The sequence below is a fragment of the Molossus molossus genome, unplaced genomic scaffold (genome assembly GCF_014108415.1).
Source record: "Molossus molossus isolate mMolMol1 unplaced genomic scaffold, mMolMol1.p scaffold_m16_p_4, whole genome shotgun sequence".
NCBI lineage: Eukaryota > Metazoa > Chordata > Mammalia > Chiroptera > Molossidae > Molossus > Molossus molossus.
The window spans coordinates 74,817,327-74,889,415 of NW_023425377.1; the positions used below are offsets into that span (position 1 = coordinate 74,817,327).

The following is a 72,089-nucleotide window of genomic DNA, read 5'->3' on the forward strand; positions in this document are numbered from 1 at the left end:
AAGGGCACGTACTTCGGTTGCAGTTTGTCCCTGGCCCTGGTTGGTCATGCGGGTGGCAGCCACTCGATGTGTCCCTTCACGTCGATGTTTCTCTCTCTCTCTCTTCTTTCCCCTCTCTCCCTCCCACTCTATCTGTACAAAAAATGGAAAAATATCCTCTGGTGAGGATAAAAAAAAAAAAAAAGAAAAGAGACAAGGGTAGCTCCTGCTACTAATCAAGTTAGGAAGTTGTAGCTGGTGAAGTAAATTGGGAAGAAGCGGTGGGGAGACTGGTAGGGAGACATAATAGTTTGTAAGATTGCAGAGAAAAAATAAACCTGTCATCATTCATGGATGGCATGACCATATGTAAACATTCAAGATAATCTACAGATAAACTATTTGACAAGAGGTCTGCAGCTTGCTGGATACAAAATATATATTCTGATAGCTCAAAATAAAACAAGCCTCACGGAGGGGGGCAGTTGGCAGTATGTAGAAATAACAGGACCTAGGACCCAACAACTTCGCTTCTAAAAACCCTCTTTAGTCTAGAAATACGAAGAAACATGCACAAGCCCATCCGGTTGGGAGCAACTTAGTCTTCCCATCAATGAGGGACTAGGGTGCATCCACATAACAGAGAACTCTAATCCAGAAAAAAAAAGGGGGGGGGGGGCGGGAAGACTTCCTTGAACTGAAGTATTTCAAAATGTGTCGTTAATGGAGGAAATGAGGCACTTTCTTGTGGAATGATAAAGTCTGGTTTGGGGAGGGCTTTTCAAGAATGAAGTACAGGGAACGGAAGGCCAGCCGACGCGCCCTTCACGTCTTTCCACCCGCCTCTGGCCAGACCCACGCCCCAGCCGCCGCAGTCCCGCGGGCGCGGTGGAGGGGTCGGCTCCGGGGGAACGGAGGCCCTGGGCAGTTGGGCAGGGAGCAGCGGGCCACGGCGGGGGAACCAAGCCCTGGACCCCTCCCTACTCCCGCAGGGCCCGGCCCTCCCTGACCCAACGGACTGCACCTGGGCTTCAGCCCGGGATCCGACGGAACATTTCACAAAAGCCCGCGGAGGTGCGGCGGCAGCGCCGGGACCACGCCGTCCGGACCGCAGTTCCGCGTCTGCTCCCTGGATGTGAGGGGCGCGTCCGAGCGGGGAGGCGGAGCCCGGCGGCCTCTCCTCCCAGTTGTGGCGAAGTGCAATAAACCTTTTTATTCATTTTAGGGTTGAAATAGAGATGTAACAATGGCTACCTCAAAGGGTTACAGTGAAGATGAAGTGAGTCGATCCATGGAAAGCTTTTCGGGCATTTCAGGGCGCTTAGTAAGTGTACAATGACCATGAGCTCTCTCTGTCCCTTCTGTGTCGTGACTTAGAACGTTTCCATTGACATTTACTGATAAAATCATATGTCTTATTAGTGATCTTATTTAACAAACGGGAAGCGAGTCTTAAGGAAGGCTAAGGGAAGTGCACGGGGCACATAGCTCCAAAGCAACAGCAGCCGGACCCACACTGGGCTAGTCTGAGCCCTTAACGCCTAGGCTTTATGTGGGCAGAGAGTCCAGAGGTTTTGCCTCTCTGAACCATATGGGGACCCTGGAATCTTCTATAACTGTCTAGACTATTGTAGAGACTAATAATAAAGAAGAAAACATGGAATTAGTCTGTTATATTATTACTTTGTAACAAATCACCCCAGACAGTGATATATAATAGTGGTTCTCAGAATGCGGTTGCCAGACAGACTGCCCAGGGTCCCGAGACACTTTTTCCGGGAGTCTGTGAGGTCAAAACTATTTTTATGCTAGTTCTAAGCTATTTACCTTTTCACCATGTTGATATTTATACTAACAATACAAAAGCAGTGGTGGGTAAAAGTGCTGGTGCCTCAGCAGAAATCAAGGCATGGCAGCAAGTTGCACAAATAGCCACATTATTCTCCACTGCCACACAGTCCCTATAAAAAAACACCACTTTTTCTTAAAAATGTCCTTGAGGGAGAAGAAAAATTTGAAAAACTTATATCTGTGACAATGGTCATGGCAGCTTCTCAACAATTTACAAAGTTTTCTGACATATACAATCAATAGCTATATTAGTGAATGTTATTTGCTTGATGAGGCATAATAAAAGCCAACATTTGAAAAATATGCATAATGCAGTGAACTCTTTTCCATATGAACATATAATGGTACAAAATTGTGCATGGGTAAAATATCCATTCAAAGTGCAAAACAGAGTTCACTGACAGAATTTCATATTCCAATGTGCAACTAACCATTAAGCAACTATTAGTTGAGTTTTGGTGAAGTGTCAAAGAACATCCAAATTTATCAGAAAATACTCCTCCCTCTTCCAACTATGTATTTCACCAAAGCCAAATTTTCTATATATACTTCAACCAAAATAACTGATGGCAAAAAAACCGAATGCCAAAGTGGGTATGAGAATCCAGCTGTCATCTATTAATACATTAAAGAGATTTACAAAATATCTTCATAAAAATGCCTCTCATCTGGAAAAAAAACAACAACAACAAACCATCAATGGCAAAGCTGTTGAGGCACCCCATGGGTAGTCCCTTTAGAAATGATGACAAAATGCAGCTTAGAGACTTCAAAAAGGCACTGAACAGAATATATTAGTCAAATCACTAAGAGCAAAATATTTACTGGTTGTTGATTGAACGGAGTCAATCATTTAATATTGGATATTGGGTATGGGGGCCATAGTGTATTATACTAATCTATAATGAGGTGCCCTTTATTTTTTCAAGGTTTAAGAAGAGGCAAAATTAGGCTGTCAAAGGAGAAGCAGTGGGGAATAATCACCCCTTTATTAATTAGGTTTTATATTATAAGTTTTAACCCTTGAGGAATATTTTAGATTACACTGGGCCATTTTAACCATTTTTAAACTAAGTGTTCTATGGGGTCACATTTTATCAAGCTAATAGTAAGTGCTAAAGACTTAATTTTATTATTCATTATGTCCAGTATGGGATATTTTAGGGCAATGGGTACTATGACTATGGGAAATTTACGTAAGGTGCTAAAGAAAAAAAATTAAATGATATATGTTAAAGATGTTAAGACAGACTTTATTCAGGACCATTGAGATAGGATGCAATGGGATTTTAGTGTCAGAGATTAGTCTCAACTCCAAATACAGCATGGGCAAACAGGAAGTTATAACCAATGAGCAGGGTGGGGGTTAGTGGATGGACAATTACTACTTAGAGGAAGCATCAGGGGTAAGGGGGATTCTTACTAAACTGACCTAACAGAATTGTTGCTGAAGACAGATCAGGATGATTAGAAATCATCTGAAGAATGGTAAAGAATGGGAGACTAGATTAGATATAAAGATTGATCAGATATGGACGATGTAAACTATTATTGACTTGACTTTGTAGGGTTCTTGCTTACACTGGATTTTATAAAAAAGCACACAGATGGGACCTAGGAGAGGTTCAGGAGACTGACCAAAGTTTGGTCAAGAAGATACTTTTTGTCACTTCTGACATTTTTTTGTTATCATTATGGAAGTTATTTTTCATAAATGTTTCATATTACTAGATGAATTGTATTTAAATTTTTGTCCTAATGTCTAATATGTTAAATAATCATAGATATAACACAGATAAAACATTTTGGGTGCTCAATTTTAAAGAGTGTAAAGGTCAAAAAGTTTGAGAACTACCACCATTTTGTTATCTTCACAGATCAGTTCAGGAATTTGGACAGGATACAGTGGAAATCAATAGCTTGTCTCTGCTCTACAATGACCAGGGCCTCCAGTGGTAAGACTTGCACAGTAGAAGCTGACTCCATAGGTAGGGGGCTAGAATCATCTGGAGTATCATTCACTTATGATACTGGTACCTTCCTTGAAAAGACTAGAAGATTGAGCAGCTGGTGACTGTTGACAGATGCATCTCCATGTAGACATTCATGTTATAGCAGTTACTGGCTTCCAAGGGGGAAGCATACTAAAGGGAGTATCCTAAGTGAGAGCATGCCAAGATAACCAGGGGGCAACTACATGGCCTAGCTTAGGAAATCACAGGGTATGGCCTAGCTTAGGAAACCACAGGGCATCACTATGATATATTCCTTTAGAAGAAACAGTGAAAAGTTTGCACAGCTTCAAGGGGAGGGAACAACATTAAATAATTTTTGGGCCATGTTTTAAAACCATCACAGTATGTTCTTTGGCCACACATTATTTACATACCTCCCACATATACAGTCCCTCTCCTAAAACCAGGCCAGAATCTCATGCCTGTAATATCAGACTCAGCTTCTTGTTCAGGATCTTGACATCTAAATATAACCTAATCTGGAAAAGACACCCTAGATTTGTTTTTTTTTTTTTTTTGAGTATGTTACTCTTGATTTGAAGATTTGTGAATTAAAGAGACATGTTATCTACTTCCCAAATACCTAAAATATAATTGTGAGACAAGGATAATCAGAATAGACATTTGTATTAAAAAAGCAGTGTGGTGGGAGGAACTGGAGGTCCACAGCAGCCAATGATCCATAGCAATTCTGAAATTCAGGCAGGAACATCTTGTCTGTTCCTTGCTTAAGGAGCAGAAATGCTCCACAGGAATGATTCCCTGTGGAGTGCTAGGACCTCAATCATACTTACTTTCCCTTAGAAGATATTTCACTTGCTCACTCCAACTTGGGGGTTCAAAGGTTTCTATTCACTTATTTAAACACTTTTTACTTTTTTTTTTTTATCCTTACCTGAGGACTTTTTTGCATTTATCTTCAGATAGAGTGGGAGGGTGAGAGGGAGGGAGAGAGAGAGAGAAACATCAATGTGAGAGAGACACATTGAGTGGTTGCCACCCACAGGACCCCAACTGGGGCCAGGGACAAACTGCAACTGAGGTACATGCCCTTAATGGGAACTGAACCGGGGACTCTCCAGTCCGCGGGCCGATGCTCTGACCACTGAGCCAAACCGGCCAGAGCTTTAAAGACTTTTTTAAAAGAGTTACTTTAGGTTGAAGGTAAAACTGAGTGGAAGGTAGAGATTTCACATATCCCCCTGCACCCACACAAGCAGAACTTCTCCCACTATCAATGTCTCTCACAAGAGTGGTATATATGCTAAAACTGACTCATCATAACCACTCTGAGTCCATGATTTACATTAGGGATTATCCTTGGTGTTGCACATTCTGTGATTCAGGCAAACATATGATTTGAATCACCATTATAGTATCTTACAGTATATTTTCATTGCCCTAAAAATCCTCTGTGCTCCTCCTACTGATCCTTCCCCACCCCTGCCCCAACCCCTGGTAACCACTTATTTCCATAGTTTTACCTTTTATAGAATGCCAGATAGTTGGAATCATATAGTATGTAAACTGTCCAGATTGGCTTTTTTCACTTAGTAATATGCATTTAAGGTTCCTCATGTCTTTTCATGGCTTGATAGCTCACTCTTTTTAATTGCTGGATAATATTCCATTGTCTGGATGTACCCGTTTACTAATCCATTAACTACTATATCTTTCTGTTTGTTTGCTTTTCATATTTATTTTTAAAAAATCCAGAATGGATAAAAAATAACAATCAAAGATACAACTGCCAGACAAAGGCCAGAAAGTAGCTAGAAAAGTATGCCTTGGGGAAATCAGGAAGACGTATTACTGTTTTAAAAGCTGCAACTAACATAAATAGCTTGCTCAATTTTCCATTGATCTTGCTTCTCCTGCTCTACCTCTAGATGTGACACAGATGGCTTGCCTTGCAAGGTCTCAGTTGAAGGATCTCATGTATACACAGGTTAGTACAGTAGTACCCAGCTAACAAGAAGTATCTCATTCCCAAATGGTCTCATTCAGATCTGTGACTAACCATCTTCATTGCTGTGTGTGAATGGTTTCACCCTTTGATAACATGGCTACTTAAGCACAAAACATGTTAAGTCTTCATAATGATCCATAAATCATCTCCTCCCCACCTCAATCTTTTTTATGTGCAGTTGAAAAATGATAGGCTAAAGGACAAAACATTGTAAACTTTGTACTGTTGGAATTATCATTAATTACATGGTTATTAGATAATAGTCACTAAATTTATATAGTTAGGAAATTATATATAGAACACTGCAAAAAACACAGTAAAAGACTGAAATTTGCCTGTCACTGCTCAGAAAGTTCCTTCACTCCCAAGCCTCATAGTATGTTGTCCTTTTGGCGTCTCAAAGGATAAGAGATCTTTCTTTCTTATAGCTACATAGTACTCCATTGTGTATATGTACCACAGCTTTTTTATCCATTTGTCTACTGATGAACATTTGGGCTGTTTCCAGATCTTAGCTATTGTAAATAGTGCTGCTACAAACATGGGGGTACATATATTCTTTCTGATTGGTGTTTCAGGCTTCTTGGGGTATATTCTTAGAAGTGGGATCACTGGGTCAAATGGAAGTTCAATTTTTAATTTTTTGAGGTAACACCATATTGTTTTCCATAGTGGCTGCACCAGTCTACATTCCCACCAGCAGTGTACTAAAGTCCCCTTTTCTCCACACCCTCGCCAACACTTGTTGTTTGATGATTTGTTGATGGTGTGAGGTGATACCTCATTGTTGTTTTAATTTGCATCTCTGATGATTAGTGATGTTGAACATTTCTTAATACTTCTCTCAGCTATTTGTATGTCTTGTTTGGAGAGGTGTCTATTTAGTTCCTCTGCCCATTTTTTAATTGGGTTCTTTGTCTTCCTTTTGTTGAGCTGTATGAGCACTCTATATATTGGAAATTAACCCTTATCTGATGTATTATTGGCAATTATGCTCTCCCATAGAGTGGGTTGCCTTTCCACTTTGAAGGTTGTTTCTTTTGCTGTGCAGATGCTTTTGAGTTTGATGTAGTCCCATGTGTTCATTTTCTCCTTTGTTTCTGTTGCCTTAGGTAATGTATCAGAGAAAAATCTGTTGCATGTGATGTCTGAAATTTTGTTGCCTATATTTTCTTCTAGAATTTTTATGGATTGATGAGTCACATTTAAGTCTTTTATCCATTTTAAGTTTATTCTTTTGTATGGTGTAAGTTGATAGTCTAGTTTCATTTTTATTGCATGTAGCTGTCCAATTTCCCAACACTATTTATTTATTTATTTATTTTATTTTATTTATTTTTTTATCCTCACCTGAGGACATTTTACTTTTGTTTTTTTGTTTATATAGAGGGGGAGGGAGAGAGAGGAGGAGACAGAAAGAGAGGAGGAGACAGAAAGAGAAACATCGACATGAAAGGGACACATTGAGTAGTTGTCAACCATACGACCCAACCAGGGCCAGGGACAAACTGCAACGGAGGTATGTGCCATTAGTGGGAACTGAACCCGGGTCTCTTCAGACCGCAGACCAATGCTCTAACTGCTGAACCAAACCGGCCAGGACCCAACACCATTTATTAAAGAGGCTGTTTTTACTCCATTGTATGCTCTTGTCACCTTTGTCAAATATTAATTGAGCATATTGCCTTGGGTCCATTTCTGGGTTCTCTGTTCTGTTCCACTGGTCTATCTGCCTGTTCTTGTGCCAGTACCAGGCTCTTTTGATTACAGTGGTTTTGTAGTATAACCTGAAATTTGGTAATGTGATCCCTCCTACTTTGTTCTTCTTTTTCAAGATTGCTGTGGCAACTCAGGGTGTTTTTTGGTTCCATATGAATTTTTGAAGTATTTGTTCTATTCTGTGAAGTATGTCATTGGTATTTTGATGGGGATTGCATTGAATCTATAGATAGCTTTGGGTAGTATGGGCATTTTAATGATGTTAATTCTTCCAATCCATGAACAAGGTATGTGCTTCCACTTTTTTATATCTTCCTCTATTTCTTTTTTCAATGACCTGTAATTTTTTGTGAATAGGCCTTTATTTCTTTGGTTAACTTTATACCTAGGTATTTTAATTTTTTTTCTGCAATGATAAATGGGATTGTTTTTTTTTAGTTTCTTTCTCTGTGAGTTCATCATTGGTGTATAAGAATGCCGTCGATTTCTTGACGTTAATTTTGTATCCTGCTACTTTGTCAAATTCATTTATTAAGTCTAGTAGATTTTTGATGGAGTCTTTAGGGTTTTCTATGTATAATATCATGTGATCTGCAAATAATGGCAGTTTCACTTCCTCCTTTTCAATTTGGATCCCTGTTATTTTTTCTTCCTGTCTGATTGCTGTGGCTAAGACTTCCAGTACAATGTTAAATAAGAGTGTCGAAAGTGGACATCCCTGTCTTGTTCCTGTTCTTAAGGGAAATGTTTTTAGTTTCTACCCATTGCGTACGATGTTGGCTGTAGGTCTTTCATATATGGCCTTTATTATGTTGAGATATGATCTCTCTATTCCTACACTGAGCGTTTTTATCAGAAATGGATGCTGTATTTTGTTGAATGCTTTTTCAGCACTTATTGCTATGATCATGTAGTTTTTATTTTTCATTTTGTTTATGTGGTATATCACATTTATTGATTTGCTAATATTGTACCAGCCTTGCATCCCTGGGACGAATCCCACTTGGTCATGGTGAATAATTTTTTTGATGTATTGCTGGATCCGACTTGCTAGTATTTTGTTCAGGATTTTGGCATCTATGTTCATCAGGGATATTGGCCTGTACTTTTCTTTTTTTGTAGTGTCTTTTTTTTTTGGTTTTGGAATTAGAATTATGCTGACCTCATAAAACGAGTTTGGAAGTCTTCCTTCTTCTTGAATTTTTTGAAATAGTTTGAGGAGAATGGGTGTTAGTTCTTTGTTGAATGCTGGGTAAAACTCCCCGTGAAGCCGTCTGGGCCTGGGCATTTGCTGGAAAAGTCTTGATTACCTCTTCAATTTCCTTAGTTGTTATTGGTCTGTTCAAGTTTTCTATCTCCTCCCATTCCAGTTTTGGGAGATTGTGTGTCTCTAGAAATTTGTCCATTTCACTTAGAGTGTCGAATTTGTTGCCATATAATTGTTCATAGTAGCTGTTAACGATCTTTTGTATTTCTGTGGCGTCAGTTGCTACTTCTCCTCTTTCATTTTTGATTTTATGCATTTGGGTTCTCTCTCTTTGTTTCTTGGTGAGTCAGCTAATGGTCCATCAATCTTGTTTATCTTTTTGAAAAACCATTTCTGTTTTATTGATCCTTTGAATTGTTTTTTTGCTCTCTATGTCATTTATTTCTGCTCTACTCTTCACTATTTCCTTCCTTCTACTTGCTCTGGGGTTTTCTTTTTATTTGCTTCTAATTCTTTAAGTTGTGAGGTTAGACAGTCAATTAGACATTTTTCTTTTTTTCTTGAGGTAGGCCTGTAGTGCTATGAACTTTCCTCTCAGAACTGCTTTCGCTGCATCCCATAGATTTTGTGTTGTTGTGTGTTCATTTTCATTGATTTCCAGGAAGTTTTTGATTTCTTCCTTGATCTCCTCGGTGACCCATTCATTGTTTAATAACATGCTATTTAGCTTCCATGTGTTCACACGTCTTTGCATGTTTTTGTTGCAATTCATTTCTAGTTTCATGCCATTGTGATCTGAGAAGATGCTGGATATGATTTCAATCTTCTTGAACTTGTAGAGATTTACTTTGTGTCATGTGATCTATCTTTGAGAATGTCCCATGTGCACTTGAGAAGAATGTTAATTCTGTAATTTTGGGGTGTAATTCTCTGTAGATATCTATGAAATCTATTTGGTCTAGTGCTTCATTTAGAGTCTCTCTTTCCTTGCTAATTTTTTGTCTAGAGGATCTATTCATTGGTGTCAACGGGGTGTTGAAGTCCTCTGCTATGCTTGTATTGCTGTCGATTTCTCCTTTGAAGTCCTCCAAAAGATTTGAAATATATTTTGGTGCTCCTATATTGGGTGTATATATGTTTATCAAGGTTATATCTTCCTGTTGGATAGATCCTTTCAATATTATGTAGTGGCCTTCTTTGTCTCTAGTTATGGTCTTCATGTTGAAATCTATTTGATCAGATATGAGTATTGCCACTCCAGCTTGTTTTTTTTGCTTTCCCTTTCCTTGGAAAATTTTATTCCATCCCTTCACTTTCAACCTATGTGAGTCTTTTGCTGTGAGGCGGGTCTCTTCTAAACAACATATAGATGAGTCATGCTTTCTTATCCAATCAGCTACTCTGTGTCTTTTTATAGGAGCCTTCAGTCCATTTACATTTAAGGTGATTATTCATATGTACATATTTATCGCCATTTTTGTTTAGTTTGGTCATATTTTCCTTCCTATTTATTCTAGTAATTACAGCAGTCCTTTTAACATTACTTGCAGTGCTGGTTTGGTGCTAATGTATGCCCTTAGTCTTTTTTGTCTGGGAAGCTCTTTATTTGATCTTCTATTTCGAATGACAGCCTTTCTGGGTAGAGTAGTCTTGGATTCAGATCCTTGTTTTTCATGACCTTGATTACTTCTTGCCATTCCCTTCTGGCTGTAGTGTTTCTTGTGAGAAGTCAGCTGAGAGCCTTATGGGGTTCCCTTTGTAGGTAACCTGTTGCTTATCTCTTGCTGCTTTTAGGATTCTCTCTTTGTCTTTAATTTTTGGCATTTTAATTACTATGTGTCTTGGTGTGGGCCTGTTTGTGTTCCTCCTACTTGGGGCTCTCTGTGCTTCTTGAACTTGAATGCCTTCTCCCTTCACCAAATCACCAAATTTCTGTCACTATTCTTTGAATATATTCTCTAACCCTTGCTCATTTTCTTCTTCTTTGGGGACTCCTGTGATGTGAATATTATGTTTCCAGTTGTCCCACAGTTCTCTTAAGCTGTCTTCCTGGTTTTTAATCATTTTTTCCTTTTGGTTTTCTGATTGGTGGATTTTTTCTACCCTGTCTTCTAATTCACTAATCCGGTCCTCAGCTTCTTCTACTCTGTTCTTTAGACCTTCCAATGTGTTCTTTATTTCTGATATGTCACTCTTGATCTCTTCTTGATGGTTTTTAATTTGCAATTGGTTTATTTTCAGCATCTCTATGTCCTTATTCATGCTGTTGAGCTTTCTCAAGATCATGGCTGTGAATTCTCGCTCTGTTAACTTGCTTAACTGCTCCACATTGATATCATCTTCGGTGGAGGTCTCTTGTTTTTTCATTTGGCTTTTGTTTCTGTGTTTCACCATTTTGGCTATCACAGTGGGCTTTGGAGCCTGCCAAGTTTTCCCTGTGGGTATTGGTGTTCTGCTGTTTGTGGCTCCCTCTCCTGGGTTTAGATGAGCGTGTGAGGACACATGTTAAACACTACTGTCAAGTCTTACTTTTTTGGTTAGAGTTGCTAGCCCAGGAATGGTACTGTTATCCTCTAGCTTTTTGCCTGGAGGCTAGCTGTCCAGGTTACTTCAAAAGTTTTGGGTTGTTAGTTGATTGGAAAACTCCCTCAGGTGCTCAGCATAAGGGGATTTCCCCAGGGTGGAGCAGATGCTGGTTGTTAGTGAGCCTCAATGTGCATTTCAATGGCCCACAGGGTGGGGTTGGATCTCTGAAGGAGGGGCTGCTGCCTCTCCCCAGAGCCCTGGGAAGGAGCAATATGGCCACAGTCCTGCGTGGCTGCAACTCAGCAAAAGCTCTGAGCACCCTCCAAATCCCCAGTGTCCCCACACAGTTCCAGTCCAGTCTGCCCTCCCTCTACTGGAGCCCCTGGTGAGTGGCTGTGGCTGGGTTAGCCTCTGTCCCAGCTCTGCACTCTGGAGCCGCTTTGGACTTTAACCTGAGGGCGCTTCTCACAGCTAAGGCCGCTGCTCTCAGCTAAGGCTGCTGCTGACCGTGGGCTCCCAGCCCCCTTCTCGCACTTTAGCAATCCTACCAGGATCGAGTTAGTGCCCCTGGTTATATGGTCCTTGCAAGCTGCTTTTTTGTTGCTTTTTCCTGTCAATTTGTTTGTGTTTTAGTTGTAATTCCAGTTTGGTCCTGGGAAACGGTCTGCGTCGCTTCCATTCACTGCACCGCCATTTTGGAATTCCCAATTTTACAGATTGTGAAGCTAAAATCCAGAGAGGTGCAGTTCTTTGCCAACAGCGATAAAACTCATCAAATGATTAAGCAGAACCTCTCCCACAAAACTACACATATGTACCCATCTACTTAAGCACCCTTTTCTGGACAGCCCAGAGGCAAGACTGCTTAGACACTGATCACAAGACAGATTATTCATGGGCTAGAGTAGGATCTCTAAAAGGAGTAGCAACAAGGACTTATCACAAGGGGAAAGATCAGTGGCTGGCATCCTGTGAGTCTGATAGAAAAATCTGCCTGAATACTTCTTGTCTAAGACAGTGAATTTCCATCTTAATTACTCTTGATTAACAGTAATGGAAAGCCTTGCCTCATACCTTCAATCGTTAAGCAAAAGGCATTACTCATTTGTCATCAAGCATCATTCATTAGCCATCTCCCTGCAGAAGATGAAAATGTGAAAGCCATTAGTAACTCTATAGTACACCATTGTGAATATAAATAAAAATTGCCATTTACAGAGTACCCAATGTGTGCCAGAGACAGTGGTAGCTCATGCTTACTACCACAGAATAGTTGCGGCAATCTTGTTCAGACAGGAGTAGTAATTGGCTCAAGATGACCAACTAGGAAGTGGTGAGCTATGGTTTGAGCGCATATTACTTTGTCATAAAAACCTGAGGCTCTGGACAATGTTGTATAATTTTGAATTCTGGGGGCTGGAGCATGAGTGGCTAAAGTGAGTCATGCAGGTGCCGCATGCCCACATTACTGACCCCCAGTAAAAACCTGGATACCAAAGGTCAGGTGCTACAGACCAGATGTTAAATGTTTATGTCCTGACCACTACCACCCCCAATTCATATATTGAAACTTAATCCCTTGTGTGATAATATCTGGAGTTGGGGCCTTTGAAGTCACAATTAGTGGGACTAGTGCCTTTATAAGAGTTCCCAGAGAACTCCCTGGCCCCTTCTGCCATGTGAGGACACAACGAGAAGAAATCCATTTATTACCTAGAAAGTGGGTCCTCACCAGACACCAAATTTGCTGATGCCTTGATCGTGGTTTTCCCAGCTTCCAGAACTCTGAGAAATATGTTGTTTATAAACCACCCAATCTACCACATTTTTGTTACATCAGGTGTGAGATTCTTTGGTTGGCAACATTTTACAAGTGATGTTACACATTGTTAGCAGGAGAATTAAGCAATGCCCATGTGGGTGCACTGGGAGAGAACACCTGGTGTCTTTTTCCTTTGCTGATTCTAATCTGTATCCTTTTGTAATCAACCATGACTCAGGGTTTCACAGCATAAGTTCTATGAGTCCTGGTGAATTGCTTAGCATGAGGGTGGTCTTGAGGACCCCGACACAAATGATTTATTAAAGTCAGACATCTCTGAGCTCCTCTAGCCAGCAAAGCCAGTAGGCCCGGTTGCCTTCTTTCAAGACCGTACATCAGCTATGCCTTCAATCATTATGCAAATAATTATGAAGGGACTTATCTTTCCTACATAATACACTAGACACTGAGGAGTACTGAATTATAGAGAAAATGCCCCATATCTTAGGTATCTCACATTTCAGAGGGCTAAGAAAATTATAAACACATAAATTTGTGTTGTATTAATTTGTGGTAAGTGCTACGGAAAAAAGTATATCAATGTTTAAGGAAGATTATTATCCTCCACCTCCCCTAACACACACACACACACACACACACACACCCACCCACCCAAACATTTTTCTTTCTTTTTTCTTTTTTTAATTAATTAATTTTTGTTACAGATGTTTCTCCTTTCCCCCCCACTGATTCCCCCCTTCCCCTCCCTCCCTGCCCTTTCCCCAGTTTGTTGTCCATGTCCCTGTTCATGCATACATGCATATAAGTTCTGTGGTTTATCTCTCCCCCACCATCCCCCTCTTTAGGGGATTGTCAGTCTGTACCCTACTTCTGCATCTCTGGGACTACCCCATTCCTCAGACTGTTATGTTCATTATATTCCACAAATAAGTGAGATCATATGAAACTTGTCTTTCTCTGTTTGGCTTGTTTCACTTAGGATGATACTTTCAAGTTCCCTCCATGTAGTCTCAAAGGATAAGAGATCTTTCTTTATTACAGCTGCGTAGTACTCCATTGTGTATATGTACCACTGCTTTTTTATCCATTCATCTACTGATGGACACTTGGGCTGTTTCCAGATCTTAGCGATTGTAAATAGTGCTGCTACAAACATGGGGGTACATATATTCTTTCTGATTGGTGTTTTAAGCTTCTTAGGGTATATTCCTAGAAGTGGGATCACTGGGTCAAATGGAAGTTCAATTTTTAATTTTTTGAGGTAACACCATATTGTTTTCCACAGTGGCTCCACCAGTCTGCATTCCCACCAGCAGTGCACTAGAGTCCCCTTTTCTGCACACCCTCGCCAACACTTGTTGTTTGATGATTTGTTGATGGCGGCCATTCTGACAGGTGTGAGGTGATACCTCATTGTTTTTTTTTATCCTCACCCGAGGACATTCTTTCCATTTTTTGTTCAGGTAGAGTTGGGGGGAGAGAGAGGAACAGAGAGAGAGAGAGAGAAACATCGATGTGAAAGGGACACATCGAGTGGCTGCCACCCGCACAACCGACCAGGGCCAGGGACAAACTGCAACTGAGGCACATGCCCTCAGCGGGAACCGAACCCGGGTCTCTCTGTACCGCAGGCCGACGCTCTAACCGCTGAGCCAAACCGGCCAGGGCCTCATTGTTGTTTTAATTTGCATCTCTCTGATGATTAGTGATGATGAGCATTTCTTCATATGATTCTTAGCCATTTGTATGTCCTGTTTGGAGAGGTGTCTACAGTGATACCTCGGTTCTCGAACGCCTTGACTTTCGACCAAATCGGTATTCGACCAGGAGATTCGAGAAACTTTTGTCTCGGAATCCGAACAAATATTTGGAACTCGAACTTCCGAGATGAGCCAAGTTGAGCCGAATGGCGTTCATTCGGCCCAGCGCGCCTTGCTTGCGTCATCAGTGTGAGTGCAGAGAGAGAGTCACGCTTTGTGGAGAGAGTCACGCTTTACACTGAATTTAACCCTTAGACATACTGTACACTTTTATTTCTTGTTGAGACTTATGTTTTTCTACATATTATATACAAATTAGGCCAGTAAATAGGCATTTTCTGGGGCTTGGAACGAATTAATCCAGTTTCCATTATTTCCTATTGGGTTTCATTGCTTCGGTTCTCGAACAATTTGGTTCTCGACCGTCCTCCTGGAACGAATTATGTTCGAGAACTGAGGTATCACTGTATTTAGTTCCTCTGCCCATTTTTTAATTGGATTCTTTGTTTTCCTTTTGTGGAGTTGTATGAGCACTCTATATGTATTGGAAATTAACCCCTTATCTGATATATCATTGGCAATTATGCTCTCCCATACAGTGGGTAGCCTTTCCGTTTTGATGATTGTATCTTTCTCTGTGCAGAAGCTTTTGAGTTTGATGTAGTCCCATGTGTTCATTTTCTCCTTTGTTTCTATTGCCTTAGGTGATGTGTCAGTAAAAATTCTGCTGCGTATGATGTCTGACATTTTGTTGCCCACAGTCTCTTCTAGGATTTTTATGGATTCATGGGTTACATTTAAGTCTTTTATCCATTTTGAGTTTATTCTCGTGTAGGGTGTAAGTTGATGGTCTAGTTTCATTTTTCTGCATGTAGCTGTCTAATTTTCCCAAATGAACTTTTGAAGTAATTCCAAACATTTTTCTTTACAAACTCAGGACTAGGAAAGATAAAGACATAATATGAAAACAACCATTTCAGAAGACTCTTGAAAAAGCTAACACCTGGCTTGTCTAAAAAGTGATATTCAAATTTTGATCCAAAGCATTAGAATAATTCCACAGCTCACAAAATAAACTCAGAATATTTTTTAAATGCTGGTCTACAGGGTTTAGAAACATTTAAGTAAGAGATGTGACCCTCTCCCCTTAGCCCTACTAGAGGACATAAAATGTATGGAGTGGGTGGAGTGCTAAATAAGACCAAAATTTATCTGTTTTATTATTTTTCTAAATAACTCATCTCTTAGTATTATTCATCATGTCTGCTTTTTATGCTTTTATTTTTATTAAATTTTGCCTGTATTTTTATTCCTTCTTTATGCTTTATGTTCATTTTGTGGATCATGTTCAAACATTTGGAAATTATAGCTGAGCTTATTTTTAAAAACATCTTATTGAATTATACATGAAAATAAGTGCAGAATTACCATTGTTTAGGGCATATATTGAATATCTACACTCCTGAGGTAGACATTATGCCTCATCTAAATCATTACTCCTCTGTCCTCTCTAAATGAAAGTACCACTCTGCCTTCTAACACTAAAATTTTGTCTGTTTTGGACTTCATATAAATAAAATCATATGGTATGCAATAGTTCTGTGTCTAGCATCTTTCACTCAACATTCTAGGCCTGTCTGTGTACTTCCTCATAAAATCCACTTTAAGAAAGAACCCTGCTAAGTCAGTACATTATTATTATTTTGTTAATCCTCACCCGAGGATATTTTTCCATTGATTTTTTAGAGAGTGGAAAAGGGGGCTGGGGAGTAGTTGAGGGGTGGTAGAGAGAGAAACATCTATCCATTGCTTCCTGCACATGCCCCAACTGGGGCTGGGGACTGAATCTGGAACCCAGGTACTGTAACCCAGGTATGTGCCCTTGACCAGGAATTAAACCTGAGACCCTTTGCTGCATGGGCTGCTGCTCTAACCACTGAGTCACCAGCCATGAGAGCCCCCCACCTGTGTCAGTTTAATTAGAACCCTCAATATATGATTACCCTTGATAGCTAATCAGATTTCTCATCTTCCACTAACTCACAGGTGATGGCTGATCACCATGGCCTATCTTCAGTAAGAATCTTGTTAGGTCAGTTTAGCCAGAATTCCCCTTACCCCTGATGTTTCCTCTGAGTAGTAATTGTCCATCCATTCACCCCCACCCTGCTCCTTGGCTATAACTTCCCACCTGCCCATGCTGTATTTGGAGTTGAACCCAATCTCTCTCCCACACTGCAAAATCCCATTGTATTGGTCCCTATACCTATCTTGATAGTCCTGAATAAAGTCTGCATTACCAGCTTTAACAAGTATCATTGAATATTTTTTTTTCTTTAGTACCTTGCTTAAATTCCCCATATTAGACACAGATAGTCTAACATAATGAATAAATTAAAATGAAGTCTTTAGCATTTATTAAATGGCTTGATAAAATGTGACTCAGACCCTTACCCTCATCCCCCAGTTTAAAATGGTTTATATGGCCCAATGTAATCTAAAACAGTCTTCACAGGTTAAAACTTATTATATAAAACCTAATTAATAAAGGGGTGATTATTCCCCACTGCTTCTTCTTTGACAGCCCAATTTTGCTGCTTCTTTTTTTTAAACCTCACCCAAGGACATTTTTGCACTTATCCTCAGATAGAGCTGGAGGGGGAGAGGGAGGATGAGAGAGAGAAACATCAACATGAGATAGACACATCAACTGGCCACCACCCACACAGCTCCAATTGGAGCCAGCGATAAACTGCAACCGAGGTACGTGCCCTTAGCGGGAACCGAACCTAGGAGTCTCGGGTCTGTGGGCCAACGTTCTAACCACTGAGCCAAACCAGCCAGGGCTTTGCTTCTTCTTAAACCTGGAAAAAATAAAAGGTGCCTCATGGTGGGTTTATATAACCTTAATAATACTGTGGTGTTCCATAAACTATGGCCCCCATACCCAATATCCAATATTATTAAAATGACTGACTCCAGTAAATATTTTGCTCTTATAGATTTATTTGATCAACATTTTGTTCAGTGCCTATTTCAATAGCCTCTAAGCTGCAATTTGCCTTCTCCTCTGAAGAGACACCTTTTCCTGGCTACCCATGGGGTACCTGAGCAGCTTTGCCATCATACAGTCTTTGCAGACAAGATCTTAACTGCATCCATCTTTCTTTAGGAGAAAAGGTATGACATTCCACTGATGATATCCTCTTCCATGGAGAGTCACCTGACACACTTATTAAGGACACTTAAGTTCAGAATCTTTTAGTCCTGTTTGGGTTCTGGTGTCAACATATGCCTCATTTATTTATTTTCAAATTAAAAATAGGCACTCCTGTTACTGCCTTCAAAGTCTTCTTCACTATAAAGGCTTTGTCTACCTTTTCTTATGTCTTCTGGAATCTATGGACCACTTATGATGGCCATTAGTTGCTCAAGGGCTTCTGATGCAAGAAACTTCCCCCCTTGGCCTCATGCTATACATCATAAAACAGTAACTGCTGTCTGTATACTGGGCTGTCCTAGCAATAGAGTTTCCCACAGACCCTGAGCCTGTGATCCTCCATATACAATTGCCCATTATACTTTGGATCAAGGAAGCACCCCACAAACTAAGACGAGATAGAACCAAACCTGGGCCCTTTGTTATATCTCACCTATGTGAGGGGTAGTCTTGCCTGTCCTTCATCTCTTGCCAGAGGCCATGACACTGGAGGATGTTACCGCTACTCCATACCTTTGACTACCTAGGAAGCCCCTCTGGATTAACTAAGTGAACAGCAATGAGAATTTATGAATTATAAGAATGGCACTGTTAACCATCATGTGATGGAACCTGATGGAATGTTACTGCTTTCTATCCCTTAGCCATGATGTAAATAAAGGATGAGACCAAGAAACAATGCATTTGGACATACTTCAGGAAGTCATCTTTGCACTGGATTCCCTGGCTAAAAAATGGTCTCATCTTTACATTTATTTTAAACTATTGGGCTATTACCTAAAAACTATCTCCTTTGGAGTACGGAACTCTGGCAATCTGTCTCACATAGAGCCAAAATAAACATCAAAGTCACATGTCTCTGCATATAGCTAAGACCACAGTACAAGGCCTTGCCAGGATACTCCTTATTCCCTTTGAAGTTACAGGCATAACTGGTAACCAAAACACACATTTCACTGGAATACACAATGCTGGGCTCTTGCAAAAGGCATTTGACAGAACCTTCATGTCCTCCGATAGGTCCCAGATAACTGGTTTAACTGGGATACATCATGATCTGAACAACTCCTTTTCTGACTCTAGTTCAACAAGTAAACCCCTAAACATCTCTATTTTGCCCCAGGCCTTAACCTATCTTTATATGTTTTTGATCTTGCCCCCATTCCATAAGGGCAGGAGGTCCAACTGAGGGGCATACTCTTCTGAAACCTATTAACCTTAGATTGCTCCAAAGACCAGGCAGCTATTCACCTGATATAGGATTCATTTGAACCTAACCTTCCATAAAAACACCAAAAACCCTGTCAAGTGCAGCTGCAAATGTGAACTTATTATTATTAGTGTGGGTGCTTTTACTGAATTACAAATGTGAACTTATTATTATTGGTGTGGGTGCTTTTACTGAATTACAGTCTGGAGACCCAAACTCTTCAAAGAAGCCACTGTTTCAAACAAACATGGTAAATGCTGAGTGGGTACCACTTGAAAAAAATACTCCAGTCTCACACCTCTGCAACCTCACTGTGCCTCAGGAGCTCACTGCTGGAGATGACATCACCCCAGCACAAGATCTCAGTCAGTGATGACTTCACCCTGACACTAAAATCTTCTCCAGTAACCCCATGGACTGCTTCTGCTAAGGACCAACTTGAACATAGGTAATTTTTCACTTTTCCTTCTTTGATAGTAGGGATTCTACTATGATTCTGAGTTCCCTGTTTGCTTGATCCAGGTATATTCCTTTCTTCCTGCTAAAACATACACCCCTACACATTCATGCCTACAGGGAAATCTAGTAGAGGTAACTAGTGTTTGTATCATTCCAAAAACTAATAAATTGTATAATTCCAGCTATATGACAGTCTGGAAAAAGCAGAATTATGGACAGTAAAAAGATCAGTGATTGCCAGGGGTTAAGGGGGTGAATAGGAATAGCACAGAAGAATTTTAGGGCAGTGAAAATATTCTGTATGACATGATGGATACACATCATTATATATTTGTCCAAACCCACAAAATGTACAACACAAGAGTGAACCATAATGTGATCTGTGGATTTTAGTTTATTTTTACCTGTTTTTATTGATTTCAGAGAGAGGAAGGGGGAGAGAGAAATATCAATGGGCTGCCTCTTGCATGCCCCCTATTGGGGATTAGGCCCACAACCTAGGCATGTGCCCTGACTGGGAATCAAACCATGAGACGGTGCTCAACTGTGCCAAACCAGCCGGGCTGTGATCTGTGAATTTTAGATAATGATGATCTGTCGATGTTAGTTCATTAATTGTAACCAATGCCTCACTGTGGCGGGGATGTTAATAATGGGGAGCCAGGGAGTGGAGGGCAGGGAAAGCAGTGATCACATTGGAACTCAGTACCTTTCCCTCAGTTTTGCTCTAAAACCATAAAGTTTTAGTTTAAAAAAAAGTAGAGATTATTGCTTTCCCCAGAGGCATCTGCCTCAAATCAGTTACCCACCCAGCCCTTTGGGGAGAGAACCACCTTTTATTGCTGGTTTCTCCTACTAACCTCCTCCAACCTTTCACTAAGACTTTCTGCCTTTCAACCACAACCGCTCCGTCCCCTTGGTTACACACACCACTAATCTTTACTTACCTAACTTACAACTGCCAAAAGTGCTACATTGATCTGAGCAAACTCTAGCACACTTTATAACGCTAAGATATTGTTAGGGAGTGCAAAAAATTCCTGATTTATTTTCTTGGCTAATGCCAAATAAATAAACTTAATTATGGGTCGGCTAACAAGAACTATGTGTACTTTTACTTGTTTTCTTCCTTTCTACTATCATAGTAAATGTTTTCTATGTTGGTCAGGGCAACTTATGCCCTGCCCTTGAAAAGTCTCCACTATTACCACTCCCAAATTTCCTTACTATGCTGTCAAAACATCAAAGCAATGATTCCTGTATATTATGATGTTCTGACATCTGGTAAAAACCCTTTCTGGCTGAGGATAGACTGTCTGGGTTAGCCAATTCTTAGAGACAGCAAAAGGATTCACTCAGAAACATAACTTGGATATGTAAACTAACCAATCCAGAGCTCTACCATCTCTGTCTGACCCATGTACCCTAGGAGGCAATATTCCTCTGCCATAATCATCTTAGGGCCAGGCAGCAGGCAACCAGAGACCACTCCTATGGCTCAAAGCCTGCCCAAATTATTCAAACCAGCTAATCCTGGTTGTTCCCTCTGTTCTGCCTTTCCTTTCCTGGGGAAATTTCTATAAAGGAGGCAGTGGTCAAAACCATCCTCTTGCTTCTGCCCCTTCTGCCTCCTGACTACACTGCTGTTTTTCCATAAGATCCTCTCTGGCATGCCTTGCCTCCTGTCTCCAGGACCTGTTCAGTGTAACAAACTTTGTTTCTTTCCTGAATCTCTCCTCTGCCCCCTCTTATGGCAACACTGGAGTGACTATCTAGGAATACATAACAGAATTACTATTGATTTCTTATTTATTTTTATAATTTTACTTCTTTTTATTGATTTGAGAGAGAGAGAGAGAGAGAGAGAGAGAGAGAAAACATCGATTTGTTGTTCCACTTATTTAGGAAGTCATTGGTTGATTCTTTTATGTGCCCCAACTGGGGATCAAACCTGCAACCTTAGCATTTTGGGATAATGCTCTAACCAACTGAGCTACCTGCCCAGGGCTACTATTGCTTTCTTATTCACTGAGAAACTGTTCCATAAAATCAGAGATGGGAAATTCACTGTTTGAAATTCTATCAGTAAGATAGAAAATTCCAATTTTGCCTGGAGGATCTATATAATTTTTTAAAATGTTTTTTTTTTAAATTGATTTTTAGAGAGAGGGGAAGGGAGAGGGAGAGAGAGAGACAGAAAGACTGATGAGAGAGAAACATCAACATTGAGCCTGCAACCCAGGCATGTGCCCTGACTGGGAATTGAACAGATGACCTCTTGGTGCATGGGTCGACACTCAACCACTGAGCCACACGGGCCAGGCTATATCATTATTTTTTTTTTATTTTATTTTTTTATCCTCACCCGAGGACATTTTTCCATTTTTTGTTCAGGTAGAGTGGGAGGGAGAGAGAGGAAGAGCAAGAGAGAGAAACATCGACGTGAAGGGACACATCGAGTGGCTGCCACCCGCACGACCAACCAGGGCCGGGGACAAACTGCAACCGAGGTACATGCCCCTAGCGGGAACCGAACCCGGGTCTCCCAGGACCGCAGGCCGACGCTCTAACCACTGAGCCAAACCGACCAGGGCTATATCATTATTTTTTATATTTGACACCAAGAACGAGTCTTGACTTACAACCCAGGTACTGAGCTTCAAATATAAGATTATCAAAATACTGCTTCACTTAAATTGCACCTAAATGCCACCCTTCCTCAAGAACCTGTTAAGTATCCATTTTGCTTTGTTTGGTTAAGACACCCAAGGTTCTTCTCCCTCATCAGAATTAGTCAAAAAATCTGATTTTGTTAGACTACAGGTTTGTCCCTAGTGTTGTTAGAATGTTTGGCTAGGATAACTGGAAGAAACACAAATTCTCTCCATAGGATTGGTTGATTAAACTATCATACATGCACTAACGAAGAACTCTATAGCCAAAAAAAAAAAAAAAAAAAAAAAGAAAGGATAGGGAAGATCCCTATGAAGTAATATAGATTGATTTCCAGTATATGGTATTAAGTGGGAAAAAGGTATATTCAAATGAAGATAACATGAAAAAAATATATGTAGTGTTTATTTCTGAGCAGCTCTGAAAGGTTAAATCAGAAACTAATAAAATGGAAATGGTTAGCTTCTGGTGGTAATGTGAGACTTCTGAATATACTTTTATATAATTTTGCCTTTGAATCATGAAAATTTTATAAATGTAAAAAGGTAGCAAATCTTGAAATATAAACAGACATCAAATTGATAGCATTACCATGCAGAGAAAAGACTTAGAATTCACACAAATACTTAAGCACAGTACTCTGAACTTTATATCCTTAGTATAAACCTACAAGACAAAAATAAATACAAAGGAAGTCAATATTTTACTAAGCAAATCTACAGTTGGTAGTAATATTGGTATAATTTTTAAAACTATTCACTGATACAACACCTAAGGCAAGAGAAATAAAGGAAAAAAATGAACACATGGGACTACATCAAACCAAAATCTTCTGCACAGCAAAAGACCATCAAAATGAAAAGGGAACACACTATATGGGAGACCATAATTGCCAATGATATATCAGATAAGGGGTTAATTTATAAAATATACAGAGTACTCATACAATTCAACAAAAGGAAGACAAAGAGCCCAATTTAAAACTGGGCAGAGGACCTAAATAGACACCTCTCCAAACAGGACAAACAAATGGACAAGAGACATATGAAGAAATGCTCACTATCACTAATCATCAGAGAGATGCTAGTTAAAACAATGATTAGGTATCACCTCACACCTGTCAGGATGGCTGCCATCAACAGATCATCAACCAACAAATATTGGTGAGGGTGTGAAGAAAAGGGGACTACCGGTGGGAATACAGACTGGTGCAGCCACTGTGTAAAACAGTATGGTGTTTCCTCAAAAAATTAAAAATTGAACTGCTATTTGACCCAGTGATCCCACTTCTAGGAATATACCCTAAGAAGCCTGAAACACCAATCAGAAAGAATATATGTATCCCTATGTTCATAGCAGCACTATTTACAATCACTAAGATCTGGCAACAGCCAAAGTGTCCATCAATAGATGAGTGAATAAAATGCTGTGGTACATATACATGATGGAATACTATGCAGCTTTAAGAAAGATCTCTTATCCTTGAGACAACATGGAGGGACCTTACGAATATTATGCTAAGTGAAATAAGCCAACCAGAGAAAGACAAATGCCACATGATCTCACTTATTTGTGGAATATAATGAACAAGATGGGCTGATGAACAAAATAGACCCAGAGACATAGAAAGGAGTATGGTTCAGACTGACAAACTTCAGAGTAGGGGGGTGGGGGGATGGATGAGATGAACCAAAGAACTTATATGCATGTATGCATAACCAATGGACATAGACAACAATGCTAGGGGTGTGTGTGTGTGGGGGGGGATGGGATGAAGAGGAGGGAGTCTGGGGGGAAAAAAGAGAAACAGCTATAACAAAAATAAATTAATAAAAATTGGAGGAAAAAAAAAGGGCAAAGGACTTGAATAGATGCTTCTCCAAAGAGGACATACAAATGACCAATAAACACAGAAAGATGCTCAACGTCACTAATCATAAGAGAAGTGCTAATTAAAATCACAATGAGATATGTCACACCTGTCAAAGTTGTTATTAACAACAAATCATCACACAAGTGTTGATGACAATGTGGAGAAAAGGGAGCCCTCATGCACCATTGGTAGGAATGCAAATTGGTGCAGTCACTGTGGAAAGCAGTATGGAGTTACCTCAAAAGAATTAAAAATGGAACTGCCTTATGACCCAGCAATTCTACTTCTGGAAATTTATTTGAAGAAACCCAAAATGCTAATTTTTTTTTTTTTAAATTCAGATAGAGCAGGAGGGAGGGACGGAGGGAGAGAGAGAGAGAGAGAGAGAAACATCGACATGAAAGGGACACATCGAGTGGCTGCCACCCGCACAACCCAACCAGGGCTGGGGACAAACTGCAACCGAAGTACATGCCCTCAGCAGGAACCGAACACCTAGGTCTCTCCGGACCGCAGGCCGATGCTCCAACTGCTGAGCCAAACTGGCCAGGGCAACGCTAATTTGATATAATATATGTACCCCTATGTTCATTAACCAAGATTTGAAAGCAGCCCAAGTGTCCATCAGTAGATGAGTGGATAAAAGAGCTGTGGTACATTTACACAGTGGAATACTACTCAGCCATACCAAAGGAAATCTTACCTTTTGTGACAGCATGGATGAACCTGGAGGGCATTATGCTAAGTGAAATAAGCCAGTTAGAGAAAGACAAGTACCATATGCTTTCATTCATAGGTGAAATCTAATCAACAAAATAGAAACAGACCCATAGACAGAGAGCAGTCTACAAACAGGTGTTTGTAGGGAGTGTAAGGGAGCTAGGTGGTATGGGGGTGGAGGAATTGAGAAAAAAAGGAAAAAAAGTGAGAAAGAACTCATGGATACAGACAACAGTGTGGTGATTGCTGGGGTAGAGGAGGTATTTGGGAGGTGGAGAAGGGTATGGAGGAATAAATGTTGATGGAAGGAAACTTCACTTGGAGTAGTGAACATATAATACAGTGTATAGATGATGTATTGTAAAATTGTACACCTGAAACCTGTATAATTTTGTTAACCAGTGTCACCACAATAAATTCAATTAAAAAAACAAAAAATAAACAAACAGTAATTAAAAAAAGAACAACAAACTACTGTATACATACTGTGGGATAAAACAACAGAACAATGTTATTAAGAACCAAGGTTTTTATTGTACAGGAAAAGAGATACAAGTATAACAGAAAGTTTTTAAAAAAAGCATATAATATTAAATTTGTACTGGAAATACGAGTATAAGCTTATAAGAAAATATATATTTTAGAAGCCACTGAAAGGCCTAGATATAATTAATTATACCCTAGGAGCACTGAGCCCATGTATCACACAAACCTTGGTGTCTAAAATAAGATTTGCCCTTGCCAGTTTGGCTCAGCAGTTAAAGCATTGGCCAGGGGACCAAAGAGTCTCGGGTTTGATTCCAGTCAAGGGCATATATATACCTCGGTTGCGGTTTGATCCCCTGGTTGGGGTGGTGCGGGAGGCAACTAATTGATGTCTCTCTCTCACATCGAGTTTGTCCTTCCTTTGTCCTTCCCTCCCACTCTTTCTGAAGATAAATGGAAAAACATATCCTTGGGTGAGGATTAAAAATAAATAAATAAATAATAAAAAAAATAAATAAAAGAAAAAAAGCTTTCTGGAGAAATCATTGATTCCAGATTTGTAACAAGAAAACACAAAGTGAACAGGGGTTTATTTTACACCCAAAGACTAATAGGATTGAGTCAAAGGGATATAGAAACCAAATTAAAAGGACTTTCCCTGGCCAAATTTGGGACAATTTGAGCATCAAAATGAATGACAGCAATTGACTATAATATAGTTAATGAAAGAAATGTCCAAGGATATGCTGTGATACTATGAAAAGAAAAAAAGTATAGAAGGGAGGGGAGTGAGGAAGGAAAGCTCCTACAAAGGAAGGAAGACTGCCAGCTAAAGAATGGAGGAGGAATGACAGAATCTGAAAAAAACTTTCATATCCCCCAATATAAAAACAGGTTAGGGTGCCCTGGCCAGTTTGGCTCAGCGGTTAGAGCGTCGGCCTGCGGTCCGGAGAGACCCGGGTTCGGTTCCCGCTTAGGGCACGTACCTCGGTTAGAGTTTGTCCCCGGCCCTGGTTGGTCGTGCGGGTGGCAGCCACTCAATGTGTCCCTTTCACATCGATGTTTCTCTCTCTCTCTCCCTCCCACTCTATCTGTACAAAAAATGGAAAAATATCCTCGGGTGAGGATAAAAAAAAACCACAAAAAACAGGTTAGGGCAAAAATCAACAAGTGATGCTAAACCACTGGGTGCAAGGATTTGGGGAACAAAGTGTCACACATAGATTACCATAAAGAAAAATATAGCCTAGCATCACTAATAAACAGCAGGACAACTTGCATTTAAGTGCCTCCTGATGAGATACAATATGAAGTACACATCACCTAGGAAATTTTCAAGTCTTTAAACCTGTGCAGTATATTTTGTTAGACATTGGCTGGCTAATGAAACCAAGGAACTGAATTCTTAATTTTATTCACTTTTAATTAAGCTTAGAAATAAAATTGGTTCAGTCACTAAAAATCTTTTTAGTATGTTTGGAGCAATCTGAATTTGTAAATCTACTTTTTTTACAGGACATTTTATAAAATCTAAATACAGATCAAGAATTTCCAATGACAATTGAGCATCCACATTGAGATGTGCTGTAAATGCATCGCTCCAAAAAAATTACGATACCTAGGAATAAACTTAACCAAAGAAGTAAAGGACCTATTTGCAGAAAACTACAGGTCATTGAAAAAAGAAATAGAGGAAGATATAAAAAAGTGGAAGAACATACCCTGTTCATGGATTGGAAGAATTAACATAATTAAAATGTCCATACTACCCAAAGCAATCTATAGATTCAATGCAATCCCCATCAAAATACCAACGACATATTTCATAGAACTAGAACAAATACTTCAAAAGTTCATATGGAACCAAAAAAGACCCCGAATAGCCACAGCAATCTTGAAAAAGAAGAACAAAGTTGGAGGGATCACATTACCAGATATCAGGTTATACTACAAAGCGACTGTAACCAAAACAGCCTGGTACTGGCACAAGAACAGGCATATAGACCAGTGGAACAGAACTGAAAACCCAGAAATGGACCCAAGGCAATACGCTCAATTAATATTTGACAAAGGTGGCAAGAGCATTCAGTGGAGTAAAGACAGCCTCTTTAATAAATGGTGTTGGGAAAATTGGACAGCTACATGCAAAAAAATGAAACTCGACCATCAACTTACACCATACACAAAAATAAACTCAAAATGGATAAAAGACTTAAATGTGACCCGTGAATCCATAAAAATTCTAGAAGAAAATGTAGGCAACAAAATTTCGGACATCATACGGAGCAGAATTTTCACTGATACATCACCTAAGGCAACAGAAATAAAGGAGAAAATGAACACATGGGACTACATCAAACTAAAAAGCTTCTGCACAGCAAAAGAAACGATCATCAAAATGGAAAGGCAACCCACTGTATGGGAGAACATCATTGCCAATGATGTATCAGATAAGGGGTTAATTTCCAATATATACAGAGAGCTCACACAACTCCACAAAAGGAAGACAAAGAACCCAATTAAAAAATGGGCAGAGGAGCTGAATAGACACCTCTCCAAACAGGACATACAAATGGCCAAGAGACATATGAAGAAATGCTCAACATCACTAATCATCCGAGAGATGCAAATTAAAACAACAATGAGGTATCACCTCACACCTGTCAGAATGGCCGCCATCAACAAATCATCAAACAACAAGTGTTGGCGAGGGTGTGGAGAAAAGGGAACTCTAATACACTGCTGGTGGGAATGCAGACTGGTGCAGCCGCTATGGAAAACAATATGGTGCTACCTCAAAAAATTAAAAATTGAACTTCCATTTGACCCAGTGATCCCACTGCTGGGAATATACCCTAAGAAGCCTGAAACACCAATCAGGAAGAATATATGTACCCCCATGTTCATAGCAGTACTATTTACAATAGCTAAGATCTGGAAACAGCCCAAGTGTCCACCAGTAGACGAATGGATCAAAAAGCTGTGGTACATATACACAATGGAGTACTATGCAGCGGTAAGAAAGAAAGATCTCTTATCCTTTGAGACGACATGGAGGGACCTGGAAAGTATTATCCTAAGTGAAAGAAGCCAAGCAGAAAAAGACAAATACCACATGATCTCACTTATATACGGAATATAATGAACATAACAGTCTGAGGAATACAGTAGACCCAGACACATGGAAGTAGGGCACAGACTGACATCCCTCAGAAAAGGGGATGGGGGGTGGGGGCGTGGGAAGAGATAAACCACAGAACTTATATGCATGTATGCATGACCAATGGACATAGACAACTAAGCCGGGGACAGGGTGGAGGGGGTGGGGTGGGGGGTGCCAATGGGGTAAAAAGGTAAAATATCTGTAACAAAAAAATAAATAAAAATTCATTAAAAAAAAAAAAAAAAAAAAAAAAAGAGATGTGCTGTAAATGTGAAATACACACCAGATTCCAATGAGTTAGTAGAATAAAATATAAAAGTTCTATTAATAATTTTATATTGACTACATTAGTTATTAATTTAATGATTTTCTACTGATAACTGGGTATGCTGGGTTAAATAAATTATTTTAATTTTTTTTTTTTTATCCTCACCCAAGGGCATTTTTCCATTTTTTGTACAGATAGAGTGGGAGGGAGAGAGAGGAAGGGAGAGAGAGAGAGAAACATCGACGTGAAGGGACACATCGAGTGGCTGCCACCTGCACGACCAACCAGGGCCGGGGACAAACTGCAACCGAAGTATGTGCCCTTAGCGGGAACTGAACCCGGGTCTCTCCAGACCGCAGGCCGACGCTCTAACCGCTGAGCCAAACCGGCCAGGGCTAAATAAATTATTTTAAAGAGTCACATATATTTTTGACTTTTTCTAATTTGGCTGGTAAAATTATTTAAATCCCTTTCATTGTATTTGTACTAGAGAATACTGCTCTAGATCCAACTTGCATGTACAAGAACTCCAAGAAGCAGACAAGTTAATTAAACAAAACCATGGGACATACACTCCCTAATGATATCTTGGGGTTGTAAAATGTGCTAGAAATATGCTCAGATCAAGGTGGTAATTTTGGCAGTTGTAAGTTAGGTAAGTAAAGATTGGGGGTATTGTGTGTAACCAAGGGGAAGGAGTGGTTGTGGCTGAAAGGCAGGAAGTCTTGGTGAAAGGTTGGAGGGGCTTAGTAGGAGAAAGCAGCAAGCAAAGGTGGTCTCTCCCCAAAGGGCTGGGTGGGTAACTGATCTGAGGCAGATGCCTTCTGGGGAAAGCATCTCCACTTTTTTTCTTCTTCTTCTTCTTTAAAACTAAAACTTTATAGTTGTAGAGCAAAATTTGTAAAATTTAAATAATTTCTTTTTCAATTAGAGTTGACATACAATATTATACTAGTTTCAGTAATTAGACATTATATAACTTACTAAGTGATCATCCTGATAAATCTAGTACCCATCTGACACCATATATAGTTCTTAGAATATTATTGACTATATTGCCTGTACTGTAATTTACATCCCCATGACTATTCTGTAACAACAAATTTGTACTTCTTAATCCCTTCACCTTTTTCACTAATCCCCCCAACTTCCTTTCCATCTGACAACCATCAAAATATTCTCTGTACCTATGAGTCTGTTTCTGTTCCACTTTGTTTATTTTTTAGATTCTTTTGTTGAAAGATATGTACTTACTGCCATTTTATTGTTCATATTTCTCCTCCTCCCCCTTCTCCTCCTTTTCTCCCTCTTTCTTTTTCTTCTAGAAGATGCTTTAACATTTCATGTAATACAGGTTTGGTGGTGATGAACTCCTTTAGATTTTTCTTTCCTGGGAAACACTTTATCTGTCCTTCCATTGTAAATGATAGCTTTGCTGGGTAGAAGAATCTTGGTAGGTCCTTGCTTTTCATCATTTTGAATATTTTTTTCCACTCCCTTCTGGCCTGCAAAGTTTCTGTTTAGAAATCAACTGACAGTCTTATGGGAGTTCCCTTGTAGGTAAATAACTACTTTTCTCTTGCTGCTTTTAAGATTCTCTCTTTGTCTTTAAACTTTGGCATTTTAATTTCGTGTCTTGGTGTGGCCCTCTTTGGGTTCATCTTGTTGAGACTCTCTGTGCTTCCTGGATTTGTATGTCTATTTCCTTCAGCAGGTTAGGGAACATTTTGTCATTATGTTTTCAAATAGGGTTTCAATTTTTTGCTCTCTCTCTTCTCTTTATGACACTCCCATGATGTGAATATTGGTATGCTTGACGTTGTGCCAGAGGCTCCTCACATTATTTTCAGTTTTTGGATTGTTTTTTTTTTTGTTGTTGCTGTTCTGATTTTTTTTTTTTTTTTTGCTTCCGTATATTCCAAATCACTAATTTGATTTTTGGTTTCATCTACTCTACTGTTGATTCCTTGTAAATTATTCCTCATTTCAGTTAGTATATCATTCATTTCTGATTGGTTCTTTCTTATGGTTTCCATGTCATTTTTATGCTGTTAAATTTCTCTCTAGGTTCAATTACTCTTCCCCTAAGTTCATGGAGCATCCTTATAAGCAATGTTTTGAACTCTGCATCTAGTAGAATGTTTGTGTCTGTTTTGTCTGTTCTTTTACTGGGAATATCTTTCTTTCTTTCTCTCTTTCTTTCTTTCTTTCTTTCTTTCTTTCTTTCTTTCTTTCTTTCTTTCTTTCTTTCTCCTCACCCAAGGACATTTTTCCATATTTTGTTCAGATAGAGTGGGAGAGAGAGAGGGGGAGAGAGAGGGAGGGAGGGAGAGGGAGAGGGAGAGGGAGAGGGGAGAGAGAGAGAGAGAGAGAGAGAGAGAGAGAGAGAGAAAGAGAGAAACATAGATGTGAGAGGGACAGATCAAGTGGTTGCCACCTGCACAACCCAACCAGGGCTGAGGACAAACTGCAACTGAGGTATGTGCCCTTAGCAGGAACCAAACTCGGCGCTCTCTGGACTGCAGGCTGATGCTCTAACTGCTGAGCCAAACAGGCCAGGGCTGGAATATGTTTCTTTATCTCCTCATTTTGGCAGCCTCCCTGTGTTTATTTCTATGTATTAGGTGGAGCTACTATGTCTCCTGGGCTTGGTAGGGTGACCTAATATAGTGGTGTCCTATAGGATCCAGTGGCTCAGCCTCCCTGATAACCCAAGCTAGGCACTCCAGTTGCATACTCCCCACCCTGTGTGGGATGTGTACACACTCCTGTTGTAGTTGAGCCTTGATTGCTGTTGGCAATGGGAGGGATTTACCCCCAGGCTTATCTGTTGCAAGAACTGGCTGAGATCACTGACCACTGTGGAGGATCAGCTGTGCAGAGGCCTGCCCCAAAAAGCAGGCCTTACTTCAGTAGGGCTCTGGTGCCAGCTGAGTCTGCCCACTGAGTATGTCACTGTGGGGGTGGTTGAGTGGTGTTTTGACATAGCCTGAAGCTGTCTGCTGGGTGTGCTGGCTCTGAGGCCCCCTAGGAGGTGCAGGCCTAAGTCAAGCTGCCGCCTGTGTTCTGTCCAGGGCCACACGGCTTGAGCTACAAAGTGATCTGCAGCTGGCTACAACTTATACTGGGCTTGGGGGTCCCAGGAGAGTCTGAGCTGTGAACCATGGCTGGCTGCTGCTAGTGCTGGGCTGGGGTCCTCTTACTAAGAGGTATAGGGCATGTTGAGGCCACATGCTGCTTATTCAAGAGATTTTAGGAAAATATGAAGCATGAGCCAAGACAGGGCATTTGTATGGAAAAGCCACTGCAAACAGCTTGGGTGGGCCCACAAGTTGGGTGGGGCATGGCCTCAGGTGATCATCAGCATGGAGCAAACAGTGATAGCCAGGTTGTTGGTGACTCAGATATGGCCTCTGCTTGCCATCTGCCATTCTGGTAGAAAGCTGCCTGTCCTCCCCCACCCCCCCACCCCAGTTCTCACTCTGATGCCAGACACTTCAGCTCCTGTCCATATGTCCCTGGTGCCTTTTGAGCTGCTATCCCAGGGCTAGAGCTCAGAAACAATGAGTCAGAGTAAGTCCATGTGCAGGTCCTTTAAGAGGAACTGCCTGGGACTCCAGAAGCCCTCTGTCATACTAAGCCTCAATTCCTGCTGGTTTTTACAGCCAGTAATTATGGGGACTTCTCTTTCGAGATTTGGAACCCTGGCCTTAGGGGCCTGGTGTAGAGCTAGGACCCTCTTGCTCCTCAGGGGGAACTTCCACAGCTGAGATGTCCCTCCTGATTTTTATCTGCCACACTTGGGTGTGGGACCAGTCTGTTCCATGCATCTCTGCCCCTCTTACCAGTGTCAGTGTGGCTTCTCCTTTAAATCTGCAGTGTAGGACTTCTATTCAGCTAGATTTCAGGTGGTGCTGAATGATGGTTGTTGTGTAGTTTAGTTGTAATTTTGATGTGGTTGTGGGAGGATGCAAGTACCGCATTTACCTACCTGTCACCGTGACCGGAAGTCAGAAACCATTTAAAAAAAGTATAGACTCAGTGGGCTAAATAAAATTACTGATTTTATACAGATATTTTATCACAAAGTAAGTTAAAGGAGCAAAGTAAGGTTATCAATTCAAAAGATGCATAAACAGTTGATAACATTAATAAAAAACTGATAAGATGTTTTCATAAACCAGATTTAAAATGGGCTTCATTAATTTAATAAAGGCCACAACCTACAGCAAATGGCTTGATTAATCATTACTGACCAAACAAGCATGCTTTACTGTTTTCTGACTTTATTACATAGTTTGAGAGGCAATGAACAAACAAGAAAAAAAGTTAATATTAGAACAAGAAAAAAATATGTACAGAACATTTTATTTATATTTTAAATCCAAAATAATGAATGGACAACTATTAGAGGTCAGCAAGGTTTCCAGGTAAATGAACCTACATAAATAACTATCAATAGCTTTCCACTGCATGAGCAGTTGTCAATAAAGCAATGAAAGGGAGCCCTAAAAGCCCTAATGAACGGACTGAGTGAATGGAAGGGAGATCTCATGAATTGGTACAGGCTGGAATTTTATGTCCTGTTCTCCACTCTGGAGAGCCTGGATAGGAAGCCCTAACCCCAACCGGGCCTTTAGCCGCAGTCTACCTCAGTCCCGCCCCTCGATCTGGCCCGACCTTAAGCCCCGCCTTTTGATTTTTCAACTAGTCTCACCCCACAGGACTACTCAACCAAACCTCTTCCCACTGACCTGGTGCCGGCTCGTCCAACATCAGCCTGCGCGGATCCTGCCCCAGACCCAACCACGTCTCTACCGGGAGGAAACCAGCAGTTCTCCACGGTAGGTTAGAAGCAGTCACCACCCGCTCGCCCACCCCGCCCCGCCCCCACCTCTCCCTGTCCCTCCGCATCTCGGATCCCCATTTCCCAGCTGCTGAGACCCCGCCTCTTTTGCTGGGCGGGGCACAAAAAACAGAAGCAAAGTGTGCTTTTGCGCGTGCGCAAGCCAGGGCCTGGTCTCCCCGCACGTTCACTAGCGTCTGAGGTCAATTTTCACCTGAGTGCTCAGCCGGCTGGGCTTCGGTCGGGCCTGCCCTCGGTCCTGGTGCGTCCGAGGCGGAGAGCTCGGCCTGGGGAGGCCAGTGATCAACGGGTGGCCGCCGTGGGGACCCCGCGCCCTGGGCCTCCCATCGCCGCGGCGTTTCCTCAGAGCCCCGCTGCGCTCCGCTCGTGCCTGTGGCTCGTCCCAGACCCACTGAATCGGGAACTCTGGGCTGGGTCCAGAAGTCGGAGGGAGAGCAAAGTAGAGTTGGAAAATCACTCTTACATTTAATTCGCCTCCAAAAGCGTCCTTTGTTCTCTTTCCATAAAGGAAAAGCATCCCTGCCATTCGGGTAACGGGGACGAGAGCCTCATCTCGTCGTCTCTACGCTGATCTGTGGATTTCGGCGTGTTTGGTGAGCACTTTTGCCTCAACTACGTCCCCACCTCTTCCCTCCTGGTGCAAGAGATACTATTTAACCTTAATTTTACCCTGCCCGTGGGCATCCGTTTGCTACATTATATTCAGTATATGTACTGCAGAAGCGAGCGCAGCTACATTGTATTCAGGTGCAGGAAAGTGAACTGATTATTAAATATCTTTTTAACCCTCCTCGCCGAATGCCGATTTACATTTTAATCATTTGTCTGTAGACTTTTTTTTTTTTTTTAATTTCACACATAAAGTATGATCACCTGCCAGTTTCACTTTTTCCCCACCTTGTATTTCTTTTTATTTTAGTGCCCTTGGCAGGACCTCGTAGAATAGCATAGAATTTGTATCCTTGCGTTGTTTCTGATCCCAGAAGGAATTGTTCTACCATTAAATAGGATGTTTACTGTAGGTGTTTGTAGATTTTTTTTCTAGTAAAACGTATTAACACCTCTTCTAGTTGTGGTGGGTTAAATTGTTATCACCAATAAACATTAATATAGATCATTCACTAGTTGTATCTAGTGATATAAACTGTGTATGACCTTTTTCTGCTAATGTGATGAATTATATTAATCGATGATTCCATTTTCTTTTTAAAAATTTTTTTCTTTTGATGATTCCATTTTCAATCACATTTTATTCTTAGGATGAAATGAACTTGGTTTGCGATTTATATCTTTATTATTCATTTCTCGACTGTACTAATATTTGCATTAATGTGTATGAGATTTTTTTTTTCTTTTAATGTGTATGAGTTGTACTTTTCTGGTCTTTGAAATACTCAGGACAACAGCTTTTCTGCCCCTACAATAGAATTTTATTTTAGGTGAGCATGCTAGTAAAACAATTTACAACTCCTGTTTCCTTTTGTGGGTATGTTTTAAATTGCTGATTTTTTTCTTTAATGACTAGATATAATCAAGTGCTGTGTTTATTTTAGATCATTGCTGGAAAGTTGTACTTCTCTCTCTCTCTCTTGAAATTCATTCATTTTCTCTACATTTTCATATCTATTTCCTTAATTTATTTCTTATAGTTTCCCCTGTAACATCTGTAATTACGACTCATTCATAACTTCTTCTTCTGTGCTCTGTTGTTTTTAAAGAAAACTGCTACAGGTTGATTGACTTCATTAGTTTTCCAAGGACACATTGCTAGCTTTTCTGATTCTGTTCAGTAGCTTTTTTTTTTTTTTTTTTTTTTTTTTTAAAGTATCATTAATTGTGCCTTGTTTTCACTTTTCTTTCTAACCCTTTATGCTGTTTCTTTTCCCAACCTTTCAAGTCAGTGGTTACCCCATTGGTATTTATTTTTCCTTTGGGAATTGATATTTATAGATTTTACACACACATACCACCACCACCAGCAGCAGCAGCAGCAGCTATGGATTTCCAGTGTTATGTGAAACAGCTATTTTCATTTTCTGCTTCTGTACTGCCACATGAGTAGTCCTGACTCACAGAAGATAAATATGTGTGCATCTCCTTATTCCTGTAATGTGCTGCATTTCAATATAGTATATACCACCGCCTAGTATTTTGTTAATTTACTGTCCTCCCTAAACAAAATTATGAAGTCCATGTGCTTCAGTGTTTTTCTGTTTTGTTCAGTGCTATATCTCCTGTGACTGCATGTAGTAGGATCAGGGGAAATATTATGTAAATAAATATGAAATGAAGGAGCATGAGGTAGGGGCCTTAAGGGAAGGATCCTTGCTCAAGACATAGGTCTTAGTCAAGAGAAGGAGCTCAAAGATAAAACATTTGAGTAGACTACTTCATTCGTCTTCTCTGCATAGTGTGTCCAACAGAATTCTAGGCCAGACCCTGGTAATGTTTGGGAATAAGGGCCTCACTAACAAATAAGTTGTACAGTACATGTTCAGAAATATATTTACTGGTCATTTAGACTTTGAAGATAAGTAGACCTACATACACACCGTGACAGCTTTCTAATTGGGTAACATTGAGTGCATGGTTAATTGACTCTTTCTAAGATTCCTCAGCTATGAATTAGTTGTAATATCTGATTTGCAGGATTTCTGTGAAAAATAATTTCTTTGCAAAGGTGTGGGCATCTCATTGCAGTCATTGTCACATCATGGCTGTTCAAATGGAACATGTTATTACTATAGTAAAGATTATCACAGTTTTTATTGGCTTTAAAATACATGACCTGCTGCAGTGGAAGAAACAGTTGTGTTTTCATTATTTGAAATTAGTGCAACAGCACTGTAGTTATTACTATCAGAGATGACACACATTGATAACTTAAGTATTCTTTTTCTGCTGCTTCTGTACAGGCAAAATTTAGCATGAGGATCACAGAGTGGTAGTCTTTTCTGCTTCCTGTGTGTGGAATTTATTCAGTTGATACTCTTTCTCAAAAACCAGGTTTCAGGGATCCTGCAGCCCATGGGGAAAGGGTCCAGTAATCAGGGGCTGAGCAGTAATGCCTGTTAGTTTGCCAACGGGTGCAGAAGTAAGGAATATTGGGAATGGAACCCCCAGAAATCTGGTATAAAAGCCAGTACTTAGATTTGAGACAGAGTGTATATTCTTAGTATATTCTTAAGGGTGAAGGTATTGCCTGATACTTTTAATGCATTTCATTATCACGAGTGAATTGACAGCTAAGCTTTTAGACTTCAGTTAACTTACTTGCAAAGTGGGACTCCTAACCTTTAAAAAAAAATGATCAACAAGAACCAGAGCATAGCTTTCTAGCTCTGGATGAGGTAAGATTGCTCCACTTTTTTTTATATGATCAGTGTGTGCTTGGGTGTCTTGGGCTTATGCATGTGCAGGTAGTGTGTGTTTGGAGGGGAGTGGTCACTCTAATGGTGCAGCATCCAGGTTTATGAGTGTGCAAATTGTGGGAGACCTAGATGATCATATCTCTTTCTCCTGCCTCAGCTGTAACTTCTCAGTTCTCTGCCTTTCTTCATGAAGGGAACATGGATGAAGAAAGAAGAGCTGCTGAATTACATAAAAGCATGACACAGGTAGGTAAGAGCTAATAATTCTCCAGAAGAACATTCCTATTTCACCAGTTCATTGATCTAATTGTTTGCATCAGGGATCAGCAACCTGTTACTGTGTTGGGCCATATAGTAAGTGTGTTAGGCTTTGAAGGCCAGAGTTTCTTTTAGAACCCAGCTCTGTCATTGCAGTGTGATAGCAGCCATAGATATTATATAAACATGTTTTATTGTGTTCCAGTAAAACTTTACTTACACAAACAGGTGGTAGGCTGGATTTAGCCTGGGCCTAGAGTATAAGAATATATGGCTAGCTGAGGGCCTGGGTTGAAAAGCAGTGCTTTTGCAGGCTTCTGGGCCTCGTGGGTTTATGAAAAGAGGAAAAGCTCCCTTTTTGTCAGTGAGTTTTTACTCATTAAAACCTCATCCAGATTTGACCCAGTGTTTCATGTTGTGCTGGTTTCTATAGTGGGAGAAAGGGAAGTAGGTGAAATTGTTTCTCACTTACCATTCTTTATTGGTTCTGTGACTTTAAGCAAAACAATGGATAATGAAACCAGTTTCACCAAAGACTAATTGATATAAACAAGGGTTAAAGTCTCACAGCATCTCATGAATATTATAACAAAATGAAGTCATTCAGGGACCTGCTGTATTTCATTTTTAGAGCATTTCTCCCATTTTTGCTATATGTTCTACACTGTTCTGGATCATTATAAGACTGGAATTGTTTACCACTAAACCATAGAGAGATAACTTGAATGTTTTAGAAGTGTCATTCAGTCTGGTAGACAGGATTTGATCAGTCAGGAAGAATCTGTGGGGAGAAAGATGAAGATATCTGATGGCTGAGTCCAAGGGTGGATGTTAGGAGACCATAAAATCTTTAGAACTTCCTATGACTGGATTGTCAGTTCCCTCGTATTGTCAGCACCGTCCATCCTCCTGAACACATTTGGGGGGTTGTGCCTTTCTGAACAGAATATGTGGGGTGTTTCAGGACTCAGTGGTCTTTGAGGATGTTGCTGTGGACTTTAGCCAGGAAGAGTGGGCTTTGCTGGATCTGGCTCAGAGGAGCCTCTACAGAGAGGTGATGCTGGAGAACTTCCAGAACCTGGCCTCACTAGGTAAGAATGGCAGCATTCCTTTATTTTGTTGTTTAGAAAAAAAATCTGATGAATCAACCTTATTCCTTATTCTGGTATTTGGGCTGAGGAATTGGAATACATTGGTAAATAAGACAGACATGGTCACTGACCCCAAGGAACATATAGTCTGGCGACTTCACCATGAAAATAAACATTTATGTGTTGGACTGACTTTTTATTGTGGTTGAAAGCCTCAAGGCTTATTAAGTGTTGAAAGTGTGGGCATAGACTTCAGGGGTCTCTTAGGGACACAGGGATATTTATAATTTGGGACCTTTTGAGAATTTTACTGACATTAATGCCCTTTACAAAAGACTACCAAGAACACACTTAAAGTTAAACAAATTGGGTTTATTACTAAATGCAGCGAGGGAGAACACATGACACGAGGAGCTGTGGGGTGTCACAGTACGAAGGTGTTAGGAAGTACATATTACAGGATTTGAACTTTGGTTGAGTGATTTGGGGATGGGTCTATGGAAGCAGGCTGTATTAGTTTCCTACGCCTTTCATAACAAAAATACTACAAATTGGGTGACTAAGATTTATTCTTTCACATTTCTAGAGCTGGAAGTCCAAAATCAAGGTGTCAGCTGGGCCATGCTCTTTCTGAAGGCCCTATGGAAAAAATTCTGCCTGTCTTCCTGGCTTCTGGTGGTGGCCAGCAATCTGCAGTATTAACTTGTGGATGCATTGCTCTAATCTCTGCCACCATCCTCACACAGACTACTCTCTGTCTCTAAGTCTCTCCCTCTCAATAAGGATGCTAGTCATTGGATTTAGGGCCCACTCTAATCCAGTATAACTTTAGTTTAACTTGATCACATCTGAAATGACCTTATTTCCAAATAAGGCAATATTTTGAGGTTCTATGTGGACATGAATAAAAAACAAACCACATTTATTTACTTTTAGAGCACTTTTAGGTTCACAACAAAATTGAACAGAAGGTACGGAGATTTCTCATATACCTCTTTACCCCTAACCATGCACAGCCTTACCTGCTTTCAACATCCCCCACCAGAGTGGTACATTTCTTACAACTGATAAACCTACATTGACACATCATCACCACCTGGAGTCCATACTTTACATGAAACTTCACTCTTGGTGTTGTACCTTTTGTGGTTTGGACAAATATATAATGATATACCCACTGTTATAATATCATACAGAGTAGTTTCACTGTCCTAAAAAACCCTCTTTGCCCTGCTGATTCATTCCTCCTTCCCTTCTAACCTCTGGCAACTATTGCTGTTTTTACTGTGTCCATAGTTTCCTTCCTTCCTTCCTTCCTTCCTTCCTTCCTTCCTTCCTTCCTTCCTTCCTTCCTTCCTCCCTCTCTCCCTCCCTCCCTCCCTCCATTCATTCATTCCTCACCCAAGGATATGTTTTTACTTATTTTAGAGAGATGGGAAGGGAAAGATAGATAGATAGAGAGATAGAGAGATGAGAGATGAAAGAAACGTATGGGTTGCCCACCATATGTGCTCCCACCAGGATTGAACCCACATCCTGGTATGTGACCTGACCGGAATCCAACCAACAACCTTTTGGTGCCTGGGATGATGCTGCAACCAGCTGAGCCATTTGGGCCAGGGCCATAATTTTCTCTTTCCAAGAATGTCATGTAGTTGGAATTAGCATGCATTTAAAGTTCTTTATTGCCTTTTCATGGCCTGATGCCCCGCCCCCCCCCCCTTTTTTTAGCACTGAATATAATATTTCATTGTGTGGATGTACCACAATCTATTTGTCCATTCACCTACAGAAGGACATCTTGACTGCTTCCAAGTTTTACCAGTTATAAATAAAGTTGCTGTAAATGTGTGTGCAAGTTTTATGTGGGCATGTTTTCAACTTATTTGGGTCCATTCCAAAGAGCATGATTATCTGATCATATGGGAATGGTATGTTTAGTTTTATAAAAAAACTCCAGCCTGTCTTCCAAGGTGGCTGTAGCATATTGCATTCCCACCAGCAGTGAATGAGAATTCCTGTTGCTTCATGTCCTCACCAGCATTTGGTGTTGTCAGTGTTACAGATTTTGGCCATTCTAATACGTGTGTAATAGTATCTTATTTTAATTTGCATTTTTCTGATGACATGATGGGAAACATCTCTTCATATGCTTATTTGTCATCCATTTGTATATCTTTTTTGTTAACATGTTTGTTAAGGTCTTTGGCCCCTTATTTAATTGGGTTTTTTATTTTGAGTTTTAAGACTTCTTTGTGTATTTTGGATAACAATTCTTTATCAGATATGTCTTTTACAAATATTTTCTCCCAGTCTGTGAATTGTCTTTTCATTCTCTTGACAGTGTCTTTTGCAGTGCGAAATTTTTAATTTTAATGAAGTCCAGCTTATCAGTTCTTCCTTTTGTAGATCATGCCTTTGGTGTTGTATCTAGGAAATCATTGCCAAACCCTAGGTCATCTAGATTTTTCTCCTATTATTTTAAAAGAGTTTTATAGTTTTGTACTTTAAATTTAGGTCTGTAATCAATTTTTGTGAAGAGTGTAAGATCTGTGTCTAGGTTCATTTTTTTGGAATGTCAATTTCTAGTTTCAGTCTTTGTTAAAAAGATGATTTTTTTCTCCCCTGTATTGCCTTTGCTCCTTTTTCAGAGATCAGTTGACTATTTATATGAGTCTATTTCTGGACTCTGTTCTATTTCATAGATCTATTTGGACATGGATTTTTGAGGGACACTGTTCAACCCAGTTGGATTGAAACCAGTTGGGTAGATAGGATGCTAACAGAAAGTGGAGGAAATTCTGTTATTGGGTGTTTGTTGGGTGGCACAGTGAACCCCCCCCCCCTTTTTTGCCTGTCCTTAGACTAAATTTTGAAGTGGCTTTGTTTCATTTTACCATGGTCTCAGAGTTACCTTGTTTAAGATTGGTTTTCTGTGAGGTTATTTATGTTCAGCAGGAGAATAAAATGTCCTGGCTGTAGGTATCAGACCAACTTCAAATAATATTGGAGATCAGATATGAATGTCAGATCAGTTTGGAACATCAGAGGCTCTGTTACAACTCCTCCCCACCTTGAAAAATTTTTTTGATGCACATTTTGTTACAATTAAGTTCACACTTGCTCCATCTTTCTAGTATCAGAGGACTAAGGTTTTGGCCTTGTCTCATGGAAATGTTTACAGTTCCTCATTGTTTTCCTTCATGTGGTATGCCTTTCTACATTAACAGGGTATCCACTACATTCACCTTGTCCCATCTTCCAGTGGAAACAAGAGGAAGATCTGGAGATAACAAAGAGAGGGCCTATCCAGGGGGAGCACCAGGAAGGCAAGAATTCTTGGGAGAAATTATCTTGGTTGGGGGATATTACATTTGGAAAAAAACCAAAAACAAACAAACAAAAAACCAGAATGAAACTTTTGTCTCAGAGGCAGATTTTCCACAGATACCATTGATTACTCTTTTGACTTTTTATTAGTCCTCTCACACTTTCCTTGTTTTGGGGAAAGACTTTCCATGTTTCCTCTTTGTAAGTAAGTGTTTGGTCATGTACATTTTATCCAGTTCTTTTCTGTGTTCTCCTAATAATATCCTATTCATGTTACCATCAGTCTCAATCTTCATGGAATTATTTCTTAATCAGTTGCTTACCATTTTGACCCTTGTGCTTATTACCAAAGTCTTGAAATAGCTGCATTGCCCAAAGACCTTTGCTCATAGGTACCTTTACTTTTGTTTCAGGTTTTGAGACTCAACTTAAAAGTAATGAATCAGTCACTTTGCAAAATATTTATGGTGAAAAAATATCCAATGAACAGAAGATAGTAAGATACAAAAGGAATGATTCTTGGTCATCCATTTTATACAAAAACTGGAAATACCATTGTGATAAGAATAAGAACCATGAGAGACATTTGAGGTGAGTGCCATTCATATTAAAAAAAAGCACTGCTTTAGAAGAGAATCTTAAAATGCCATGAAATTTAAAAAACACACATATAAAACTTGGCAAAAAATGGCGATTTCATAAAGAATTTTCACAAGATATTTTCCCCCCACAAATGAGATTGAAATCTTCAATGTTTGACATCTGTAAAAAATTATGAGACAAATCCCATTAGTCAAAATCTCAGTGATAAATATTGGCTATTGCAGAGCCCTGTGTGAGAACTTTTAGCTTATAACCTGACAGAGCAAAAAACAAACAAACAAACAAAAAAACCGTAGTGACTGAAAATGATAAAAGTGTATTTATTACTAATACTGTGCTTTTTATTTTTGAAAGAAGTCATGTGTTGGAGAACATCTATGAATTTAATGAAGAAAACCAATGTGGACAAACCTTCAGCCAAATTTCAAATCTTAATATACTCAAGAGAACCACTGAAGTAAAATCTCATGAATGCCATGAATGTAAAAAGGTCTTCATGGATCATTCATCCCTTAAGAATCACATCAGTGCTCACACTGGAAGCAAACCCTATCAATGTAAGGAATGCGGGAAAGCTTTCCATTTTCTTGCTTGTTTCAAGAAGCACATGAAAACTCCCACGGAAGAGAAACCCTATGAATGTAAGGAATGTACCAAAGCCTTCAGATGTTCTTCATTCTTTAGGGCACATATGAAGATTCACACTGGAAAGACAAACTATGAATGTAAGGAATGTGGGAAAACCTTTAGCTGTTCTTCCTCCCTCACGGAACACAGAAGAATTCATAGTGGAGATAAGCCTTATGAATGTAAGGAATGTGGGAAGGCCTTTAGTTGCTCCTCCTCACTCTCCAAACACAAGAGGATTCACAGTGGAGATAAGCCATATGAATGTAAAGAATGTGGGAAGGCTTTTAGTTCTTCCTCTCACCTCATCATACATATAAGAATTCATACTGGAGAGAAGCCTTACGAATGTAAAGAGTGTGGAAAGGCCTTCAGTGAGTCCTCAAAACTCACTGTACATGTCAGAACACATACAGGAGAGAAACCCTACAAATGTAAGGAATGTGGGAAGGCCTACAATTGTCCCTCCTCCTTAAGTATCCATATGAGAAAACACACTGGAGAGAAACCCTATGAATGTCTGGAGTGTGGAAAAGCCTTCTATCTTCTTACTTCCCTTAATACGCACGTGAAAAATCAGAGTAGAGAGAAACCCTATGAATGTAAGGAATGTGGAAAAGCCTTTAGCTGCCCCTCGTCTTTTAGAGCACATGTGAGAGATCACACTGGAAAGACACAATATGAATGTAAGGAATGCGGGAAGGTCTTTAGTCGCTCCTCATCCCTCACTGAACACCTGAGAACTCACAGTGGAGAGAAGCCTTACGAATGTAAGGAATGTGGGAAAACCTTCATTAGTTCCTCCCACCTTACAGTACATGTAAGAACTCACACTGGAGAGAAACCTTATGAATGTAAGAAATGTGGAAAGGCCTTTATTTATCCTTCAGCTCTTAGGATCCACATGAGAACACACACTGGGGAGAAACCCTATGAATGTAAGGAGTGTGGGAAAGCCTTTCGTCATTCTTCATACCTAACTGTACATGCCAGAATGCACACCGGCGAGAAACCGTTTGAGTGTCTGGAATGTGGGAAAGCCTTCAGTTGTCCTTCCTCCTTTCGAAGACATGTGAGAAGCCACACTGGAGAGAAACCATATGAATGTAAGGAATGTGGGAAAGCCTTTGTTTGTCCTGCCTACTTTAGAAGACATGTGAAAACTCACACTAAAGAAAACATATAAATGTAAGCCATATGGGAATGTCTGCAAGGCTTTTCAAACCTCAGGCAACATGTGAGGTCTCACACTGGGGAGACATCCCATGACTGTAATAAAGTAGGAAATTGTTGCTCATCTTTCTGAAAACTTGAGAACTCACAATTGAGAGAACCCCTTTGTATGTAAACTATGTGGTAATGCCTTCATGAATATCACACAAGTCAAAATTCATAAGAAATACGTGTATTAGGAAATTCATAAGAGAAGCAAAGATCAGTACCTCACCCTTAAAGCTGAATGTTGGCTCACTGACTTCTGGTTTTTATTTTCTTAATTTTTAAACGTATTTATTGATTTTAGACAGAGAGAGAGAGAGAGAGGAAGGGAGAGAGAAACATTGACTTGAGAGAGAGAGGGAGAGAGAAAGAAAAAGAGGGAAACATCAATTTGTTGTTCCACTTATTTATGCATCTATAGGTTGATTCTTGTATGTACCCTGATGGGGAATTGAACCTACAATCTTGGCATATCAGGATGATGCTTTAACCAACTGAGCTAACTGGCCAGGGCTCTGGTTTTTATTTTCTGATATGAATATTTAGGGACATAAATTTCCCTCTAATACCTTTTAGTTCTAATATGTTTTATTCTGAGGTGCTTTTTATTTTGGTTCAGATGTAAATGTTATTTTCATTACTATTAAAAAAATACATTCTTATTGATTTTTTTAGAGAGCGAGGGAGAGATAGAAACATTGATGTGAGAGAAACATCAATTGGCTACCTCTTGCATGTCCCCTACTGGGAATTGAGCTTGCAACCCAGGCATGTGTCCTGATGAGGAATCAAACTGGGACCTCTCAGTCCATGGGATGATGCTCAATCCACTGAGCCACAGCAACCGGGCTACAATACTAAGTCTTAAGTGTATTTTTTCACATGCAGGCAGGAGTGGTCCTTTTTAAAAATTAGTTTCTGATTAACTCATTGCTCTCTGTGCAGTGATTATGATATGGATTATTGCATTTATAATTTCTTTTATAATTGGTAATTTTATTTTGATCTAGTATGGCAGATACTGGAAATTGCCTACTCAACATTTTTTCCCCTTTTTTTGCTAAGAGAAACTATAGTTTTTTGAAGTTATCAGTTTTTACTATTCAAAGCTTTTCCTGTCTAACAAGTAATTTCAGCAGAAGTTACTAAGTGCAAAGGTCTTGAGAGAAGTGTATTATCTGATATGTTGTTTTTATATTTTGTTCTTTGTCCTTGCTCATGGCTGGAAATTGGAACCAATGTTTTCAGAATAAAAAGAGACCTTGTGACAAGAAAGCTAGGAGTAAAGTTGGTGGGGCTGGTTCCTGTGTGTTAATTTGGGCATGGCTGGGAATCCACTTCCCAGAATCACTTCCTTATGCAGTTCCAGGTTAGAATTGTCAAAAATAAAGAGTTTGTATGAGAATTGGAAGGCAGAGAATAGAATCCCTTATTTTTAGTTTAGTGGGGCCTGAGACAAGGAGACAGATGCACAGGTGTCTGGTAGGCTCTAGATTCTAGCTCATTTCCCCGATTGACCCTGCCAATCAACACAGATGCAAACAGAACATTAAGGGCTTGAGTTACCTTAGAAGCAGAAGTTCCATTCACATCTCTATAAGTTTTTCCATCATGCCATACATAGCCTCTTAGATTTTTTGACAAGTTTTAGCATTGTCATTTTGCTGATATTATAGTCCTTCTGGCATATCAACTGGTTATATAGTGAAGAAAATTAGGTATAGTTGAGGTAAGCATCAGATAGGGTGGCATTCCATTTTAGAGGCAGAAGATTTATATTTGACACCTTCAAACAGGGAAGTTTTTTTTTAAATCCTCCCCTGAAGATATTTTTTCTCTGGTTTTCAGATAGAGTGGGAGGGAGGGAGAAAGAGAGGAAGAGAGGAAGAGAGAAACATCAATGTGAGAGAGACACACTGATTGGTTGCTTTCTGCATGACACCATCCAGGGCTGGGTATCAAACTACAACTGAGGTATGTGCCCTTGACCAGAATCCAACCTGCGGCTCTTTGGTCCACAGGCTGTCACTCTAACTGCTGAGCCAAACTGCTCTAACTGCTGTTTGGCTAGGGCCAAACAGGGAAGATTAAAATTTTTGTTTTCTTTCTTTTTTAGAGAGAGAAGGGAGAGGGAGAGAGAAAGATAGAAACATTGATGAGAGACAACATTGATTGGCTACCTCCTGCATGCCCTCCAATGGGGATCAGGCCCACAACCTGGGCATGTGCCCTGACTGAGAATTGAACAAGTAACCTCTTGGTGCATGGGTTTACACTCAACCACTGAGCCCCACAGGCTGGGCCAAACAGGAAAGATTTTTAACATGTTTTTTATCTGAGAAGATGAAAGTTATTTGGTTTGTGCTTTAGGTACATTTAGCCACAAATTTTCTTTCCATTTTTCTGTTATCTCTAAAACTACAATCCTGTGCTGCATATGACATTTCAGTCAACATCATATGGCATATGTGATAGTGGTCCCATAAGATTATAATGGAGCTGAAAATTTCTAATTGCCTGTATATTCTATGGTGCTGGCACAATGGCACAATTGCCCAATGATGCATTTCTCAGAGTGTATCCTAGTCAAGTGGTGTAGCACTGTGTACCGATTCCACTTTCCCTTAATCACTTTTTATTGTTTTATTAAGGCATACATACACTAATGTGCATGAAGTGTGCTAATTTTAAGTGTGCAGCTTGATGAAATTTCACATAATGTTTATATCCTGATAAACAGAACATTTCCAACTCTCCGAAAATTCTTTCACCTGCCTTGTCAATAATTGCTCCACAGAGGCAACCACAGTTTTTGTTTTTTTAACTCATCTTTATTGTTGAATGAATTACAGATGTCCCCCCCTTTTTCCCCATTGACCCCCTCCTCCCCAGTTCCCCTCCCTCCTGCCTGCCCCACACTATTGTTGGTGTCTGTTGGTTATACATATATGCATAGAAGTTCTTTGGTTTATCTCATCCCGCCCTCCCTTCCCCCTTCCCTTTGAGGTTCATCAGTCTAACAACCAATTTGTACTTAATTCCTTCATCTTTTTCACCCATCACCCCAACCCCTGCCCATCTGGCAAGCAACAAAAAGTTCTCTGTATCTAGAAGTCTGTTTATGTTCTGCTTGCTCATTTTGTTTGTAGATTCAATTATTTACAGATATGTATTAATTGCCATTTTATTGTTCATATTTTTGTTCTCCTTCAAAAAGACCCTTCAACATTTCATATAATACTGGTTTAGTGGTGATGAAGTCCTTTAGCTTTTTCTTGTCTGGGAAACTCTTTATATGGCCATCGATTCTAAATGATAGCTTTGCAGCATAGGGTAATCTTGGTTGTAGGTCCTTGCTTTTCATCACCTTGGATATTTCTTGCCACTCCTTTCTGGCCTGCAAAGTTTCTCTTGAGAGATCAGCTGACAGTCTTATGGGAGCTCCTTTGTAGGTAAGGAACTGCTTTTCTCTTGCTGCTTTTAAGATTCTCTCTTTGTATTTAACCTTTTGCATTTTGATGATGATGTGTCTTGGTGTGGCCCTCTTTGGGACTCTCTGTGCTTTCTGGACTTGTATGTCTATTTCCTTCACCAAGTTAGGGAAATTTTCTGTCATTATTGTTTCAAATAGGTTTTCAATGTCGTTATTTTTTATTTCAGTTAATGCATCCTTTGTTTCTGACTGGTCCTTTTTTATGTTATTGGTGTTTTCACTAAATTCCTTGGAGATCTCACTAAATTTCTTGAATGTCTCACCAAGTTCCTTGAGCAACTTTATAACATGTGTTTTGAACTCTGCATCTGATTGATTGCTTATTTTCATTTTGTTTAATTATTTTTCTGGAGTTTTGTTCTTTTCTTTCATTTGGGATATGTTTTGTTGTCTCCTCATCTTGGCTGCTTCCCTGTGATTGTTTCTATGTATTAGGTAGAGGTGCTATGTCTCCTAGGCTTTGCAGGGTGGCCTGTTGTTGTAGGTGTCCTGTAAGATCCAGTGGCACCGCCTCCCTGATCACCCCAGCTAGGCCCTCAAGATGCACCCCTAGTGTGGACTGTATACCCTTCTGTTGTGAGTCTTGATTGGTGTTGGTACATAAATGGGAGGGATTTACTCAGGCTACACAGCTGCAAGGAATGGCTGTGCCCACTGACCACTGGTCTCTGATTACCTTGGAGGATCAGCTGTGTAGGGACCCACCACACAGAGCAAGGCTTACTTCATCAGGGCTCTGGCACCCACTCTGCTCACTGAGTGTGTCACTTGTGGAGGTGGTTGGGTGGTGGTGTTTCGATGTGGTCTGAAGCTGTCCACCAGACGTGCTGGCTCTGGGGCAAGGTCATCCACTGCCTGGTGTTCTACCAAGGGACACTAGGCATAAGCTACAAAGTGATCTGTAGATGGCTGCTTCTTGTGCTGGGCTTGGAGGTGCCCAGGAAAATCCAAGTTGTGAACTAAGGCTGGTTGCTTCTAGTGCCAGGCCTGGGGCCACTTAGTGGGAGGTAGAGGGCTTGCTGAGACCAGATGCTGCTTGTTTGGGAGATTTTAGGAAACTCGAGTAGGATCCAAGACAGGTCATTTCTATGGTAAAGCCTTTGGAAATGGCTTGGGTGGGCTGAAAAGTTGGGTGTGGTGGGTTCTCAGGATATCACCATGGTGGAGCAAACAGTGTGAGCCAGGTTTCTGGAGTCCCAGATATGATGGCCATTTGCTGCCCCCCGGGAAGGGTTCACCAAAGAAACATCAACCTCCACCAGCACGTCTGTCCAGGAGCAAACCGCTTCTCTAGCCCTCGTCCTGAGGCCAAATAGCTAAGTTCTTTCCTGAATGTCTCTGGCGCCCCTCAAGTTGCCTCCCCTCCAAGTGGAGAGGAAGCAAGTCCAAGTACATCCATGCACAGGCTCTTTAGGAGGAGCTGCTTGGGGATCCAGCAGCCGCTGCCTCTCTCTGCCTCAGTTCCTGCTGGCTTTTCCAGCCAGAAGTTATGGGGACTTCTTTTTCTGGCACTGGAACCTGGGGAATGGGCATCCGGTGTGGGGTGGGGACCCCTCACTCCTCAGGGAGGACCTTCCCAGCTGAGGTATCCTCCTGATTTTTATCCACCACATGTGGGTGTGGGACTAGCCTATCTGTGTCTCTGCCCCTCCTACCTGTCTCAGTGTGGCTGCTTCTTTAATTTTGTAGTTGTAGGATTTTCATTCAGCTCGATTTCAGGGGCTTCTGAATGATGGTTGTGTTGTAGTTTAGCTGTAATTTTGATGTGCTTGTGGGAGGAGATGACACTGCATTTACCTACGCCGCCATCTTGACCAGAAGTCCAAGGCAACTGCAATTTTGACTTTTATTACAATTGTGCTTCATCTTGATATAAATGCTAAAATATAATATGTGCAGTTATATTTTTGGCTTCTTTTCTCAACATGGCTACCTTTTAATTGCTTTTTAGCAGACTTACACTTATTCCTCTTGGTAAATGCTTTGTATATGAAGATAAGATTACTGAATCAAAGGGTGGATTTCATGTTTAGTTTTGGTATGTATTTCACTTTTTTCAAAAGGTTGATTCCATCTATGATTATAAAAAGCAATGCATGAAAATTCTAATTGTTCTACATACCTGGCCAGCACTTTCTAATTTTGGAATTCAGCAGAAGATATGGTAATATCTTTAAAAAAAATTGTTGACACTATTACAGATGTCCCCCATTTCCCCCCGGCTTTACCCGCCTCCACCTAGCCCCTGCCCCCCTCTCTGTGGCTATCACCATACTGTTGTCTGTGTCCATGGGCTGTGCATATATGTTCTTTAGCAGTCTATTCACCTTCTTTCATCCAGTACCCCGTATCCACCTCCCCTCTGATCTCTCTAACTCTGTTTCACGTATCCATGCCTCTGGTTCTATTTTGTTAGTCCGTTTATTTTGTTCATTAGATTTCATGTATAGGTGAGATCATGTGGTACTTGTCTTTATTTTTCTGACTTATTTCACTTAGCATAATAATCTCCAGGTCCATCTATGCTGTCGCAAAAGGTAAGAGTTTTTTCTTTTTTACGGCCATGTAGTATTTCATTGTGTAAATGTGCCACAGCTTTTTTTATTCACTCCTGACAGGCACTTGGGCACTTTCCAGATCTTGGCTATTATAAATAATGCTGCTATGAACACAGGGTTACATATATTCTTTTTGATTGGTGTTTTGGGATTTTTTTAGGATATATTCCCAGAAGTGGGATCACTGGATCGAAAGGCAGTTCCATTTTTAATTTTTTGAGGAGATTTCATACTCTTCCACATTGCTCCAGTCTGCATTCCCACCAGTAGTGCACAAGGGTTTCCTTTTTTCCACATTCTTGCCAGCACTTGTTGTTGTTGATTTATTGGTGGTAACCATTCCAGCAGGTGTGAGATGATACTGCATTGTAGTTCTAAGTTGCATGTTTCTGAGAATTAGTGACATTGAGCATTTTTCATATGTCTATTGGTCATCTGTGTGTCTTCTTTAGAGATGTGTTTATTCAGGTCCTTTGCCCATTTATTAATTGGATTGTTTGTCTTCATTTTGTTCTGTTGTATGAGTACTCTATATATTTTGGGAATTAACCCCTTATCAGATGTATCATTGGCAAATATGTTCTCCCATACAGTGGGTTCCCTTTTTATTTTGTTGATGGTTACTTTTGCTGTGCAGGAGCTTTTGGTTTGATGTCTCATTTGTTAATTTTTTCTTGCCCTAGGAGATGTATAGGTGAAAATACAGCTATGTGAGGTGTCTGGAATTTTGCTGTTTATGTTTTCTTCTAGGATTTTTATGGTTTTGTAACTTACATTTAAGTCTTTTATTTATTTAGAGTTTATTCTTGTGTATGGTGTAAGTTTGTGATCTAGTTTCATTTTTTTGTACATGTACCTGTCCAATTTTCCCAACACCATTTATTGAAGAGACTGTCTATTCCATTGTATGTTCTTGCCTCCTTTGTCAAATACTAATTAACCAGAGAGACATGGGCTGATTTCTGGGCTCTCATATTCCATTGATCTATATGCCTGTTCTTGTGCCAATACCAGGCTGTCTTGATGACAATGGACTTGTATTGTAGTTTGATATCTGGGGTTGTAATCCCTCCAACTTTGTTCTTCTCTTTGAAGATTGCTCAGACTATTTGGGGCCTTTTTTGGTTCCATATCCGTTTTTGATATATTTGTTCTAGGTCTGCAAAATATGCCATTGGTACTTTAATAGAAATTGTGTTGAATATATATATTGCTTTGGGTACATTTTATTTTATTTTTTAATTAATTTATTTTTGTTACAGATGTTTCTCCTTTCCCCCCCACTGATTCCCCCCAACCCCTCCCTCCCTGACCTGTCCCCAGATTTGTTGTCCATGACCATTGTTCATGCATACATGCATATAAGTTCTGTGGTTTATCTCTCCCCCACCACCCCCTCCTCTGGGGATTGTCAGTCTGTACCCTACTTCCATGTCTCTGGGGCTACCCCATTTCTCAGACTGTTATGTTCATTATATTCCACAAATAAGTGATATCATATGATACTTGTCTTTCTCTGTTTGGCTTGTTTCACTTATGATGAACTTTCCAGGTCCCTCCATGTCATCTCAAAGGATAAGAGATCTTTCTTACTTACAGCTGCATAGTACTCCATTGTGTATATGTACCACAGCTTTTTTATCCATTACTCTACTGATGGACACTTAGGCTGTTTCCAAATCTTAGTGATTGTAAATAGTGCTGCTACAAACATGGGGGTACATATATTCTTTCTGATTGGTGTTTCAGGCTTCTTAGGGTATATTCCTAGAAGTGGGATCACTGGGTCAAATGAAAGTTCAATTTTTAATTTTTTGAGGTAACATCATATTGTTTTCCATAGTGGCTGCACCAGTCTGCATTCCCACCAGCAGTGTGCTAGAGTCCCCTTTTCTCCACACCCTCGCCAACACTTGTTTGATGATTTGTTGATGGCGGCCATTCTGACAGGTGTGAGGTGATACCTCATTATTGTTTTAATTTGCATCTCCCTGATGATGAGTGATGTTGAGCATTTTTTCATATGTCTCTTAGCCATTTGTATGTCCTGCTTGGAGATGTGTCTATTTAGGTCCTCTGCCCAATTTTTAATTGGGTTCTTTGTCTTTCTTTTGTGGAGTTGTATGAGCACTCTCTCTATATATATTAGAAATTAACCTGTTATCTGATATATCATTGGCAATTATGCGCTCCCATACAGTGGGTTGCCTTTCCATTTTGATGATTGTATCTTTTGCTGTGCAGAAGCTTTTGAGTTTGATGTAGTCCCAGGTGTTCATTTTCTTCTTTGTTTCTGCTGCCTTAGGTGATGTATCAGTGAAAATTCTGCTGCGTATGATGTCTGAAATACTGTTGCCTACATTTTCTTCTAGAATTTTTATGGATTCATAAGTCACATTTAAGTCTTTTATCCCTTTTGAGTTTATTCTTGTATATGGTGTAAGTTGGTGGTCTAGTTTCATTTTTTTGCATGTAGCTGTCTAGTTTTCCCAACACCATTTATTAAAGAGGCTGTCTTTAACTCCACTGTATGCTCTTGCCACCTTTGTTAAATATTAATTGAACATATTGCCTTGGGTCCATTTCTGCTTTGGGTACATTTTAATTATGTTAATTTTTCCAATCCATGAACATTGTATATGCTTCCACTTGTTTGTATCTTTCTCTCTTTCTCATTTCTTTCTTCAATGTCCTTTAGTTTTCTGAGTACAGTTTTTTTTTTTTTTTTAAAATTAATCTCCTCTGTTAAATTTATTCCTGGGTACCTTATATTTTTTGTTGCAAGAGTAAATGGGATTGTTTTCTTAGTTTCTCTTTTTGATAGTTCATAATTGGTGTAGAATAATGTCAGCAAACCCTGGCTGGGTGGCTTGGTTGATTGGAACGTCATCCTGTACACCAAAAGGTTGTGTGTTTGATTCCTGGTCAGGGAACATGCCTAGGTTGTGGGTTCAATTCCCTTTGTGGTAATTACAGGAGGCAACCAATTGATGTTTCTCTCTCACATAGATCTTTCTCTCTCCCCTCCCTTCCTCTCTCTCTAAAATCAATAAAAACATATCCTTGGGTGAAGAGTAAGAAAAAATAAAAATGCCACAAATTTCTGAATATTAAGATTGTATCCTGCTACTTTGCTGAATTCATTTGAACTAGAGTTTTTTGATGAGGTCTTTAGAGTTTTCTATATATAATAGCATGTGATCTGTGAATAATGACAGTTTTACTTCCTCTTTTCCAATTTGGATGCCTTTTACTTCTTATTTGATTGTTGTGGCTAGGACTTCCAGTACTATGTTGAATAAGGATGTCTGAAAGCAGACATCCCTGTCTTGTTCCTGATCTTAAGGGAAATGCTTTTAGTTGTTTCCCATTGAGTATGATGTTGGCTGTATGTTTTTCATATATAGCCTTTATTATGTTGATGTATGGTCCCTCTATTCCCACTTTGCTGATTTTTAAAAAAAATAATAAATGGGTGCTGGTTTTTTGTTTTTGTTTTAATTTGTATTTACTGACATGTAATGATGCCGAATACTTTTCTATGTGCTTGTTGGCTATTTGGATATCTTTAATGAGGACATGTGTTAAAGCATTTCTCCTTTTTTTTTTTTTTTTAATTTGAAGGGTTTCTTTCTGGTTACTTGTCCTTTATTGTATGTGTGCGTATCTCTATAGTTACATGCATATATATGCTGTGTTTTATATATTATATATATGTATATTGGAGAAAACTTTTCTTAGTCTCTGGTTTATCTTTTCACTCTTTTCATATTTGTTAGCTATAAAGGGAATCTATTGGCTTGATTACTGGAAGTCCTTGGGTATAACTGGCTTCAGGCATGACTGGATCCCAGGGCTAAAAACATTCTCTGGATGCATTCTGTTTCAATGTCTTGCTGTGCATCTTCCTGCATTAGCTATTCTTCTTGGTAGCTATGTTTTCACAGGGGCTCCAGAAGATTCAAACTGCTTTCTTTCCAGTTGAGTTCTCAGGGAGAAGAGAGTGATGGTCATTTGGGACAATTCCAATATGATTATTGCAATGGAAACTTATTGGCTCACTTGCCTGCTGTTATCCAGTGGAATGTAATACTTTGATTTGGTTAGGACTGGCTCCTACACTCATCCAGAAACCAAAGTAGAGTCTATACTTGCCTTCATTATTCACCATTTATTTCTATATCAATTTTAAAATCTCCTTATCAATCTTACAAATAAAACTTGGGGCTATGCTTGGAATTGCATTGATTTTATAGAATAACCTGAATGAAATCAACACCTTTACAATATTAAGTCTTCCAATTGATAAATGTAATATAATTGTCCATTTACCTAGGTCATCTTTAATTTTTTTTAACAGTGTTTTATAGTTTTAATTGCAGAGGTATTGAATACATTTATTTATTTATTTATTGTAGTTATGTAGTATGTTTTGCTTTGCAAATATTTTTATTTATTTTATGATTTTTCAGACTAGCACATAGAATTGCAATATTTTTTGTATATTGATCTTTTATCCAATGGCATTTATAAATTTAATTATTTATTCAAATATTTATGGCTTATTTTAGATTTTCTGTGTATATAATCCTGTCAATATCAATAAAAGAAATTCTAAACATTATTTTTTATTTTTCTTGCCTCATTGTTTTACAATGATGAATAGAAATATTGAAAAAAGTTTTTTTTGTCTTGTTTCTGATCTTAAGGGGAAGTGTTCTGTATTTCACCATTATGTATACTAACAGCTCTAAGTGTTTCATAGTTAATGGCAAGTGCTAGATATCTTTTCAAGCATCCACATCATATGGGCTCCCTATGTTATAGAAGGAGTATTAAAAGGAAGGAAAAAATCCAGTCAATAAAGTATGAGAAATCAAGATCACTGTATCTTTGAATAAAAATATGGCACATTGTTATTATTATATAAATATTGATAGTTTGATTTGACCAAAATAGCTAAGGTTTATTGAGTAATTACTCTGTGTTAGACACTATTTAAAGTACTTTATAGCTGTAAAGAATTTACTCTTCACAAAATAACTTTAAGATAGATGCTGTTATTATTCACGTTTTACAGATGAAGAAAAAGATGGAGAAACAGCTTGCCCAAGGTTATACAGCTTGTAAGTAGCTAAATTTTCCTGGCTTTAGAATTTATACTTTTACCCACAACATATTATCATTTAAAGAGTAATTTGTGGAAATAGTATGCGTTGCACAGCAGTAAATACTGACATTCTTTAGCTTCAATATATAATTCAAAGTACAACTTCTGAATAGTAATTTGTAATAGTTAACATTTAAAAAACTTTTCCGTGTGCCACATACTCATGAACCATCTTTTATGTACTTTTTAAAAATACAATAGCTTAAACTTTATCCCTGGCCAGTGTAAAGTGTTGTTCCATACACCAAAAGGTTGTGGGTTCAATTTCCCATCAGGGCACATGCCTAGGTTGCAGGTTGGGTCTCCATTTGGAGTGCATGTGAGTCAACCAATCGATGTTTCTCTCTCACATCCATGTTTCTCTCTCTTCCCCTTCCTTTCTTCAAAATCAATAAACATATCTTTGGGTGAGGATTGAAAAAATTAATTGCAAAATTTAATTTTATGAATTGACTGCTTCTGATTTCCAGATGAACGTCTTTCTTTGGTAATCCTTTTATTTTGTTCTCTCTTGTTTCCCCTTGTTTTGATTTTTTTAATTCTGGCCAAAATAAATAAATAAATAAATAAAAAACCACATAAAATTCACCCTCCCCCAAATGTCCAAGTGTCCAATACAATGTCAATCACATGCATATCGTTGTGCAACAAATCCTGACTTCCTCATCACCATCCTTTATAACCGAAACTATACCCATTCAATAGCAACTCCTGACCACCCTTTCCTCTCAGCCTCTGGCAACCATCATTCTAATGTCTGTCTTGACATGGGCTTCTTTGGGTTCTTCTTGCTTGGGGCTCTCTGTGCTTTCTGAACTTGTATGCCTTTTTCCTTCACCAACTTAGGGAAGTTTCCTACCACAATTTCTTCAAATAGATTCTCTAACTCTTGCTCACTTTCTTCTTCTTCTGGTACAGTGATACCTCGGTTCTCGAACATAATTCGTTCCAGGAGGACGGTCGAGAACCGAATTGTTCGAGAACCGAAGCAATGAAACCCAATAGGAAAGCGTGACTCCACAAAGCGTGACTCTCTCTCTGCACTCACACTGATGACGCAAGCAAGGCGCGCTGGGCCGAATGAACGCCATTCGGCTCAACTCGGCTCATCTCGGAAGTTCGAGTTCCAAATATTTGTTCGGATTCCGAGACAAAAGTTTCTCGAATCTCCTGGTCAAATACTGATTTGGTCGAAAACCGAGGCGTTCGAGAACCGAGGTATCACTGTACTCCTATAGTGCCAATGTCATGTTTCATGTTGTCACACAGCTCTCTTAAACTGTCCTCCTGTTTTTTAATTGTTTTTTCTTTTTGGTTCTCTAATTAGGTGATTTTTTTCCTACCCTGTCTTCTAATTTGCTGATCTGATCCTTGGCTTCCTCTCCTCTATTGGTTATCCCTTTCAATGTGTTTTTTATTTCTGCTATGTCATTGTTCATTTCTGTTTCATTGTTTTTCATTTCCAGTTGGTTGACTTTCATTGTTTCTATATCTTTACTCATGCTTTTGAGCTTTCTTATAATCATTAGTTGAACTCTATATCTGATAACTTGCTTTTCTCTATTTTATTTAGCCCTTCTTCTGGAGAATTCTCTTGTTCTTTCATTTGGGATTTGTTTCTTTGTTTCACCATTTTTGCTGTTTCAGCACAGGTTGGAGCCTTCCAAAATCATCCTGTGGGTATCAATGTACCCTAAGTTTGATGTGTATGGAAGGCACCAAGCTGAACACCAATGTCTGGTCTTAATTTCCTGGGGAGAGGTGCAGGCCAGACAAAGATTTAGTTATCCCAGAACCTCTCCCTACAGGCTATTAGTCCCAGTCACTTAATGAGCCTCAGGCTGTAGCTCTTCGATGAATGAAAACTCCCCAAGGTGGGCAGGGTAAGAGGATTTCCAACAGATGAGGCAATTGGTTCCCTTTGGGCTAAAGCTGCTTTGAGAGGAAAACTCTGCCTGAAGAAAATGGTTTCTGCAGTATGGGTCAATGACCCATCACAGGGGCCCAGGCAGCTGCCTTCACAGCTCTGACTTCAGAACCTTGAAACCCAATGACCTTGAGCTGGGCCCAAGGGTCAAAGCACCCAGAGACTCATCTTCACCTACATGCTGCCAGGTAGTCTCTGACAGTTAATGAGCCTCAAGTTTCAGTTCTGTGCTAGGTGCTGACTCCTCCCAGCTGGGTGCAGTTGAATTCCAATGAGTGAGGGCAGTTACTTATTCACCAGGCTATAGCCTAAGAGTTTTTGTTGGAAAAACTCTGCCTAAGAAAAATAGTTTCTGCAGCATAGGTTAATCGTTCAGCCCAGGGGCCCAGGCAGCTGCATTCACATCTTGGTCCCCAGATCCATGAAACCCAACAACCAAGAGCCAGGCCCAAGGCTCAAAGTGTTCAGAGACTTGTCTCTGCCTACTGGCTGGCTGGCAGTCTCTGACAGTTAACGAGCCTCAGGTTGTGCTTCTTCTAGCCAGGCAAGGTTAAATTCCATATGGTAGTTGCTTTCTCTTCAGGCTAAAGCCACTCTGAGGGAAAAGACTGCCTGACAAAAATGGTTTCTGTAACATGGGGGAATGATTTAGCATAGGCTCCTGATGGCCTCCTTTCCAGCTCTCTCGCCAGTGCCACAGACTCCCCTCTCCTCAAGCAGCTCCAGTCCAGTCTGCTCTCCCTCTCCAGGAGCCCAAGGTGAGTGGCTGTAGTTATAATTTAGTGTGCTGGCCCTTCAGGCAAGTTCCAGTGTTCCAGGTGCCTCTCCCTGACAGATAGAACATCTGCTCTGGTGTTTTTCACAGCCAGGTGTTATGTGGGTGCCTTTCCCTGTTCATCACTCTGCTGGGGATCAGCTTGGGGTTTGAGCCCCAGGCATCTCAGAGTGAACTTCTCATAGCTAAGATAGCCCTCAGCTGTTGCCTATGGGATCCCAGCCAACCCTCTCACTCCTCCACACTTCTCACCAGTCTCAATTTGGGCTCCTTTTTATAACCCTAGTTATAAGGGTTCGCTCCAGCTGGTCTTCAGTTGGTTATTTCAGATGAATTTTCTTTTTAAATGTTTTTATTAATTTTTTTTTAGAGAGAGAGGAAGGGGGAGAGAGAGAGAGAGAAACATTGAGGTGAGAGAGAAACATCAATTGGTGGCCTCTTGCATGTCCCCTGCCCCTCACCAGGGATGAAGCCTGCAACCTGGGCATGTGCCCTGACCAGGAATCAAACAGGGACCTCTCAGTCCATGGGATAATGCTCAATCCACTGAGCCACACTGGCCTGGCAGATGATTTTAAAAATTTCATTATAATTTTAGTTTCATCCTGAGAGATGATCAGTGCAGTTTCCATTCACTCTGTCACCATTTTTCCTCTGTCTCATTCCTTTTGATCGATCGTATCTAAAAAATGCTTATTTTGGAAAACCGAAAAATGGCGGCGGAGTGAACGGAGCTACACAGACCGTCTCCCAGAACCAAACTGGAATTACAACTATAACACAGACAAATCGACAGGAAAACCCAACAGAAAAGCAGCTGGTGAGGACCATACAACGAGGGACACTGACTCCATCCCGGTAGGCTTGCGAAGGCGCGAGACGGGGCTGGGAGCCCATGGTCGGCAGCTCGGCAGCGGCCTTAGCTGGGAGCAGTGCCCTTGGATTACACTCCCAGGCAACTCCACAGCGCAGAGCCGGGACAGAGGCTGAAACAGCCACAGCCACTCACCCTGGGCTCCGGCAGAGGGAGGGCAGACAGGACTGGAACTGTGTCGGGACACTCGGGGTTTGGAGGGCGCTCAGAGCGTTGGCTGAGTGCAGCCACTCGGGACGGTGGCCACATTGCTCCTTCCCAGAGCTCTGAGGAGAGGCAGCAGCCCCTCCCTCGGAGATCCAACCCCACCCTGTGGGCCACTGAAGTGCTAATTGAGGCTCACTAACAACCAGCATCTGCCCCACCCTCGTGAAAGCCCCTTGGCTGAGCACCAGAGGGAGTTTTTCAATCAACTGACAACGCAAAACTCATCAATTAACCTAGACTGCTAGCCTCCAGGCAAAAAGCTAGAGGATAACAGTACGTTTCCTGGGCTGGCAACTTTAACCAGGAAAGTAAGACTTGACAGTGGTGTTCAAGGTGGGTCCTCCCTCGCTCATCTAAACACAGGAGAGGGAGCCACAAACAGCAGAACACCAACACACACAGGGAGAACTTGACAGGCTCCAAAGCCCACAGTGATAGCCAAAATGGTGAAACACAGAAACAGAAGCCAAATGAAAGAGCAAGACACCTCCACCGAAGATGAGATCAATGTGGAGCAATTAGGCATGTTAACAGAGCTAGAATTCAGAGCCATGATCTTGAGGAAGCTGAACAGCATGAGTAAGGACATACAGACACTGAAAATAAGCCAAATGGAAATTAAAAACCAACAAGAAGAGATAAAAAAATGACATATCAGAAATGAAAAACACATCGGAAGGTTTAAAAAGCAGAGTAGGGGAAGCTGAGGACCGGATCAGTGAATTAGAAGACAGGGTAGAAAAAATCAACCAATCAGAAAAACAAAAGGAAAAAACTATTAAAAAACAGGAAGACAGCTTAAGAGAACTATGGGACAACTGGAAACGTAACAATATTAGCATCATAGGAGTCCCTGAAGAAGAAGAAAATGAGCAAGGGATAGAGAATATATTCCAAAAAATAGTGAGAGAAAACTTCCCTAATTTGGTGAAGGAAGAAGGCATTCAAGTTCAAGAAGCACAGAGAGTCCCAAGTAAGAAGAACCCAAACAGGCCCACACCAAGACACATAGTAATTAAAATGCCACAAATTAAAGACAAAGAGAGAATCCTAAAAGCAGCAAGAGATAAGCAACAGGTTACCTACAAAGGGAACCCCATAAGGCTCTCAGCTGACTTCTCACAAGAAACACTACAGGCCAGAAGAGAATGGCATGAAGTAATCAAAGTCATGAAAAACAAGAATCTGAATCCAAGATTACTCTACCCAGCAAGGCTATCATTCAAAATAGAAGGTCAAATAAAGAGCTTCCCAGACAAAAAAAGGCTAAGGGAATACATTAGCACCAAACCAGCACTGCAAGAAATGTTAAAAGGACTGCTGTAATTAGCAGTAGAAATGGGAAGAAAAATAGAACCACACTAAACAAAAATGGCAATAAATAAATACATATCAATAATCACCTTAAACATAAATGGATTGAATGCTCCCATAAAGAGACACAGAGTAGCTGATTGGATAAGAAAGCATGACTCACCTATATGTTGTTTACAAGAGACCCACCTCTCAAAAAAAGACTCACATAGGTTGAAAGTGAAGGGATGGAAAAAAATTTTCGAAGCAAATGGAAAGCAAAAAAAAGCTGGGGTAGCAATTCTCATATCTGATACAATAGATTTCAAAATGAAGACCATAACTAGAGACAATACATACTATTGAAAAGATCTATCCAACAGGAAGATATAACCTTGATAAACATATATGCACCCAATATAGGAGCACCAAAATATATTAAAAATCTTCTGGAGGACTTCCAAGGAGAAATTGACAACAATACAATCATAGCAGGGGACTTCAACACCCCGTTGACAGCACTGGATAGATCCTCTAGGCAAAAAATTAGCAAGGAAACAGAGACTCTAAATGAAGCACTAGACCACATGGATTTAATAGATATCTACAGAGAATTACACCCCAAAACTACAGAATACACATTCTTCTCAAGTGCACATGGGACATTCTCAAAGATAGACCACATGATAGGACACAAACTAAATCTCTACAAGTTCAAGAAGATTGAAATCATATCAAGCATCTTCTCAGATCACAATGGCATGAAACTAGAAATCTATTGCAACAAGAATATGCAAAGACATTTCAACACATGGAGGCTAAATAGCATGTTATTAAACAATGAATGGGTCACCGACGAGATCAAGGAAGAAATTAAAAACTTCCTGGAAACCAATGAAAATGAACACACAGCAACACAAAATCTATGGGATGCAGCGAAAGTAGTTCTGAGAGGGAAGTTCATAGCACTACAGGCCTACCTCAAAAAACAAGAAAAATTTCTAATTGACTGTCTAACCTCACAACTTAAAGAATTAGAAAGCAAACAAAAAGAAAACCCCAGAGCAAGTAGAAGGAAGGAAATAGTAAAGATCAGAGCAGAAATAAATGACATAGAGACCAAAAAAACAATTCAAAGGATCAATGAAAGAAAGAGCTGGTTTCTCGAAAAGATAAACAAGATTGATGGACCCTTAGCTAGACTCACCAAGAAACAAAGAAAGAGAACCCAAATACACAAAATCAGAAATGAAAGAGGAGAAGTAACAACCAACACCACGGAAATACAAAAGATCGTTAACAACTACTATGTACAACTATATGGCAACAAATTTGACAATCTAAGCGAAATGGACAAATTTCTAGAAACACACAGTCTCCCAAAACTATCCCCGGAAGAGATAGAAAACCTGAACAGACCAATAACAACTAAGGAAATTGAAGAGGTAATCAAGACTCTCCCAGCAAACAAAAGCCCAGGCCCAGATGGTTTCACGGGGGAGTTTTACCGAACATTCAAAAAAGAACTAACACCCATTCTCCTCAAACTCTTTCAAAAAATTCAAGAAGGAAGACTTCCAAACACGTTCTATGAGGCCAGCATAATTCTAATTCCAAAACCAGAAAAAGACACTACGAAGAAAGAAAACTACAGGCCAATATCCCTGATGAACATAGACGCCAAAATCCTGAACAAAATATTAGCAAATCGGATCCAGAAATACATCAAAAAAATTATTCACCATGACCAAGTGGGATTCATTCCAGGGATGCAAGGCTGGGACAATATTCGCAAATCAATAAACGTGATACACCACATCAACAAAATGAAGAATAAAAACCACATGATCATATCAATAGATGCTGAAAAAGCATTCGACAAAATCCAGCATCCATTTCTGATAAAAACGCTCAGCAATGTAGGAATAGAGGGATCATATCTCGACATAATAAAGGCCATATATGAAAGACCTACAGCCAATCATACTCAATGGACAGAAACTAAAAACATTTCCATTAAGAACAGGAACAAGACAGCGATGTCCACTTTCGCTACTCTTATTTAACATTGTACTGGAAGTCTTAGCCACAGCAATCAGACATGAAGAAAAAATAAAAGGGATCCAAATTGGAAAGGAGGAAGTGAAACTGTCATTATTTGCAGATGACATGATATTGTACATAGAAAACCCTAAAGACTCCATCAAAAATCTATTAGACTTAATAAATGAATTTGGCAAAGTAGCAGGATACAAAATTAACGTCAAGAAATCGACGGCATTCTTGTACATCAATGATGAATTCACAGAAAGAGAAACTGAAAAAACAATCCCATTTACCATCGCTCCAAAAAAATTACGATACCTAGGAATAAACTTAACCAAAGAAGTAAAGGACCTATTTGCAGAAAACTACAGGTCATTGAAAAAAGAAATAGAGGAAGATATAAAAAACTGGAAGCACATACCCTGTTCATGGATTGGAAGAATTAACATCATTAAAATATCCACACTACCCAAAGCAATCTATAGATTCAATGCAATCCCCATCAAAATACCAACGACATATTTCATAGAACTAAAACAAATACTTCAAAAGTTCATATGGAACCAAAAAAGACCCCAAATAGCCACAGCAATCTTGAAAAAGAAGAACAAAGTAGGTGGGATCACAATACCAGATATCAGGTTATACTACAAAGCGACTGTAACCAAACAGCCTGGTACTGGCACAAGAACAGGCATATAGACCAGTGGAACAGAACTGAAAACCCAGAAATGGACCCAAGGCAATACGCTCAATTAATATTTGACAAAGGTGGCAAGAGCATACAGTGGAGTAAAGACAGCCTCTTTAATAAATGGTGTTGGGAAAATTGGACAGCTACATGCAAAAAAATGAAACTAGACCATCAACTTACACCATACACAAAAATAAACTCAAAATGGATAAAAGACTTAAATGTGACCCGTGAATCCATAAAAATTCTAGAAGAAAATGTAGGCAACAAAATTTCGGACATCATACGAGCAGAATTTTCACTGATACATCACCTAAGGCAACAGAAATAAAGGAGAAAATGAACACATGGGACTACATCAAACTAAAAAGCTTCTGCACAGCAAAAGAAACAATCATCAAAATGGAAAGGCAACCCACTGTATGGGAGAACATCATTGCCAATGATGTATCAGATAAGGGGTTAATTTCCAATATATATAGAGTGCTCATACAACTCCACAAAAGGAAGACAAAGAACCCAATTAAAAAATGGGCAGAGGAGCTGAATAGACACCTCTCCAAACAGGACCTACAAATGGCCAAGAGACATATGAAGAAATGCTCAACATCACTAATCATCAGAGAGATGCAAATTACAACAACAATGAGGTATCACCTCACACCTGTCAGAATGGCCGCCATCAACAAATCATCAAACAACAAGTGTTGGCGAGGGTGTGGAGAGAAGGGGACTCTAATACACTGCTGGTGGGAATGCAGACTGGTGCAGCCGCTATGGAAAACAATATGGTGCTACCTCAAAAAATTAAAAATTGAACTTCCTTTTGACCCAGTGATCCCACTGCTGGGAATATACCCTAAGAAGCCTGAAACACCAATGAGGAAGAATATATGTACCCCCATGTTCATAGCAGCACTATTTACAATAGCTAAGATCTGGAAACAGCCCAAGTGTCCACCAGTAGACGAATGGATAGAAAAGCTGTGGTACATATACACAATGGAGTACTATGCAGCGGTAAGAAAGAAAGATCTCTTATCCTTTGAGACGACATGGAGGGACCTGGAAAGTATTATCCTAAGTGAAAGAAGCCAAGCAGAAAAAGACAAATACCACATGATCTCACTTATATACGGAATATAATGAACATAACAGTCTGAGGAATACAGTAGACCCAGACACATGGAAGTAGGGCACAGACTGACATCCCTCAGAAGAGGGGATAGGGGGGTGGGAAGAGATAAACCACAGAACTTATATGCATGTATGCATGACCAATGGACATGGACAACTAAGCCGGGGACAGGGTGGAGGGGGTGTGTGTGGGGTGCCAATGGGGTAAAAAGGTAAAATATCTGTAACAAAAAAATAAATAAAAATTCATTAAAAAATAAAAATAAAAAAAATGCTTATTTCGGCACAGCTTTGATGGGATTAAGTGAGTAGTCTGGACTATGTATGTCAAAATCACTGCACCCTTGAATCTTATTACAACTATAGGATCTTCGGTATTTGTCACTTATGACCCAGGCATCCTGATAAAATTCACAACTCTCTTTTAATGTGTATATATAAAATTAGCATTATACATATACATATACATATACATAAATTTCTCAAATATTTTCACTGTCCATGCCTATTTTTCATAAAAATTTGTCTTCAATCAAGTCTATTAGTGTAGTTTGTGTGAGAGAATGTATGTCACTGATTCTCAAGTGGTTCTAATTGTGCCTGTAGATTGTTACGTCATCCAAGTCATTTTGAATAAATGTAACTCTGTCTTCATTTTTATTACTCAGGGATAGCCAGGGACAATGCCTTTAGTAAAGAGGAAAATTTTTCTTTTATTAGTAATGGCCTCATTTGTAATCATGCGTCTTTCACTTCTATCATGGCCTATCTGTTCTTGAACTCCTGTCTTATGCTACATATTCAGGTTCCTATGTAAATGTCAATCTTTTTTTAAAATTAATAAATTTATTTTTGTTACAGATGTTTCTCCTTTCCCCCCCACTTATTCCTCCCCCTCTCTCCCTCCCCGCCCTGTCCCCAGCATTGTCCATGTCCATTGTTCATGCACACATGCATATAAGTTCTGTGGCTTATCTCTTGTGAGTGTTGAGACATTTTAGAATGCTTGAGCAGGAGGGAAAATCTAATATTTAACTGAGCCAATCAGATAATAGATTTATTGTTAGTGAAATTGGTAGGCAATTTAGGTTAGTTGTAAAAGTAAAGTGAATCACACTAGTTATTGGGCATCTTTTCAGAAATTGCAAACTGCTACCTCAGAAAATATGTATAGCAGCTCTAAACAAAAGATTGACATTTTCAGCATAGTTCCAAAACCAGAAAAAGATAAAGAGTAATTGAATAAATAACGAACAAGACCCATAGATATGTTGTCTACAAGAGACTCACTGCAGCATAAATATACACACAAACTAAAATTAAACAGTAAAAAAAAAAAACAAGTGATATCATGCAAATGGAAATTTAAAAACCTGGGGTAGCAATACTTATATAAAACAAAACCGACTTTAAGACAGAGTCTATCATAAATAACAAACAAGGGAAATACATAATAATAAAAGGAGCAATCCAGTAAGAGGATATAACTCTGGTAAACTTTTATGCATCCAACATGGTAGCACCTAAATATGTAAAGCACATTCTGATGGACATAAAAAAAGAGATTGACAATAATACAGTCATAACGAGATTTTAACACCCCATTAACACCAATGGTCAGATCTTCCAGACAGAACATCAACAAGAAAATCATGGCCTGACATGAACATACAATCAGACAGATTAAATTTATATCTTCAGCACATTTCACCTAAAAGCACAATATACATTATTTTCAATTACAGATGGAACAGTTTCCAGGCTAGACTACAAGTTAGGACATAAAACAAGTCTCAATAAATTTAAGAAGATTGAAGTTATATCATACATCTTCTCTGACTACAATAGTATAAAATTAGAAATCAATCACAAGAAAAAAACTGAAAAACAAAGACATGGATATAAATGACATATTAATAAACAATAAATAGATTAAAAATGAGATTAGGAAACAAATCTAAACATACCTTGAAACACACAGCAAAAGTAGTCCTAAGAGGGAAATTTATAGCAGTACAGTCCCATATCAAGAAACAAGAAAAATTTGAAATAAACAATCTAACTTTACACTTAAGAGAGCTAGAAAAAGAACAACAATGTCCAAAGTGACTAGAAGAAAGAAAATAATAAAGATCAGAGTGGAAGTAAATGAAATAGAGTCTAAAAAACAATGCAAAAGATCAGTGAAACCAAGAGCTGGTTCTTCAAAAAGATAAACAAGATTGACAAACCTTTAGCTAGACTCATAAAGAAAAAAAGAGAGCCCTGGCTGGTTTGGCTCAGCGGTTAGAGCATCAGCCTGCGGTCCCGAGAGACCCGGATTCGGTTCCCACTAGGGGCGTGTGCCTTGGTTGCAGTTTGTCCCCGGCCCTGGTTGGTCGTGCGGGTGGCAGCCACTCGATGTGTCCCTTTCATGTCGATGTTTCTCTCTCTCTCTCTCTCCCTCCTACTCTATCTGAACAAAAAATGTCCTCGGGTGAGGATAAAAAAAAAGAAAAAAGAAAAAAAGAGAGAGGATACACTAAATAAATTTATAGATTAAAGGGATGTAACAACCGACTACTCAGAAATACAAGGGATGGTAAGAAAATATTATGAACAACCATGTGCTAACAAATAAAACAATCTGGATAAAACAGATAAATTCCTAGAAATGTACAATCTTCCAAAAGTGAATAAGAAAGAATCAGAAAATCTGAATAGATGGGGAGGAAAAATGGCGGCGAAGTGAATGGAGGGACCCAGACCGTCTCCCAAGACCAAACTGGATTTACAACGAAAACAAAGGCAAACCGTCAGGAAAGGGCAGCCGAAGGACACCTTGGAGGACCACTTAACCAGAAACACCCACTCAGTCCTGGTAGGCTTGCGAGGACGGGAGAGGGGACCAAGAGCCCAGGGTCCGCAGCGGCCTGGGCAGGGGCCAGGGAACTAGAGGGGAAGTTAACTCTACAGTCTTTCTTCCCACCTTGCACGGCCCTGGAAACTCTGTAGCCGGCTAGGCTAGGCTCTCCGCTGAAGCCGCACAGACTCCTGGCCCCCAGAGAACTGGGCAGGACCAGGGAACTCGGAGGGACCGGGGAACTAGGTGGAAAGTTAATTCTACTGCCTCCCCTCCCGCCGTGCAAGGCCCTGTAGCCGCTGAAGCCGCACAGACTCCTGGCCCCCAGGGAACTCGGCGGGACCGGGAAACGCGGAGGAAAATTAATTCTACCGACTCCCTCCCTGCCGTGCACGGCCCTGGAAACCCTGTAGCCGCTGAAGCCGCACAGACTCCCAGACCCCAGGGAACTCGGTGGGACCGGGGAACGCGGCGGAAAATTAATTCTACCGCCTCCCTCCCCGCCGTGCACGGCTCTGGAAACCCTGTAGCTGCTGAAGCCGCACAGACTCGCAGACCCCAGGCAACTCGGTGGGACCAGGGAATGCGGTGGAAAGTTAATTCTACCGCCTCCCTCCCCGCCGTGCACGGCTCTGGAAGCCCTGTAGCCGCTGAAGCCGCACAGACTCGCAGACGCCAGGGAACTCGGTGGGACCGGGGAACGCTGTGGAAAATTAATTCTACCGCCTCCCTCCCCGCCGTGTACGGCCTGGAAACCCTGTAGCCGCTGAAGCCGCACCGACTCACAGACCCCAGGGAACTCGGTGGGACCGGGGAACGCGGTGGAAAGTTCATTCTACCACCTCCCTCCCCGCCGTGCAGGGCCCTGGAAAATCTGTAGCCGCTGAAGCCCCACAGACTCACGGCCCCCAGGGAACTGGGCGGGACCAGGGAACTCGGCGGGAAATTATTCCCACCGCCTCCCTTGCCACCCTGCATGGGTCCTCCTAACGCTATAGCCTGCTAAACTCTCCACTGGAGCCACACAGACTCGCGGAGAACAGGGGACTTGGCGGGATTAAAGTGGGTCCTCCCTGGTGCATCCAAACCCAGGAGAGGGAGCCACAAACAGCAAAACACCAACACCCACTGGGAAAACTTGACAGACTCCAAAGCCCACTGTGATAACGAAAATGGTGAGAAACAGAAACAAAAGCCAAATGAAAGATCAAGAGACCTCTACAGAAGATGAAATAAATGAGGTGCAGTTAAGCAAGTTAACAGAACTAGAATTTAGAGCCATGATGTTGCGGAAGCTCAACAGCATGTGTAAGGACATGAGCAACATTAGTAAAGACATAGAAATGTTGAAAATAAACCATCTGGAAATGAAAAACCAACAGGAAGAAATGAAGTATGACATATCAGAAATGAAAAACACACTGGAAGGTCTAAAAAGCAGAGTAGGGGAAGCTGAGGACCGGATCAGTGAATTAGAAGACAGGCTAGAAGAAATCAACCAATCAGAAAACCAAAAGGAAAAAAGATTAAAAAACAAGAAGAGAGCTTAAGAGAATTGTGGGACAACTGGAAACGTAATAATATTCGTATCATAGGAGTCCCTGAAGAAGAAGAAAGTAAGCGAGGGCTAGAGAATATATTCAAAGAAATAGTGACAGAAAACTTCCCTAATTTGGTGAAGGAAGAAGGCATTCAAGTTCAAGAAGCACAGAGAGCCCCAAGTAAGAAGAACCCAAACAGGCCCACACCAAGACACATAGTAATCAAACTGCCAAAAATTCAAGACAAAGAGAGAATCCTAAAAGCAGCAAGAGATAAGCAACAGGTTACCTACAAAGGAACCCCCATAAGGCTCTCAGCTGACTTCTCACAAGAAACATTACAGGCTCGAAGGGAATGGCATGAAGTAATCAAGGTCATGAAAAACAAGGATCTGAATCCAAGACTACTCTACCCAGCAAGGCTATCGTTCAAAATAGAAGGTCAAATAAAGAGCTTCCCAGACAAAATAAGGCTAAGGGAGTACATTAGCACCAAACCAGCACTGCAAGAAATGTTAAAAGGACTGCTGTAATTACCAGGAGAAATGGGAAGAAAAATAGAACCACACTAAACAAAAATGGCATTAAATAAGTACATATCAATAACCACCTTAAATGTAAATGGACTGAATGCTCCCATAAAAAGACACAGAGTAGCTGATTGGATAAGAAAGCAAGACTCATCTATATGCTGTTTACAAGAGACCCACCTCACAACAAAACACTCACATAGATTGAAAGTGAAGGGATGGAAAAAAATCTTTCAAGCAAATGGTAAAGAAAAAAAAGCTGGGGTAGCAATACTGATATCTGATAAAATAGACTTCAGATTGAAGGCCATAACTAGAGACAAAGAAGCCCACTACATAATATTGAAAGGATCTATCAGGAAGATATAACCTTGATAAACATATATGCACCCAATATAGGAGCACCAAAATATATTAAAAAACTATTGGAGGACTTCAAAGGAGAAATCGATAGCAATACAATAATAACAGGGGACTTCAACACCCCGCTCACATCACTGGATAGATCCTCTAGGCAAAAAGTTAGCAAGGAAACAGAGACTCTAAATGAAGCACTAGACCAAATGGATTTAATAGATATCTACAGAGAACTACACCCCAAAACTACAGAATTCACATTCTTCTCAAGTGCACATGGAACATTCTCAAAGATAGACCACATGTTAGGGCACAAACTAAGTCTCTACAAGTTCAAGAAGATTGAAATTATAACAAGCATCTTCTCAGACCACAATGGTATGAAACTAGAAATCAATTGCAAGAAGAACATACAAAGACATTTTAACACATGGAAGCTAAATAGAATGTTATTAAACAATGAATGGGTCACCGAGGAAATCAAGGAAGAAATCAAAAACTTCCTGGAAACCAATGAAAATGAGGACACAACAATACAAAATCTATGGGATGCAGCAAAAGGAGTTCTGAGAGGGAAGTTTATAGCACTACAGGCCTACCTCAAAAAAGAAGAAAAATCTCTAATAGACTACCTAACCTCACAACTTAAAGAACTAGAGAGTAAACAAAAAGAAAACCCCAGAGCAAGTAGAAGAAAAGAAATAGTAAGGATCAGAGCAGAAATAAACGACATAGAGACCAAAAAAACAATCCAGAGGATCAGCAAAACAAAGAGCTGGTTTTTCGAAAAGATAAACAAGATTGATGGACCCTTAGCTAGACTCATCAAGAAACAAACAGAGAGAACCCAAATACATAAAATCAGAAATGAAACAGGAGAGATAACAACTGACCCTACAGAAATACAAAAGATCGTTAACAACTACTATGAAAAATTATACGGCAACAAATTAGAAAATCTAAGCGAAATGGACAAATTTTTAGAAACACATGGTCTCCCAAAATTGGATCAGATAGAGATTGAAAACTTGAACAGACCAATAACAACAGAAGAAATTGAAGATGTAATCAAGACTCTTCCAGCAAACAAAAGCCCAGGCCCAGATGGCTTCACAGGGGAGTTTTACCGAACATTCAAAGAACTAATACCCATTCTCCTCAAACTATTTCTAAAAATTCAAGAAGAAGGAAGACTTCCAAACTCGTTTTATGAAGCCAGCATAACTCTAATTCCAAAACCAGAAAAAGACACAACAAAGAAAGAAAACTACAGGCCAATATCCCTGATGAACATAGATGCCAAAATCCTGAACAAAATACTAGCAAATCAAATCCAGCAATACACCAGAAAAATTATCCACCATGACCAGGTGGGATTCATCCCAGGGATGCAAGGCTGGTACAATATTCGCAAATCCATAAATGTGATACACCACATAAATAAATTGAAGAATAAAAACCACATGATCATATCAATAGATGCTGAAAAAGCCTTTGACAAAATCCAGCATCCATTTCTGATAAAAACGCTCAGCAGTGTGGGAATTGAGAGATCATACCTAGACATAATAAAGGCCATATATAAAAGACCTACAGCCAACATCATACTCAATGGGCAAAAACTAAAAGCATTTCCCTTAAGAACAGGAACAAGGCAAGGATGCCCACTTTCGCCACTCCTATTTAACATAGTACTGGAAGTCTTAGCCACAGCAATCAGAGAGGAAGAAAAAATAAAAGGGATCCAAATTGGAAAGAAGGAAGTGAAATTGTCATTATTTGCAGATGACATGATACTGTACATAGAAAATCCCAAAGACTCCACCAAAAGCTTACTAGACTTAATAAATGAATTTGCCAAAGTAGCAGGATACAAAATTAACGTCAAGAAATCGATGGCATTCTTATACACCAATGATGAACTCACAGAAAGAGAAACTAGACAAACAATCCCATTTACCATTGCGGCAAAAAAATTAAGATACCTAGGAATAAACTTCACCAAAGAGATAAAGGACCTATTCACAGAAAACTACAGGTCTTTGAAAAAAGAAATAGAGCAAGATGTAAAAAAGTGGAAGCACATACCCTGTTCATGGATTGGGAGAATTAACATCATTAAAATGTCCATATTACCCAAAGCAATCTATAGATTCAACGCAATCCCCATCAAAATACCAACGGCATACTTCAAAGAATTAGAACAATTACTTCAAAAGTTCATATGGAACCAAAAAAGGCCTCGAATAGCCACAGCAATCTTGAAAAGGAAGAACAAAGTTGGAGGGATCACAATACCAGATTTCAGGTTATACTACAAAGCCACCATAATCAAAACAGCCTGGTACTGGCACAAGAACAGGTATATAGACCAGTGGAACAGAATAGAGAACCCAGAA

At 39.9% G+C, this 72,089-nt stretch overlaps 1 protein-coding gene across 1 annotated transcript; it reads left to right on the forward strand.

Annotated features, from left to right (window-relative positions):
* Window positions 1–38,382: 38,382 nt before the first annotated feature.
* ZNF699 (zinc finger protein 699) lies at window positions 38,383–44,334 on the forward strand. The gene is made up of 4 exons (XM_036282224.1): window positions 38,383–38,468; window positions 42,212–42,294; window positions 42,919–44,161; window positions 44,243–44,334. Exons 1-4 carry the CDS (start codon window positions 38,435–38,437, stop codon window positions 44,332–44,334), a joined length of 1,452 nt encoding a protein of 483 aa, XP_036138117.1. The 5' UTR covers window positions 38,383–38,434.
* Window positions 44,335–72,089: the final 27,755 nt, after the last annotated feature.

Excerpts from the sequence above, each read along its gene's own strand:
- ZNF699 (XM_036282224.1), top strand. The coding sequence starts at position 38,435 with ATGCTGGAGAACTTCCAGAACCTGGCCTCACTAG. Across the intron at positions 38,469-42,211 it reads CCAGAACCTGGCCTCACTAG|GTTTTGAGACTCAACTTAAA; the intron begins GTAAGAATGGCA and ends CTTTTGTTTCAG. Across the intron at positions 42,295-42,918 it reads TATCCAATGAACAGAAGATA|AATCACATCAGTGCTCACAC; the intron begins GTAAGATACAAA and ends TCATCCCTTAAG.